The 72,089-nt window shown below is 36.1% G+C and overlaps 1 protein-coding gene across 1 annotated transcript; it reads right to left on the bottom strand.

Moving 5' to 3' along the window:
* Positions 1-43,799: 43,799 nt before the first annotated feature.
* LOC100940951 (arylacetamide deacetylase-like) lies at positions 43,800-61,884 on the bottom strand. Its single transcript, XM_003794119.3, has 5 exons — positions 61,643-61,884; positions 56,459-56,681; positions 53,214-53,283; positions 49,600-49,771; positions 43,800-44,458 (listed from the first exon to the last, which is right to left on the bottom strand). The coding sequence occupies exons 1-5, from the start codon at positions 61,778-61,780 to the stop codon at positions 43,862-43,864; spliced, it is 1,200 nt and encodes a 399-aa protein (XP_003794167.1). The 5' UTR covers positions 61,781-61,884; the 3' UTR covers positions 43,800-43,861.
* Positions 61,885-72,089: the final 10,205 nt, after the last annotated feature.

Raw genomic sequence — 72,089 nt, 5'->3', positions numbered from 1 at the left:
TTAAGTGTTGTCTTTTATCCCAAAATGACCATCTCCCGTTTTTGTTTATTTGGTAAAGCAAATAAAATGTAATGTGTGACTGTAAAAAATTTACATGATCTGAGCCTTGATTTTCTCATATATGAACAAATTGCTGGCCTATTATAAATGGCAAAGAAAGATTTAAGGGCTGCCTCTGTCCATGCTTGAGTCCGTGGCAGACATTATGTATTAATCATCCTCTCATTTCTGTGTCCCCAGACTTAAACTCAGAACATTTCTCAAGCAGGGGTGGGAAGCCTGCGGCCAGGAGGCCACATGTCCCTTTCTGGATCCTTCAGTGAAACATTTTGACTGAATCCAAATTTTTCCAAACAAATCCTTTTAATGAAGGACTTAGACATTATTAAAAGGATTTATTCTGTGAAGTTTGGGTTCAGGGGAGGGGCCACACTTGAGGGCTACATGTGGCCTTGAGGCCGTAGGTTCTCCACCCCAGGATGGCCTTTCAGGATTACTTATTGTCCTAGGCTCCTGCAAAACTCCTGGTTCTATTTAACCACAGTTGATACATTAACTAAATTCATTTGCTCTGACTTTAATGGTATTATTTTAACTGCTTCAAACAATCTTTGCAAAATGCCAAGGTCTTAATAACATCCAAATTAATGTTTCAGTGATTATTCTTAGTTTGACCTTTATCATCTTATTCCAGACTCAGGTGATATAAATTTCAACTTAAAGTAATACAGGATATTGGTGTGCTAGTTGATTTGGAATCCAATGTATACTGCTGGAAATGGTCACAGCTCATTTTTGTAATACGTGCAATTGTGACTCACCAGAGATTCTTGGCCCTCTTTGGTTAATATATAAACATTCTTTAATTTAATTTTCTATTTTTTAAAAAATTTAATTAGTGTGGGTGCATAATCGTTGTATGTTTTTACGGGGTACATGTGATGTTTTGATATAGACTAATAATGTGAACAAATCAAATCAGGGTAATGGAGGGGTCCACCACCTCAGACATTTATCATTTCTTTGTGTTACAGACATTCCAGTTCCACTCTGGTAATTATTTTAAAGTATGCCCTAGCTTTATGTGTTGATTATAGTTACTTTGTTGTGTTATCAAATATTTTTTCACACTTTCTAATTATTTCACTCTATTTTTGCACCCATTAACCATCCCCATTTTATCCCTCCTCCCCACTATCCTTCTGTACCTCTGGTCACCATCATTCTACTCTCTGTCTCCATGAAATCAATTGTTTTTCATATTGAAGTCCCACATAGAACTGAGAACATGCAGGATTTATCTTTCTGCCCTTGGCTTATTTTACCTGATGTAATGTTCTCCAGTTCCATTTGTGTTGTTGCAAATGACAGGAGTTCATTCTTTTTTGTGGCTATAAAATATTCTACTGTTTATATGTAACAAAATTATCCATTCATTCATTGATGGACACTTCGGTTGATCCCAAATCTTGGCTATTGTGAATACTGCTGCAATAAGCATGGAAGTGCAGGGATCTTCTCCACTAATTCTTTTACCTACAGATATCCAGTTTTGTCAGCATCATGTATTGAAGAGACCATCCTGTCCTCACCATATGTTTATGGCACTGTTGTCGAAGATCAGTTCACGGTAGATGTGTGGATTTATTCCTGGGTTTTCTATACTGCTCCATCAATATATGTATATTGTATATGTTTTTGTTTTGCAGTTTTTGGCCAGGGCTGGGTTTGAACCCTGCACCTCTGGCATATAGGGCTGGTGCCCTACTCCTTTGAGCCACAGGCACTGCCCTATTTTATATGTTTTTATGCCTGCAACATGCTGTTTTGGTAACTACAGTTTGTTGTGTAGAGTCAGGTAATAAAATGACTCTAGTTTTATTCTTTTTACTCTAGATGGCTTAGGTCTATTGTTGTTCCATGCAAATTTTAGGATTATTTTTTCTATACCTGTAAAGTGTGTCATTGGTATTTTGATGGGGATTACATTAAATCTGTAGATTGTTTTGGGTAGGATGGACATTTCAAAAATAATTGATTCTTCCAATCCACAAACCTGGAATATCTTTGGTTTTTAAAAATGTCCTGTACAATTTTTTTTTCATCAATGTTTTATAGTTTTCCTTATAGAGATATTTTACTTCTTTGGTTAAGTTTATTCCTAGATATTTTATTTCATTTGTAGTTATTGTAAAAAGGTTTCTTTCTTTCTTATTCAGATTGTCTACTGAGGTTATATAGAAATGCTACTGATTTTCATATCTTACTTCACTGAATTTGTCAGTTCTAATAGTTCTTTAGTAGAGTCTGAAAGCTTCTCTAGATAAAAGACCATATCCTCTGCAAACAGGGATACTTTGACTTTTTCCTTTCCAATTTGGTTGCCCTTTATTTCTTTCTCTTATCTGATCACTTTAACTAGAACTTCCAGTACTAGGTTGAATAACAGTGGTAAAAGTGGACATCCTTGCCTTGTTACAAATCTTAGAGGAAAAGCTGTCAGTTTTTTCCCATTCAATAAGATACTCCCTGTGGGTCTGCCACATATGGCTTTTATTATGTTGAGATAAGTTCCTTCAATACCCAGTTTGCTTGTTTGTTTGTTTGAGACAGAAGCTCACTCTTGCCTTGGATAGAGTGCCATGGTATTACAGCTCACAGAAACCTCAAACTCTTGGGCTCAAGAGACCCTCTTACCTCAGCCTTCCAAGCAGCTGGAACTACACGTGCCCAATACAACACCAGCTAGTTTTTTCCTATTTCTAGTAGAGACAGGTCTCACTCTTGCTCAGGCTGGTCTCCAAGTCCTGAGTTGAAGCAATGGCCCACTTTGACCTCTGAGAATGATTGGATTACAGGGGTGAACCACTGTGCCCAGCCTATGTCATAAAGCTGTTTTGAATTTTATCAAATGCTTTCTATTTGATTGATTTGCATAGGTTGAACCATTCTTGCATCCTTGGTATAAATCTCTCTTGATCATGATCTTTATAACATGTTGTTGAATTTAGTATATTAGATTTTTGGTGAGAATTTTTGCATCTATATTCATAGGAGATATTCCCCTATAGTTTTCTTTTTTTGTTTTGTCTTTATCAGATTTAAATATGAGGGCAAAACAGGCCTCATAGTATAAGTTTGAGTGTATAGTCTCTCCTTTTTAATTTTTTGGAAGTTGTTTAAGTAAGATTAGTACTAATTTGGATTATAAAAGGTAACCCAAACTAGACAAACTGCCAAAATGGTGTTGTTGGTTTAATCTTATTATGAATGTACAGGAAAGCCTGAAGTTACTTGTGTATATAATAACACTCAATATCAGATATGTGTGCCCCCCAGTGGGCCAGCTGTTTGCTACAATCCTTCTGAAATTCCAAAGCAAACTGAATTTGCTATGTGGTATGCTGATATCTAGGGATATCAGTGATAACCCGAGGACAAAAACCTGAGTCATAACAGAGGGAATACCTAAACAAATTAAAAAAAAAAACACTATTAATAACAATTTTGCAATATATACAGACATGTGTCCTTTTATATTTTTAATAATAATAAAAATTTTCCATGTAGAAATACTATATATTTCTGAAGAATTATTTCTATGTTTCATATTTTGTATTGTCATGTTAACTTTAATTCTCTAATAGTTAATAGTATACGAGGGATATTTGTATATTGAACTTTAATCCCCCCACCAAAAATTTAAATCTGAGTATTACCTAAAAATATAAAAATAAATGTTGGAAAAAACATTTAAAAGAATAAAATTTATATACAAAAAATAAAATAAAATGGCAAGTTTTACATTTTAAAAAAGTAGGATTGGTTCTAATTCTTTTTGAATGCTTGGTTAGAAGCATTCAAAAACGAAGCCATTGGGTCCTGGGCTTTTCACTGTTGGGAAATTTTTATAATGCTTCTATCTTGCTGATTTTTATTGGTTTATTCAAGTTTGGGATTTCTTCATAGCTTATTTATTTATTTATTTTTGCAGTTTTTGGCCAGGGCTGGGTTTGAACCCGCCACCTCCATCATATGGGGCTGGTGCCTTACTCCTGTGAGCCACGGGCGCCACCCCATGTTTCAATTTTGATAGGATATATGTATCTAAGAGTTGTCTATTTCTTCTAGTTTTCCAATTTATGGGTATGTAGCTACTAATAATAGTTGCTAATGATCCACTGGATTTATGCATTGTCATTTACAATCTCCCATTTTTCATCTGATTTCGTTTCATTGCATCTTCTTTTTTTTCTTATCAAGTTGTAGGTGTGTCAATTTTGTTCATCTTTTCAAAAACCCCACACTTTACTTCACTGATTTGGGGGGGGTTCACTTCCATTTATTTCTGCTTTGCTCTTCATTATTCTTTTCTTCTACCAATTTTCACTTTAATTTGCTCTAGTTTTTTTAGTTCTTTGAGATGCATCATTAAGTTGTTTATTTGAAGCTTTTCTATTTTTTGATGTAGGCATTTATTGCTATAAACTTTTCTCTTATAGCAGTTTTTCATGTATCTCATAGGTTTTGATATGTTGTGTTTCCATTTTCATTTGTTTCAAGAAATTCTTAACCTCTTCACTGAGTGCTGGTCCTTCAGGAGCATATTCTTTAATATTCATGTGAGTATAGTCTCCAATGTTCCTCTTGTTGTTAATTTCTGGTTATATTCCATTGTCAGAAAAAATATTTGGCAAGATTTGTATTTTTAATTTTTAAAACTTGTTTTGTGGCCTAGAACTTATGGTCTATCCTTGAGAATTACCCATGAGCTGAGGAGAAGAATGTGTATTCTGCAAATGTTGGATGGATGTTCTATAAATATCTATTAGGTCCACTTGGTCTATCGTGCAGGTTAATTCCAATGTTTCTTTGTTGATTTTCTGTCTGGATTATATGATCAATGCTGGAAGTAGTTTTGAGGTCTCCAATTATTATTGTATTGGGGTCTCTCTCTCCCTCTTTAGCTCTAATAACTTTTGCTGTATCTTGGTGCTCTAGTGTTGGGTACATATATCTTTAGAATTACTATATCCTGTTCTTGAATTGATCTCTTTATCATTATATGATGATCTTTTGTCTCTTTTTACAGTTTTTGTCTTGAAATCTATTTTATATGATAGAAGTATAGCTACTCCTGCTAATTTTTGTTTTCCATTTGCATAGAATATCTTTTTCCATTCCTTTATTTCCACTATATGTGTGTCTTTATAGGTATTGTGTATTTCTTGCAGACATTATATGATTGGCACCTGTTTTTTAATCCATTCAGTCACTCTATGTCTTTTGTTTGGAGAGTTTAGCTCATTCACATTCAATGTCATTAAGATATATCTAAAAACTTACTACTGGCTTGGCACCTTTAGCTCAGTGGCTAGGGTGCCTGCCACATACACCAGAGCTGGTGGGTTCGAATCCATTCCAGGCCTGCCAAACAACAATGAGAACTAGAACCAAAAAATAGCCAAGTGTTGTGGCAAGTGCCTGTAGTCCCAGCTACTTGAGAGGCTGAGGCAAGAGAACTAACTGCTTGAGCCTAGGAGTTTAAGATTGCTGTGAGCTGTGACACTATGACACTCTACCCAGGGTAGAGTGAGAATGTGTCTAAAAAAAAAAACTTACTACTGCCTTGTTGTTCTTTGGTTTCTCATTGTTTTGTGGCCTCTCTTTCTTCCTTCCTGTCTTTGTTTTTTTTATTTTATTTTTTTTTATTTTTTGTTTTGTGGGGCTTTTTGTTTGTTTTGTGTTTTTTTCTTTTTTGAGACAGAGTCTCACTTCATCACTCTGGCATGAGTGCCATGGCATCATCATATTTCATGGAAAACTCAAACTCTTGGGCTCAAATGATCCTCATGCCTCAGTTTCCCAATTACCTAAGACAACAGGCATCCTCCACAACACTGGCTAATTTTTCTGTTAGTAGAGACAAGGTCTCACCCTTGCTCAGGCTCGTCTCAAACTCCTAAGATCTGTCCATCTCACCTCCCAGTACACTAAGATTACAGGCATGAGTCGTCAAGCCCAGCCTAGGTTTTCTTTTTTTTTTTAAGCTGTTTTTTCAGGTAGTATGTTCTAATTTCTTACTATTTATGTATCTATTGTAGGTTTTTTGATTTGAGATAACCACAAGGCTTGTAAAAAAACCTTTTATAGTTAATTATATTAAACATAAAATTCTGCTTACAAGAAAACACACAAGCAGAGAGAAATCCAACAGAAATTCTGCATTTTTAGCTCCATCCTCCCTCTGACTTTTTACCTTTATGTTGTTAAAAAGTCTTAAAAAGTTATATAGCTATTTTGGGGGTTTGTCTTTTAGTCTTCCTACTCAACATCCAAGTGGTTTATATCCTACAGTTATAGCAGCAGAATATTCAGCATTTGCATACTTACTGTTACAGTCAGTTATATATCTTTAAAACAAATGATTTCTTATTGTTCATTAGTGTCCTTTTCCTTCAGATTATAGAACTCCTTTTAGCATTTCTTGTAGGACAAGTCTGGTATTGATAAAATCCTTCAGCTGTTGTTTCTTTGGGAAAGTCTCTATTTCTCCTTCATGTTTGAAGGATATTTTGCACAATATAATATTCTAGAGTTAAGTTTTCTTCCTTCAGTGCTCTGAATCTGTCATGCCATTCTTTTCTGGACTATAAGTTTGCCACTATAAAGTCTGCTGCCAAACATACTGGACCTTATTTAAAACTTGTTTTTATTTAATTTTCATTTTCTCTTGCTTCCCTCAGAATAATTTCTTTGTCCCTGACCTTTGGGAACTGATTATTAAATGCCTTGAGGCAGTCTTGTTTCAGTTAATTCTGCTTGGTGTTCTATGACCTTCTTTCGTATACCTGAATATTGATATCTTTCTCCAGATTTGGAAAGTTCTCTGTTATTATTTCTTTGAATAAAACTTTCTACCCTACACCCACTCTCTCTCTACCTCTTCTTTAAGGCCAATAATTCTTAGATTTCCCCTTTGCAGGGTAGGTTACTTTCTAGGTCTTGTAGGCATGCTACATTCATTTTTATTCTCTTTTATGTTTTCTCTTCCAACAATGTATTTTTAAGTAGCCTGTCTTCAAGCTCACTAACTCTTCTGTTTAGTCGATTAGGAGACTCTGAAGAATTTTTCATTAGAATGATTCAGCTCTGGAATTTCTTCTTCTTCTTCTTCTTCTTCTTCTTCTTCTTCTTCTTCTTCTTTTTTTTTTTTGAGACAAAGTCTCATTTTGTTGCCCTTCGTAGAGTGCTGTGGTGTCACAGCTCACAGCAACCTCCAGTTCTTAGGCTTAGGTGATTCTCCTGCCTCAGCCTCCCGAGTAGCTGGGACTACAGGTGCCCACCACAACGCTGGCTATTTTTTTTTGTTGCAGTTTGGCTGGGGCTGGGTTCAAACCTGCCACCCTCGTTGTACTGGGCTCCCACTCTACTTACTGAGCCACAGGTGCCGCCCTTGTTTTCTTTTTTTTTAATTATTATGTTAGCCACTTTGTTAAATTTTTAGGACAAGATTGTGACCCCTTCTCTGTGTTGTCCTAAAGATTACTGAGCTCTCAGGATAGCTATTTTGAATATTTTATCTGAAAGGTCATATCACCATCACTCCAGGGATTAGTCAGCAATGCCATATTTAGTTCATTTGGTGATGTCATGTTTTCCTGGATGTACATAACCTTGTTGATATTCATCAATATATGAGCATTGAAGAGTTAGGCATTTATTTTCATTTTTGTAGTCTTGGCTTACTTGAAGCCACCTTTCTTGAGAACTTCCTGATTTCTGTTTCTTCTGAAGTTGGTTGCTTGAGTCAATAATTGTGTTGTTCATACAAAAGGACAATTGTTGGAAATTTCTATTCAGACATTTTTCTCTGCCTTACTCAAACCTTCTTTAAATAGCAGGAAGAATTATTCATGCAGAACAAGAGGCAAGAACAAGTTTTCAAATATTGTTCCCTAAAGAAATAAAAACTCAGATACAGACTCTTAAATAATCTGCAGAAGGAGCAATGTAGGAAAGAGCATTCTATCACATCTCACCCTGTTTGGTTAACTTAAACAGAGAATGAAGAAAAAAACAGAAATGGGGTGCGTGGGGGGAGGTATACCCCTTAGAATCTATGACATCAAAGAGTGGACTGACATAGGAGGAATGTTTGGAAGCATAGATGTGTGCATGTCAAGGTCAAAGAACAAAACTTAATGGGAAGAGTATGTACTTCCCTGAGCATGAGCAATAAATTAACTGCTAATGGCACAAATTAAAGAATTTCAAAGATTTTGGCTTATTCTTCTCTTAAGTGGGTCCATTGTGTATTTATTTTAATTAAGATAGTCTGCTTTCTCTGTTATTCTTATAAATTCCATTTTATTTGCACAGATGGGAAATATTTTGCCAGAATTTATTTGCTTTTTGTTAATTCTAGTGCACATACTATGCTGTTAAAATGTTAGTAATATTTGCCAGTCACAATTTTACAGCTTATTTATAGGTGTTATGCAATACAGAGTTCTAAATTTCCAAATAAAATGTTGTTATTTTTATCCTCGGAAAATTAAAAAAAATAATAAAATTACATTTTGTAGGAAGAAAGGCAATAATGTAGCATCTACTATTAAGCTGGAAAATAAATCGAAAAGCCCCAAATGATTAAAGGAGGCATGAAAGAGGAGGCAAGAGAATATTGTATGTGCAGAGAAAAGATTAATGTGAGCCAATAAAAGACATTCCATGTGAGTTGGGAAATTAAAGCAAGTAACATGAATATTGCCCACAAATATTTGAATCTATGTGAGAGTATTTGTGTTTTCACATTTTCTCAGTCGCTGCAATCATTTTATTTAAAAATGTTACAGTATTATAAATTTTTTGGTTACGTGGATTACTTTTATAAGGCTTGAGTCAGGACTGTAAGTGTGTTCATCATCCAAATAGCATGAATTCATTAGATAGGTTTTCACCCATCCCCACCTCCCCAGCCTGCCTGCTTGATTTCCACTGAATTTTACTTTCACTGTGCACATGTGTGCTCATTGGTTAGTTCCAATTTATTAATGACTATATGTGGTGGGTTTTTTTTTTCCATTCCTGAGATACCTAGGATAATGATCTACATTTCCGTCCAAACTGTTACAAAAGTCATTAATTCCTCTTTTTCTATAGCTCAGTAGAATTATGTGGTGTACATATACCACATCCACTCCTGAATTGATGGGACTTTGGATTGATCCTGCATCTTTGCCTTTGTGAATTATGTATGCTGCAATAAATATTCAAGGGCAAGTGTCTTTCTGATAAAATGACTCCTTTTCCTTTGGACAGACACCAGTAGCGGGATTGCTAGATCAAATGGTAAGTCTACTTCTAGTTCTTTGAGAAATCTCCATATTGTTTTCCACAGAGGTTGTACTTATTTGCAGTTCCTCCAACAGTGTATAAGTGTTACTTTCTCTCCACATACATACCAGCATCTACTGTTTTTAGACTTTTAAGAAAAGCCATTCTTACTGGGGTAAGACGATATTTCATGTATTTAATATGCATTTCCTTGATGATTAGTGACTTTGAGCATTCTTTTATGTTTACGCCATTTGCCTATTGTCTTTTGAAAAGCTTTTTGTTCATGTTTTTTGGTCCACTTTTTAGTGGGTAGGTCTTATTCTTCTTGTTGATTTGCTTGAGTTCTTTGTAGATTCTAGTTAGCAGAAATATAGCTCAGTATTTTATTTTCTTCTTAGCTATCGTGAATGGTGTTGAGTCTTTCCCTTAACTCTCAGCCTGACTTTTATTAGTGTGTTATACATTGACTTTGTCTATCAATTTTAGGAAGCCATATATGAAAAACTTACAACTAACATCATACTGAATGCAAAAAAGTTGAAAGCACTCCCACACAAAACTGGAACTGGACAAGGGTGCCCACTATCACTTCTTCTATTCAACATGGTGCTGGAAGTTCCAGAGCAATCAGGCAAGAGAAAGAAATAAAAGGTATCTAGATAAGGAAAGAAGAGGTCAAACTATCACTTTTTGCTGATGATATGATCTTATATCTAGAAAATACTGTAATCTTTCCAATTAAAAAATTTATTTAAGACAACTGTACAAATCTATCCCATTATAAGAAATAATACAGAGAGATCTATGCATTCTTTACCCAGTTTCCCTGAATGATAAAATCTTGTAAAACTACAGTACTATATCACAACCAGGAAATTGACAATGATACAAAGCATTCTCATTATCACAAGGATCTTTGTGTTGTCCTTTTACAGCTATATATAGCTGTCCTTATACAGCTATACTCACTTCCTACTCACTCCCACTTCTTTCTTAAAATCTAGGAACCCCTAATCTGTTCTCCTTGTCTATGATTTTATAATTTCAAAAAAATGTTAAATAGATCATGTAGTATGAAACCTTCTAGGATTAGCTTTTTTCCAGTTAGCGTAATTCTTTGGATACTTATTCAAGTTGTTTCATTTTTATTGCTGAGTAGTGTTCCATGGTTTGGACATACTATAGCTCCTGTAACCATTCAACCAATGAAGGCCATCTTGGTTATTTCCAGTTTGGGGCTTTTAGTGATAAGGTTGCTATAATCATCCACATGTAGGTTTTTCAGTAAACATAAGTTTTTATTTCTCTGGGATAAATGCCCAGAAGTAAAATTACTGAGTTGTATGATAGTTACTTGTGTAGTGTTTTAGGAAACTGACAAACTATTGTCCAGGCTGTCAACATCATTTTATATTTCCACCAGCAGTGTGTGAACAATCCAAGTTTCTCTGCACTCTCATCAACATTTAGTGTTGCTGCCATTTTAAATGTTTAACTATTCTGATATGTATTTAGTAATATCTCACAGTGAATTGAATTTGCATTCCCTATGGATGATTATATCAAACATATTTAATGTGCTTGTATGTATTTTTCAGAAAGATGTCTACTTATGAACTTTGCCCATTTTCTAATTGGACTATTTGTGGGTTTTTTATTTGTTTGTTTGTTTTTGCTATTGAGTTTTGGCAGTTCTTTATATATTCTTGATACAAGTCCTTTGTCAAATAAGTGTTGTGAGTTCTTTCTCCCAGGCTGGGGCAATAGTGCTTTGTTGCATTTCCTACTCAGTAGTCATGGCCTTATTGGCACTGGGCAGTGGTGAAAGTCCTAATGCCTTACTGTGAACCTCTACTTCAGCAGGAACGTAGGAGATGCCATGTTACCAAACAGTGGGGATGGAAATCCTGCCTCTCTGTTTGACCTCTGACATCATGCAGGCAGGGGCAGGCAGGAGCATGCCTCCATATGGCTTGGCAAGGGTAGAAGTCTAGGCTCCCAAGCAGCCTTTGTGGTGTGAATGGGGATGGTTCAGTTGTCACTGTGGTGTATGGCTTATTTAAGGTGGGTGTTGCCTAAAATGTTTTAATCTTGCTAGGGTGCCTCTCTCCTATTCCTCTCACTAAAGAGAGAAGGCTGTGTTGTAGTTCTTTTCTCATTCTACCTGTCCCCATTAGTTTTTCTGGGTTGTCAGCTCCTTCAGCTCCATATGGCATATATAAGGCTAAAAGAAAACTCAGGGAAGTCACCACTATGTCATTCCTTGATACTCAAGTCTATAGCTTGCTAATTCTCTCCATCTTTCGGCATCTCATGTTGTTTTATGGAGAAGGTCCAGGCATTTTAGTTGACCATAGCAGGAGAAGTAGGAAAAACTATGTCTACTTCATATTTCTGAAAGAAAGAGTCTCTCTCAATACTGTAATTTAAATTAAACAACATAAATTAATATTTTTTTTAAAATAGCAAGACTAAGTCACACTGTTATTGTACACGTTATATTTCCATATTGCAGTTATGTGTGGTAGCTGCTTCAATCTTAGAAATAAAAGAATATTGCTTTGATTGACCTTTGCAAATGTTCTTGTACAAAAATGAGCAGTAATATAGGTAATAATAGAAATGACTTTTAAATTACTTGGATGAAGTTCAATGTTCAGACTGAGTAATTTTTAGCTTGGTATTATATTTGCCCCCACATTATGTTTTAAATCTGTCTAAAAAGTTATACTACTTTTAAAAGTTTCAAAGATATTCCAAGTAAAACAAGATAATTACTCTGGACATTAAAATGTTCAAAATAATAAACAATTTTTCACTTTGAGTTACAAATTTTATCCTTGCCAAAGGTCATTTGAAAAAAAAATGAAGATGAGAATTGGCAAATGAGTTATTAAAGATGATGGTAAGAAGAAATGGCAATAGTAGTTATATTTCAAATAATAAAATTCCTTGCATCACTAAAACAATATATTTCCATTAATATAAAATGATATTGAATTTCCTTCGTTATTTAAATATCATAGTAATTTCCAAACCAAATGTGTATGTGTACTATAAACCTATGTCAGTTAAAATTTAAAAATTATGAACTATTGTTTGGATACTAATTATGCCCAATAAGCTGTATCCAACTAATAAAGAACACAGATAAAATGTCCATGGTTAATGAATATAATCTGATTAATTACATTGGGATACAGATCATGGGAACTAATGACTGCTCAGAATACTAATGGTCAGAGTAATGTGAAACAAAAAATGGAATTTCTTCTCAGGTTCAAGAAATATTTTCACATAAACAATTGCCTTATATTATACCTACCTACACATATAAACAGATACTTAATCTATACATGGAGTCAGTGGTGGGCCGGATCTCACTTATACCAGCTCTTACTAGCCTATCATGAAATTTTCAGAACTTTTCAAGCCAGTTGGGGTCCACATGGTAGCTTGAACGTGGTTCTCTTGGGAGTACTTTGTCTTAGCTATGTGAGACTAGTTGAAAAACAACAAAATAATATTGTGACATTCTTTCCCTCATCTGTGCCTTATTTGCCCTTTTGAATCATAAAACAAATATCTCTGAAAAACAGCTAGCAATTAAAAAAATACTTACAGAAATGATTGCTGGGAAATTTCTTGGTCCCTTTGGTAAGCATGCGCAAATTCTCTCCCTGCAGTAAGTTACAAACAAATAATAATGGTATCAGGCTCTTTATCTTATATTCTAGGAGTGCTCAGAAGTCACTCTTGCAAGTACGTGTTAAGAAACAAGGAACAAGGAATGTCTCCTGTTTGGATGGGGTAGTTAGGCAGGTGAACCTGGGTGATTATGGCTATAGACATTATGAGGAGTCATGATAAGTGCTTGAGGATCTTTAAAAAGAACCTGCCCCTTCCCTTTCCTGTAGTATCCCAACTTAACACCCTCCCCAAAATTTCTTTATGACTTTGTTTTTAAGACAGAAGGAAATTATATTTTTAAACCCCACTCAGCTCATTAAATTAGAAACAGCCCCACCTCTCACCTCAAACTGCAGTGAACTCATTTTTAAATTTCTTAATACAAACAGACTTCAATTGCCTACCTAGGCTTAAAGGAAGAGAGGGCTATATAAATAAATATTGAATGTTGATTTATTTTGTTCGTTTCCCTCACACATTTGCCAATTAAATATAAAATAATAAAATATATCTACAGTAAGAAATCATGATTCATGATTAGAATCATTATCATTAAAGTGATAATGATTCTGTTGCAATGTTTTATTGTTGCCTTTAGAAGCAAAATGACAAATGACTTAAAAGTACTCTGCCTGTTTGAATCACAAAATGTAAAAGTATCATTTGAATCATCAGATAAATACTTGCTGCACAGGCTTCACTGTGCACATTTAGTTTTTCACCTGTCTTAGTTTAAAGTTACATCTTATTGCTCAATGTAATCATAATATAAAAGTAAATATTTTATTAATAATATTTATTGTACCTACTATTATTTATATGTCTGTGTTCTTAAATTTCTGACGATTTATTGTTTCAGTTCCCACTGTAAAGTATTATAAAAAGAAAGAAATGAAATGTAAAATGAATTGGCTTGATAACTTTGGTAACAAATGCTTTATGAGTGTCATGGAGGGTTGACAAAAATAAATTACAGGAAGGATGATGCATTTTTGTGCTTATAAAATGTGTCCGTCTAAGAGAGAAAAATGTTCCTTAAAAACTTTACTTTGTCCCTGGATGTCCAGAGACTTATCCTGGTGCAAACTTAGGGACTCAGAATGATGATGAACATAACGGCCTCATCAGAGATAAGAATATGGGTGATATATTAATAGTTTGAAAACTTGGTACTCTTCAACTTGAAGAGCTAAATTAAGTCCATTAAACTCTTAATTCTAAGAGTTTTCTGAACTAGAGCAATAGGATCATTCTATGTCCTTTTGTAGACATTATTTAATGCACAAAGGAATAAATGCTTTGGATTTTTCTACCTTCGCCCCAGAATGGCCTGGGCTAGTCATATAGTGAAAGAAGATAAGAAAGACCCTGGATCGCACATTCACCCCCACCTCTCAGTGGCCCTTCCTTACAAAAATAGCATTGCATCAGACTAAGCTATAAAGCAGAGGGACTTTCAGACCTACAATAAATTAGCAAGATCTTTCAGAATAACAACAAATTAACATTTCTCTAAAACAATGTCTACACATCCGTGCACAGAGGTCATTAGACAATTCCCACGTACCAGAGGTTAAGCTCTGTGTCCACAAGCCCCCTGGCATCACACTTTTCAAACTCTGGATTAGAGTTATTTCTACCATAGAGAATGGACTTAATAAGGATGTTTCTTTTTGGACCTGCATATTTCCTCTGATTTAAAAATCTCTGAGATGAAGAGTTGTTGACTAAATATCTCAACTCTTGATAACATTCTTGATAAGGATCCATTAAGGAGTATAATTTTGGATGGGCAATTTTATGTTGTTACTTGTAGAATGTTCTGAGATTTTCTTAATGATGACATTCACATAACAATACCACCTAGCAAGAGTTGAAACTTCACATGAAGGTTTCAAAGATCTTTATTAATTGTTATTATCTTGTTTGATTTTTTTTTCCTTAACAAAGTTTATTTTTCTAGTTGCCATGCCCCCATGTCCTGTGAAAACTTACTCCCTGACTCCTTAAATTCTCACAGCTCTCTCTCAGCTGTGATAATCTCTTTCCAAGGCCATGAGCTGAGAAACTACAGTCGCGTTCTTAAATATGAGTTCCAAGCAAAGCAAGAGGTCAACTGTCTTGTTTAAATATGTGAACCAAAGCCATGGGTTGTAGACTATGTATATTTGTTTGGCAAAGTCCTTAAACATAATGATTTACAAACCACTTTCTATGATAAATTAAAACATATTACACACCATCTTCTATAAATAGGCAAATAGAAAGATGCCACCATATATATATATATATATATATACACATATATACATATATTTATGCTTAGCAACTAATAAAACACAAAATAATGATATATTTAAATTCCCCTGTTATGGGTAAGTACTATTTACAGTTATCGTGAGAGAAAGATAGATAAGTCAAAGAGTCTCTGACTTAAAATTTACTTAATCATGTACTCGAAACTCTCAGATACTACCCACAAACCACAGGGGAAGTGGAGTGAGGAAGTGGCTAGACTCTCAAGAGAAGTTTTCAGCTTTCTTCTCTTTTCTTAAATACTATTTGACATGAGGAATACTAAATAGGAGACTTAGAAAAATGTGAAATCATTATGTGACTCTTGGTTTTCAAGCACACTGCAGTTTACATCCTTTGATATATTTTCTTTAAGTACTTGAACAAAAGCAAAAGTGCCTGCTGAGTATTCAATTTCTTGGGTTTCTGGGTGGGGCATTAGATTAAGTGACAGATAATTTCCTAATCTATGAAATACATATGATCTTTCATGTCAGAACAACTCTGAAATGAGGAGCATACATATCTGAGTTCAAAATTCATGATTGTGATATGAATATTTCTGTAACATCACCACCTTAAACTTGCTCCCTGGTAAAATCGATTGTTTGTATTTTTATTGACTCTATGTAACAGTAACTGTATTAGAGTCCTCTGGCATTACAGAAAGCAGAAAACGCCAACTAAATAGATGGATTCACTCATAGTGTTATAGTCGGAATGTATGTGGGTCATCGTGAAAGTTTCAAGATACAGAAAACTCGAGAAACATAAAATCTGTGTGGATGGAAACAAATAGAGCCCTCCCAGAAGCACCAATTAGCTGAGCTAGTTGAAATTTGCACAGGCGAATTGGAAAGGATGCTGTCAACTGTGTTTCTTAAAAATGAAATAATGAACCATAACATTGTCTCAAAACTTTGGTAGTGGCTCACATATGTACTTACAAAGAGGCTTATTGTAAAGAGGCAATCACAGGTGAAAGTACACATATAAATACAGTTAGACTTCACTGAGAACCTAGAATTTCAAGACTTGGCAATTAATAAATGGAAGCCAGCCTATCTACCTGTCTATCTTATCTCTCTCTCTCTAAATCAATCATTCATCCATAATCTCAATATTTGCTTGGTCATTATTTTTGCTTTCCTAGTGGCCTTCTTAGCTTACTAATTTCTGTGTGGTTTCATATGGCTCTCTCAACCATTTAAAACTGCATATTCCTTTAGCACAACTTCTTAGCCTAATTACCGAATTCCCAACTTTTGAATGAATGGTCTAATTGTTCAAGTCTGCATTTTTCAGCTAGGTTTATGAGTCTTAAGTAGGTAGTGTGCAGGACATAGACCCATATGATACATGTTGAATGCAGTTTTTCCTTAGAAAGGGATGTGGATAGAGGAGGCAGTGAAAGGTACCTCTTGTAAACAGGCACCTTATCACAACATGCCTAAAATTCAATTGTCTTTCTTTTCTTCATATCCTTCCTCTACTGCTTAATGCCTGTACTTCTCTGCATCCTCTACATTGGCAAGTGTCATCATCATTCATCTGGTCAGATTATCTGAGAGGATAGTAGACGTTATTAATGTCTTTTCTTTGTCTCCTGTCCAGTCAGTTCTTGAATCCTGATGATTTATTGATTTCATGACCAATTACCATTCACTTGCTGTAACTTTATATATTTATTTCAATTTTTTATAAAAGTAAAAGTTCAATATAATATCTGTATTTTCTAGACAAAGAAACATAGGCTTATAGTCATTAAGTAACTTAGTGAAAGTAAAGTAGACAGTAAAAAAGATAGAACTGGGATTTTATTCTAGGAATTCTGCCTCTGGCAATATTACTGTCATAGTCTCCAGCGAAGCCTAACAGGAAAGTAGAGGATCTGTAACCAAGAGAGTCAGAAAAACCTAGACTTACTGTAATTATTTTATTTCTAATGCTAACTCTTTGGGGGCAAGTTACTGATTACATTTTACCTTAATCGGTTTCAAGGGAGCCAGCTAGATAATTATAAATGAAAGACTACTCAACTCATGTCTATGTCATTTCCTGTCTCCCTTCCTTTTTCCAGTCAAGGGTCTTTAACATCCTTGGTACCCAGAATGCCTGGCTCACTCCAGTGTTTGGCCTCTATAATTTAAAAGTTGTTGGCTCGGCTCCTGTGGCTCAAGCGGCTAAGGTGCCAGCCACATACACCTAAGGTGGCGGGTTCGAATCCAGCGGGGACCTGCCAAACAACAATGGCTGCAACCAAAAAAAAGCCACGCATTGTGGCAGGTGCCTGTGGTCTCAGCTACTTGGGTGGCAGAGGCAGAAGACTCGCTTGAGCCCAGGAGTTGGAGGTTGCTGTGAGCAGTGAAGCCATAGCACTCTACCCAGGGGGACAGCTTGAGGCTCTGTCTCAAAAAACAAAACAAACAAACAAAAAAAAAACAGTTGTTGAACAAACCAGTTTAAATGCAGCTAATCTTTTCTTGAAGAAAATTTTAGTGCTGCTACCAAGAAATGGAGTAAAGTGAAAGGAGCATAATTTATTGATCTTTCTTATATTTTATTACTTTTTATTCAGATTAATATGGAGGGAGCTTTCTCATATTTAAAAAAAATAGTAGGTAGAGAAGGGCATTATATATATTTTTTTCATCTGCAATTTTGCTTTTATTCTTTCCATTAATTTCTTCCCTATCCAACTTGGGTTCTACTTCAGATTTGATTAATGACTGTAATCTCATTTTCAATATCTAGAATAGAACAGTCTTTATTCTCTATACATATTTGTTCATGGGGAAAAGTGCAAAAGGTGTTATCAGAGTAGGGCTCTTGTTAGCTTTACTTGAACAATGTGCGTGTAGTTCTTGTTTATTTGAACTTATGACATTGATGGCCAAAGCTGGGATTTATTTGATGTTGATTCTGGGTCAGATTCATATAGAAATCTATTAACTGTCATGTAATGCCTCACCTTCTCATTCATTTTGTAGCAATGCATTTATAGACACAGATGGAATTGCCTATACAAATGCTTTCCATTCAACAGGACTTTGATCTCTGTTATGTATTTTCTACATGAAATGTAATTGTCTTATTAGCCACTATTTTATACTGTATTCATACTCTTAACCTTTCATTCCACTAACCAATTCAAACTTTGGCCTTCTCTTAACAGTTTGTTATAACTCTATTAGGGCACATGACACATTTTGCTGTATGAATATAATCAGCTTAATAATGTCATTTTAAAGTTCTAAGAGTACCTCTCATACTGATGGCATGCAATAAAGCTCGATGAATGTTACTGAAATTAAATGGAAATACTCTAAACTGATTGAATCTTATGTTTACTTTTCTGTTTCATGTTTTAAAAATATTTTTCTTTGTCCTATCGATTTTTAGATTCACTAATTGGTAGTTACAAAACGAATATGGTACACTACAACAAATCTCGCTATTTTAAATTATTTTTTTGTTTATTCTCCAAAAATTAAAAATTTGACTAAACTTTTTATGTTAACTATAACTTAACATTCCAAACAACCTTGGTGTTAGATTGTCATCTATGTCCTCCAGAAATAATATATTTAATCTCCTTAGTAACTATCTTGTTTAATTCCTTAGACAATAATAAATTTTGTTCTTTTCATGTTGCTTTCATAGTGGCTGAATATAAGAAAAAAACAAGCTAAGTAAAAGAAATAACATTTTTAGTTTGCCCTCCAGAGTATAGCAATTAAGGTGAGGCTATTGCAATAAGTCAAAAAATGATGGTGGCTTCTACCAGATTGGCAGTGATAGAAAAATGAATGAATTGGAATAATTTTGAAAGTGCAGCCCATTGGATTTGCTGGTTGAATGAATGTGGAACATAAGGAAAGATTAACACAAGGTTTTTGGCCTAAGTAACTTGAAGGAAGAAATCCATTTACTGATATTTGAAGACTTGAGGAAGGTCTGGTTTTGATCATTTATACATCATTGCCTATTAAATATGTCACATTGCCAATTTTATATACATTTCTTGGGTCCAGAAGAGAGAAATAGGTGGTGGATATAAATCTGGAAGCTCGCATAATAGAGATTATAAGTGAAGTCATCTTCAGAGATCATCTCAAGAGTAAATGGAAGAGACCATGGGTTGAACCCTGAGGTCTGCCAACACTTGGAAGGTGAGGAATTGCGAAGTACACAAAAAAGGAGACTGAGAAGGCCAGAAAAGTGGAACTGGTGATTAAATGTCACATTTCAGAAGCAGAGGATGACCAACTGGTACCATTCCTGTTGATAAAACAAGATTAGGATAATGCAGTAAAGAGGGAAAGGTTTTCAATGATGCAGTTTTGCAGCAATGAGGTTGGCTATAACAGCAGGTAGCATTAGATAAGGATTGGTCTTATACAAGAACAAATAGTTACAAAAACAAAGACAGTCTTGCAATAGATATAGACATACTGATAGACAAAATGGTGGGAATGCTGGGAAGTTCTCTTTTGTTTGTTTCTGCATCTTTAGTGAAATAGGTGGCCAGCTGGCAGTGAGGAGAAGTATGCATGAGAGGTCTAGTTAGAAAGATAAAAGGCGTGGAATAGGCATTTTTGTACAAGAAAATGCCAATGGAATAGGGAAATGTGCAGGATTTCTGGGTGTTGCTAGAGATCTATTTGATATTGGTGGTGTAAATGTGAGAAGAGAAGAGGCAGCACAGCTATTTGTTTTTCTCCAGTCTCATTTGGCTGCGAGTAAAGCAGGAAGTGGGCGGAGAGTTGGACTTAAATACAATTAAGATTGTACCAGGTTAGCGTGGCAGTGAGAATGAATTCCTCTAAGGGCAAGGTGAAAGTGATAGATCATAAAATCTAAGCTGGGAAAGAAATTGAAGGAGTTTCAGTGTGAGGAATCAAGAGGACTTGACACAGTGTCTGTGCTAGGGGACTTAGAAGCTCTCAGGGGATCCTCTTAAGCAAACCTCAGGTCCATATTTATTATCATAAAGCAGGAAAAAGTAATTAAAATTTACTTATCAGATATCAGCACTAAAAAGGGGGGACATGGCAAATGTCAAATAGAATGTCTCCAATTTGTTTTTGAAAAACCACAGACCTTAAGCAAGACCCCTGCCTCCAGCGACAAGAGACCTTTAGAATCTGGAGAATCTTCACCCTTAACCATGAAGCCTCGTGTTGCCACACCTCACATCACATTCTCTCTTGGAAGCCAGTTCTCTGATCTCCTGCACGTACCAATCTCACATGCCAGTCTCATGACTCTTTAGGTCTCTCAAGCAGAAAGCAGAATCTAAGCTACAGGTCAGGGAACAATTTTCCCTGTAAGGAATGATGTAAAAGCATGAAAAAGGTGAAAGAAAAATGGTGGTCATTTTAATAGATTCTCATGCACTCAGAGATCCTTAGAAATTTGTCAAATTGTTGACTTCAGGATATGAAGAGGGGATGATTTGAACAGATTCAAGTGAGTCATCAGAGGGTACACTTTCAGAAATTGAAATTTATGAAGAAAATATACTTATCGATAATGACGAAGTCTAGGGTATGAATCACAGGATGAGCAGTTGAGACATGATGGGAAAAGGACCATTATAAAAGGACAACAAGAACCAGAGTTGAAAGAGTATTGGAAGGATCATCGGAGGATGTTGTAATCCCAGTTCTAACTGGGGTGCATGAATGAAAGTATCAGTGATGCAGGAGCTGAAATCCACAGGGAAAAATGGACAGTGGCTTGGAAATCTACAGATGACAGTAATATGGAGGGAGAGTAGGTGGTGAGAGTTTGGAGACAGGAGGTTCAGTACTTGGGATTTTAGCAATGGTGGAAGGAGAAAGAAATCAAAGAAGCCATGAAAAGTCACAAGGATACTTCCCCCCATTTTCAAGGGATGCATTGACTGAAAATGCTGCAGGAGAATTAGCTCTTGATGAGACGTTTTAGTCCAAGCAAGAAAATAAGAAATTTTCAGGGTAGCATTTGAGATTTGAAGTAAAAGATATTTCACTATTGACCAGCCATGATCTCTTTAGGGAAGTGAGGGAAAGTGGTGATGGGGAGAAATAAAGTAACATTCAGAAATTTGAGTAGACGATAGTCTGAAGTATGTGCAGTGTTAAGAGTCCTGAGTTTTTCATGGTAATGGGCATAAACAGGATGGAGAATGCAGATTGTGTTAACCATTAAAGGATGGGTGAGAGTTGAAGGGAATCCAGGCTTTATGCAAGTGAGAGGAAACCAGTGAAATTGGAACACAAGGAAAAAAGAAAGAATACACAGGGCTGCCCAATGCAGCAAGATCATAGGTGACCAGTTAAGGTTAAAGATATTCAGATCATGAAGACAAGGGAACACCCAAAGTGTTTTAAGTAAAAGCATTCCTGAATCATATTTGCATTTTGAATGAATCTGAACACACACATATACTCTCATATATCTTTTTCTTTCACCCTCTAATTTTGATTTTTATTTTCACATTACAGATTATATGCATATTTGAAAATATCATGTGCTCTCCCCACATGTACTATCATTATGTTTTAATGAAAAATAAAAAAAAATATGGGCTGGGCACAGTGGCTCATGCCCATAATTCTAGCACTCTAGGAGGCCAACGTGGATAGATTGCCTGAATTCACAGGTTCAAGACCAGCCTGAGCAAGTGTGAGACCCCCGTCTCTGAAAAAGAGCTGGGCGTGTGGTGGGTGGCTGTAGTTCTAGCTACTCGGGAGGCTGACACAAGAGAATTGCTTGAGCCCAAGAGTTTGAGGTTGCTGTGAGCTATAATGCCGCAGCCTTCTACCAAAGGCAACAAAGTGAGACTCTGTCTCAAATAAATAAATAAATAAAAATTTAAAAATATTTATTATTTCTGGCTCAATTTATCCTCAAAATTTCTGAGTTTTAGGAAACCTACCGCAACCCTTTTGATCAAAATACTCTCCTACTCAAAAACTTTTGGCAGCTACAATATAGGGATTAGGTAAAAATCCTTTAACTTCTGATGCAAAAAGTACAATGAAAATATTGTGCTACTGTCTTTCTAACCCACGGTGTTTCTTTTCTGCCTGTTAGATACTATACTTGTTTCTTTGTCTTTAATCCATCATATCTCTTCCTCTTAGAATTTTTCCTCCATCACGTCCTGTCAAAATTCTTCCTATTCAAATTCCAAATCCTCCTTTATAATATTAGCTGGAGATAATATCTCTGCCCCTGAATCCTCATACACGTTAGTACCAATAATATAGACATGTGAATAGAATCATAATATACTATCTGGGTTTGTGGCAATTAATACAGTTATATATGAATAGATGCTTTTAATGCCAAGGATTATATCATATACATCATACTATATCCTTTAGCACATACTATACCCTATAGCAGCGTACTTTGCACAAATACTATTTCAAAATGTTTGAATAGGACTATAAACAAGCCTATATTATTCATAGATGAGAAGGCATTAGAAAGTATTTTGCTAAGTCTAAATTTGATTGTTACATAACTACTTCTTGTTTTCTCAACTTTAGACGTTATCTTTCAACCTTTTTAGAAAAGAAGTGTATGCTCTTACATATGTCTAAACACAGCACCTTATTCCATATCCCTACAAAATTATATATATATAGTGCTGAGTTAAGCAGTACTTTGTGATTATATTCCTTTCTCATATAATTTTAATTTTCCCAAGAGTTGCCCTCCCTCCCTCTCTCCTTCCTTCCTTCTTTTCTTTTCTTTCTTTCTTTCTTTTTTCTGTGTCCCTAACATTGGCTGTTCCCAGACTCTTCACGAGAGCTGTCAAGTACCATTGAATCCTGTTTCCACATGATTGAGCACATCTGTTGATACATCTCTTCTAGTTTTCTTCCCCCAGAGACATCTTTCCTGTCTTTCTGCTAAAATCTGGACTTGGTTTCTAGAGATGGTACAGAGTTAGATTCCGGGACTTCTCCTTGCCTCTTTTCAACATTAGATCTCTCTTACTGGATTCAGTGTTTGTCTTTCTCCATAGTTTTAGAGGAAAAGCAACTTTCTAAAAAATGGTGCATGAAAAGAATGGTTTATGGCTGAAGTTTTTTGTCTAAAAATTATTTCTTTTCCTTTCATACCTGATTGAGAATTTGACTAAATATAAATTCTTTAATAGAAAACAATTTCACTTCGGAATTTTTTAAGCAATTTCCATTGCCTTCAAGCTCTCAAAGGTGTGTTAAGAAGTGCAATACCACGCTGGGTATGGTGGCATATTCCTATACTTCCAGCTACTTAGGAGTCTAGGCAAGAGGGTCAATTAGCCCAGGAGTTTGAGTCTAGCCTGGGCAATACAGTGAGACCCCATCTCTAACTATATTTTTATTTTTTATTTTATTTTATTTTAATTTTTGTTGTAGAAACAGAGTCTCACTTTATCGCCCTCAGTGGAGTGTCATGGCATCACACACCTCACAGCAACCTCCAGCTTCTGGGCTTAGGCAATTCTCCTGCCTCAGACTCCTGAGTAGCTGGGACCACAGGAACCCACCACAACGCCCAGCTATTTTTTGTTGCAGTTTGCCCAGGGCCGGGTTTGAACCCGCCACCCTCGATATATGGGGCTGGCACCCTACCCACTGAGCCACAGGCGCTGCCCTAACTATATTTTCAATAAATGTTTTTGTAAAAAGTTCAATATCATTCAGATTTTTGGTCTTTTGTAAGCAATTTTTTTTTCTCCTTATGGGCATCTAGTCTATTCCTCACACCTTGGTTTTAAATTTGGCATTGGCATACCCCAGGGTAAGTATTTTTTATTGTGTACTGATAGAGCCCTTAAATTTAAAAATGCAAGCATTTTCACTGGTTAATAGACAACATTTGCATCTGTCATAAACTGAATTTTACTTTCCTCCCCTACCCAAAATTTTTATGTTTACGTCTTAACCCCTGATACTTCAGAATGTGCTTATATTTGGAGGTAGGGTCTTTAAAGAGTAATCAAGTTCAAGTACAGTCACTGGGGTGGACTTTAATCCAATGTGATGGGTGTATTTATAAGAAGATGAGATCTAGGACACAGAGAGAAAACCACGTGAAGACATAAGAAAAAAATGACCATCAATAAGCTCAGGAGAGAGGCCTCAGAAAAAAACAGTACTGCTTGATCTCAGACTCCTGGACTCCAGAACTGTGAGAAAATATATGTGATGTCTAAGCCATAAAGTCTATGGTACTTTGCTGTGGCTGTCCTAGCAAACTAATATACCATCCTTCTCCATCTCTCTTTTTTTCCATCAATTTTTTAATTTATATTTCCTTTTCCTTTCACTCTTTTTATTCGGATATTCCAACTCTTGAATTAATCCTTACATTTTTAAGTCTGTTTGTTATCTCCTATTATCCATTTGGTTACCTTTTTTGCTATATCTACATTTGTGATACTTTGGTGCCTCCATATTCCCATGTTTCTATTGAAATTTTTAACATGCTGTCATATTTTTATTTTCTAAGATTTTTTTCTTGTTCCCTGAAATTCTTGTTACATTGATGTTAATTCTTCTTCTATGGTAATGAATAATACTGATTATAGATTTTCAAGTCTTTTGCCTGTTTCATGGCTTATCTGTCTCCTTTAATTTTCTTTTTTTGTACGTCAGTCTTTTTTATTGAAAACTTTCCTCAAATGTCCAGTGGACCCTCATTTCTGTTTATATGATATTAATGCAATATAAAACAAATAGAGGGTATGCATGACAACCAGGGGACTTGGCTGTACAATGTGATCAGGCATTGGCTAAGCTATTTGAGAAAGGCTGATGAATGTTAACTTTTGGCCTTGTCTCTAGAGTTCTTCAGATATTTCAAAGAATTGTCTAATATCTTTCTGAAATGGGTATACCTGATGCCAGGATATTTAGAACCAAGCAGTACAAGGAAGTCTCATGATTTAGCATGTAAATATTCAGGGTTTTGTTGTTGTTGTTGTTTCCTATCTTACCTGGGCTTGCTGTCACCAAGATTGATAGCTATTTATTTTAATTTATTGTAAAAATTTATATCCCAGGCTGGGGCGTGGTGGCTCATGCCTATAATCCTCATACTCTGGGAAACCCAGATGGGTGGATTACTTGAGCTCAGAAGTTTGAGACCAGCCTGAACCAGAGCAAGACCCCATCTCTAAAAATAGCTGGGCATTGTAGTCCCAGGAGCTTGTAGTCCCCTGTACTGGGGAGGCTGAGGCAAGAGGATCACTGGAGCCCAAGAATTTGACATTGCTGTGAGCTATGATGCTGGAGCACTCTACCAAGCATGACAAAGTAAGATTCTGTCTTAAATTTTAAAAAGAAAAAAAGTAAAAATTAATATCCAGTATCTTATAAATCTAACATTTTAGAGAGGCTTTTTTTTTTTTTTTTGACAGAGTCTCACTTTATTGCTCTTGGCAGAGTTCCGTGGTGTCACAGCTCACAGCAACCTCAAACTCCTGGGCTCAGGTGATTGTCCCACATCAGCATCCTGAGTAGGTGGCACTATGGGCACCTGCCAGAATGCCTGGCTATTTTTTATTGCAGTTTGGCTGGGGTCAGGTTCAAACCTGCCACCCTTGGCATATGGGGCTGGCACCCTATCCACTGAGCCACAGGTGCAGCCCAACATTTTAGAAAGACTTTTATCAAATGCCCATTTTTTTTTAAATTAAATCATAGCTGTGTACATTAATACAATCATGGGGTACAATGTACTGGTTTTATATACCATTTGAAATATTTTCATCAAACTGGTTAACATAGCCTTTACCACATTTTCTTAGTTATTGTGTTAAGACATTTATACTCTACACTTAGTAGATTTAAAATGTACCCTTGTAAAATGCACCGTAGGTGTGTTCCCACCAATTACGCTCCCTCTACCCATCCTCCCCCGCCCCTCCCTCACCTCTTTCCCCTTCTTCTTGGGCTATAGTTGGGTTATAGCTTTCATATTAAAGCTATAAATTGATTTCATAGTAGGGCTGAGTACACTGGATACTTTTTCTTCCATTCTTGAGATACTTTGCTAAGAAAAATATGTTCCAGCTCCATCCATGTAAACATGATAAAGTCTCCATCTTTTTTAAGGCTGCATAATATTCCATGGTGTACATACACCACAATTTATTAATCCATTCATGGGTCAATGGGTACTTGGGCTTCAAGTCTATTTTTAGATCCCTAAGCGATCTCCAAACATCTTTCCAAAAGGAATGCATTAGTTGGCATTCCCACCAGCAGTGTAGAAGTGTTCTCTTTTCTCCACATCCACACCAACATCTCTGGTTTTGGGATTTTGTGATGTGGGCTAATCTTACTGGAGTTAGATGATATCTCAAAGTAGTTTTGATTTGCATTTCTCTGATGATTACGGATGATGAACAGTTTTTCATCTGTCTGTAGGCCGTGCACCTGGCTTCTTCAGAAAAGTTTCTCTTCAAGTCTGCTGCCCACACTGAGATGGGATCACTTGTTTTCTTTTTGTTATTGGTTTATTCAGGTTTTAGATTTCTTCCTGGTTGAATTTTGGTGAGTCATATGTGTCTAGGAATTTATCCATTTCTTCTAGGCTTTCCAATTTACTGGTGTATAGTACCTCAGAATATTCTCTAAAATCCTGTGGATTTCTTCAGTATCTGTTGTAATGTCTCCTTTTTCATCTTTGATTTTATTTCTTTATGGCCAATAGCTTGGTCTTGGCCATAAAGAGCCAATCTCTTTTCAGGTTATTTTCTAGATCTTGTAAGCATGCGTTCTTTCTTTCTTTTTTTTTTTTTCTGACTGCATATTTTTGAATAGCCTTTATTTTAGCTCACTAATTCTTTCTTTTTCTTGGTCAATTCTGCTGTTGAGAGATGCTGTCATTTTGTCAATTGAATTTTTTAGCTCCAGAATTTCTACTTTTTTATTATTATTTCACTCTCTTTGCTAAATTTCTCTGATAGGCTTGTGAATTTCACTTCTGTTTTATCTTGAATTTCAAAGAGCTTCTTCAGGATAAGTATTTTGAATTCTTTGAAAGATCGCCTGTCTCCTATTGGATTGGTCACTCATACCTCTTTAGTTCATTTGATGAGTTCACACTTTGCTGCATGTTCTTGATGCTTATAATGCAGTGATTCTTGCAGATTCCTGGTGTTACCACTTTAGTGGACTTGACTAAGACATGAAAGAATTCCCTAGATTTCCATTTAAAGTCTCACACTCTCATCCCTCACTCTCTATACTGGGCTACTGGAGTGGGAGGAGGAGCAATGGAGGACTCATTCATGGCCACCAGCAACAGATCACACTGTCAATCCAGTCAAACCCCAAACCCACAATGACTGTTGCCTGGCTACCTCTGATTTTTTTTTTTTCCTTTTTGGAAGCCTGAGGGCTTGTTTGTCACCAGGTGGTGAATTCTGCCAGGACTGAGTCCTTCCCTTCAGGGAAGCACATTTCCTTCTGACCCAGGTAGGTTTAGATAGACCTTTTAAGAATTAAGACCTGGATTCAAGTGTTTCGGGGGTTTGCTTGGTACTTTTAGTTCACCATGTCTGAGCTGGTGTTGAAGTTACAAAACAGAGCCCTCTGAACTCTTCCCTTTCCTTTCCCCAAGTGGGAGAAGATTCCCTAAGCTGTAATGCCTATGATTGGGGTGAGGGGTGATGGAGACACTGGCTTGGCTACCACTGCTGGTGTTTTTGGGCCATCACATCCAAAGTTCACTGGCTTTAAGTCAGCACAGCAACAGGAATTACCCAAGGACTACTGCAGCCTTTGTGGCCTGACTGTCTTAGAAATTATTCCAGCCCTCAGGTCGCTTTTTGTCAGCTGTTTGTGGAGCTAGCTACAACTCAAGTTTTGGTGTGCAGGATTTCTCTCTAAATGCTCCCTCCTTTGTCACCCACAGAATCCTGTCCTGTGCTGTGGTCTCCTTGCTCTGATAGCCCTGGTTTTCAATGCAATGTCTCATAATCGCTTCATTCTCCCTCCTCCCCGCACAGGGACTCTCTCCCCAGTTGGAGTTCTTGGGCAACAGTGCCAAGGAATGGTGGAGGAGTGGTATATGCATTGCAAAATTGTCCTTTCTAGCCTCTTCCGTGTGTCTTTCCTTGTTATAATGATAAAGCCACTCATATGATTTGGTTCACCTGAAAATGCTGGATTGCATGGATTGTTCTTGAATTTGGTCTTAGTGTGGAGGAACAGTCCCTGGAGATTTCTATTAGCCATCTTGCTCCACCCACTCTCCTCTTTTGTGTTTTAGAAATCCCTCTCCTACCTTCCTTCAAATTCCCACTAACCTACTCTGTTATTTAGATGGATTAAAGATGTTTCTTTCACTTAAATACTGAGAGTCCCAGCTAAAGAGAAAGGACAAAAACTGATTAATAATTATATACTTGATATGCCTGACAACATAAGAGAAGATTAAATATTTACTAAATAAATTATAAAATAGAACATTTGTAATTGATTAAAATTGCAATGAGGAAATAATTTACCATTTCCATCATGCTTTTTACAACAATAAAAATATGAAGAATGATTAACTTTGGTTCAAATCTTAGTAATAAATTATAGCAAAGTTTAAAAGATAAACATATAAAAAATGTAGTTTTTATAATAGTTCTGCTTTCATAAAACAACTCTAAAATCTTTAGTCCCTACATATGAATTTTAGTTGTTATTATATGACATTATTATATTAATTTATAACAAATAAATAGTCTCTCAAATTTCTGAGGAAGAATATAAATTCTATTAGATGAAAGAAGGGTAAAACTATGACGTTTTTCATTCTTCTTGGAAAAGGAAAGAGTACATTTCTATGCAGAGCACTGTCATCTTCATAAAATTGTATATACTGGATTTTAGCATGTGAAGTTGAGAGAGCTCAGGAAGTTTCACCTCAGAATGTGACTTGCTGGTATGAAGAATATTTTGAATTAAGGGCCCTTAGAGGTCAACAGGCCTTAATAGGCGCTTTCTCTCTATCTGCATAACCAGATGGACCTATCAAAAAAACAACTAACTTCCCTTCCCCTCTCTGTTATCTCAATATATTGCAGGTAAGAAAATCAAGAATGTAACCAAATCACTTTAAAAATAATACCTGTCTCTCAGGTTAATTTAATTTGCAAAGAGAATCATTTACAAACTAATCTGTTTCTTCCATCCATTCATGCTCCCTAGCAACTATTTATTGCCCCTAAACAGACTTACCTATATTGCTTATCATCCCCCACAAAAGGTGGGTATACAAATATCTAGATCCCCTGGCATATTAGTTAATTACTCTGTGATTCTCCCCATCTGCACAGTAAATAAACTTCTTCCTCTTGTTAATCTGCCTTAATTGTGAATTGATCTTTCAGAAAGAAAGGGGTAAAGGGGCCATGCTTGTGGCTCAAAGGAGTAGGGTGCCAGCCCCATATGCTGAGGTGGTGGATTCAAACCCATCCCTGGCCAAAAACTGCAAACAAACAAACAAACAACAACAACAACAACAGCAACAAAAAAAACTTTCTGGGGGAAAGGGAAAGTTTCCCCCCACCTTCACAAAGTTACTTTCAAGATATAATATTTCCAAGTTTATTTTCATTAGAGCTTCAATATGTTGTTATGCAAAAAACAAGAGATGTATTCTCTTTACAAAAGTCAACATATCATTTGTACATACTTTAATAATGTTTTATTTGAATATTATCACTTTCCATTTATTCATTCATAAACTGATTAAACAATTATTTATTTTAAGTACAAAACACTAGTTATAGGTACCATGAGGGAATACAGAAAAATCAGTCAGCTGCTACTAACTTCAAAAAGGAATAAAATTAAGTGTTACTGCAATTAAATAAAGTTCATATTGAAGAACAAAGGAAGAGAAGATGTTTGGCGGTTTAGCCTTGGAGAATGAAAAAGATTACATTCAGCCAAAAGTTGCTAGTTAACCAAACTCCTCATATACTTTGAGCATAATTGGTTTTGTTAAGTTTTATCATTTGTTTCTAGAAATGTAATTTTAAGTTGATCTGTGGCAGATGTTGGAGGAAAACAGAAATGGATCTAAAATCCATAATAATGAGTAACATTGAGGAGAAAAATAAGCAAACAAAACAGATGAAACTGAGTTGAACCTCCTAAAACTAGACCTAAGTAAAATTGGAAGCAATAAGTTTCAAACTTTACATTTTTGCCAAATCGTATTGCTGCTGTTAGTCTATCGTTCCTAGTGTACATTTAACAGCTAATTAAACTTGGAGGAAACTTGGGAGAGAATAATGTATCAGGAGTGCTGTAGGTCAGCTGCAGATCTAAAGGAGTGATACCCACATGCAGAGCAGGGTCTGTGGAGGATGAAACCTACGTCTTGTGTGGTAAGTTCTGAGTAGACTTCATGACACCTTTGGAGGCCTGATAGACTCTGCTGAATCTTCTAAAAGCTTGATATAAAATTGAAATTTTTCTGTATGAAGTGCCTAGAAATTTAAGGGTCTGAAACATTATCAGTCCTGGCTGTGTTATTAACAAGCTCTCATCCTTTTCACAGTTACGTTTCAATCTCTGTGGAATACAATAGGAAGAAAGTCTTATTTTGATTATTTTGGTTTGTAATATTCTCTAACACTTGCTGTTACTTTATTTATTTACTTATTGAGACAGAGTGAGACCACGTTTCTCCTATTACTCTTTTTAAAAACAGGATATGAGGCCTCAGGCTCTGAACTTTTATAAACAAGCAAGATTATTTAAATAGCATTTATTAGTATTCTGTTTTCATTATATTCATGAGAGGTGATTTGGGTTTCCTATTTATGATCGAATACATAAGTGAATTCCTAAGACTTAATGCATTAATTTAATGGTAGTTAATTAAGAGAAAAACGTTAGGAAAATTAATAGACACATAGATATGGCAAAATTAAAAACCTGTTAACACCAATTAGCAAAGGGTTGACACATTGGTCTGAGCTGAGGGTGAGTATCAGAGATGTGCTACCAATTTAACAGGATTGGGTCAGCCAGAGGCCTCAGCAAGACTTGAGTGGGTAGACTCTTTCTCTCCGTATACCTTCAACTCGGCTTCTAAAATGTTCCATTGAAGCTGACGTTAGGCAATCATATAAATGATAGATGGCTTCAGGAAAGCAAAACCAGCTGTTACTTTTAATCTCGTGACTATGAAAGCAGAAGGAGAAATGTTTGCTTTCTCTTTTATTTCTGTTAATGTCATAATGACTCATGGGGCTTGTTCTTCTGTTTGTTTTGACCTCTAGGTCAGTTGCATCTTTTCTGTGAAGTTGCTCAAGCTGGTTATTTTTCTGCTATTGGTAAGAAAGGAAGGGGCAGATTGAGCTTAGATGGGCAGTTTTTGTATTAATCAGGATCTCTGAGTTTGTTTGGCTGTGTTTGATCGGTAACGATGGGGTCACAAAGTCTCTAAATTTTTTAAATAATTTATTTATAAATATATGTTTAAAAATTAAACATATTTTCAATATTAACTAGAAGTATATCCTTCCCATTATATGTCCAGAAATCAAACATATATTCCAATATTAAAGACAATAACTGTAGGAGAATGATATATTTTATAACAAATGATTATTTGGTTATGAATTTTTGATTAGGTATAATTGTTTAATGAAAAGGTGTACCCAGTAAAGATTTCGGTAACAAACTCATGATTGTGTATGTTATACTTAAATTATTAGATCAAATTAAATAAAACTCAAATAATCAGATCAGGAAAGTAGAATCATTACAGTAATTAAATAGTTTGGTAGCTAATTATATAGGCTCATAAAATAAAATAATATTTTTTTGACAATTTTTGAATTCTGTTTTTTATATGATCTGAACAAATTTGTGGATTTTGAACTATTTATTAATGGAGGCAGAGTTTGAACTCATCACTTTTATTAATATGTAACCTTAGTAATAATCTGATTAAAATAGACATGTCTTAGAAGCCAAACAGCTATTAGTCATTCTATTTTCTTTTCTGAGATTTTACAGTGTATTAATCTAAATACTCTGAACCATCTTTTCCTTTGGAGTACGTTTATGCTGAACCTGATCAACAACAATCTTTCTTTTAATAAATTGCTCTTGCTAATTTTAGTCCATTTGTTCCTAACCTTGTTTTTGCGTAAATTCAATTATTTTGAAGCCATGCTAGAGAGATTTTTGTATGTATTTCTTTGGAATGCTTAACATTCTTTGCTTTGGCTCATTAAGGTCACAAACAGTTTTCATTTTTGGCTATTCTTTTCCCTCTGAGTTCACAATGTCCCTTTTTCATATGTGAAAAAGAGAACTACAGGTTACCACCCTTATGTTAGAAATTTTAGTAAGGTTGTCAGTTTTCTTTCACAAGTCTTGGGGCTTGGTTTTAGACAGCCCATGCCTTATAGTCTTTGAAACTGGTCTGCTTCTTTTGAAAGGTCTTCGGAAGTTGAGCATACAAAAGCAGTAGAGAAAAATCAATTTGGCTTTCTTTTGCAGTGTGCTGCCTTCTGCTGGTAATTCCACTTAAAGCAAGTGAATATCATATTTGAAAACAAATATTAAATGCTGAAAGAAATTGGAGCAATGTTTTTCACATTTGTTCACTCGTGAACTGTCAAGAATGCCTTTGAGACCTACAAAGATTCTTTGACTAGATATTGAAAAATTATTTCTTAAAAATTCAGACCCTCTGGTTTAAGTTTCAGCTTCATTGCTGTGCCCAGTTATAAGGCACAATATTCATATGCGTTTGAATTTTCATAATTATGTAAGCAAAATGTGGTCAACCCTTTGTATCCACATGTCCTGTATTTGTGGAATCAACCAGTATTGCAAATTGAAACTATTTGGTAAACTTATATTTGTACTGAACAATGTACAGACTATGTTTGCCATTATTTCCTGACCTAAACAATGCAGGCGTCCCCAAACTACGGCCCGCCGGCCACCTAGGACATTTATCTAGCCTGCCAGGTTTTTTTGCCACAGCTGCCTGTCCTGCTTAGCAGCCGACTCATCCTGGGGCCCGCAGTCCGGGCCTCCAATAGTTTGAGGGACAGTGAACTGGCCTCCTGTTTAAAAAGTTTGAGGACCCCTGCGAGCATAACAAATATTTACATAGAATTTAATTGGATTTGATATTATAAAAAAACTAGATATTTCAGTCAACAATGAATCACATACAAAATGGACCCATAAAATTATGATAGAATTAAAAAATTTCTATGGCTGAAGGCATTACCTTTCTATGTTTAAAAATGTGCAAGTACAGCACTTGGGAGGCCAAGGTGGGTAGATTGCCTGAGCTGACAGCTTTGAGACCAGCATGAGCCAGAGCAAGACTCCATCTCTAAAAAATAGCTGGGCATTGTGGCAGGCACCTATGGTCCCAGCCACTTGAGAGTCTGAGGCAAGAGAATCACTTGAGCCCACAAGTTTGAGGTTGCTGGGAGCTAAGACACCATGGCACTCTACCAAGGGTGACCGAGTGAGACTCTGTCTCCAAAAAAAAAAAAAAAAAAAGTTCAAGTACAGAAATGATTACCATTTTCTTACAATTATCTACAACATTTGGGTACAGTGATATGCTGTACAAGTTTGTGTACAAAGAGCAATAAGCTATACCATACAGGCTAGGTGTGTGGTAGGTTACACCATGTAGGTTTCTGGAAGTATACTTTATGACATTTGCACAATAGCAAAATCACCTAACAATTCATTTATCTGAATGCATCCCTATGGTTAAGTGGCACATAACTGTATAGGGAAGGAGTGTGCACAGTTACATGCAAATATTATGGCATTTTATAAGAAGAACTTGAGCATCTGTGGATTTTGGTATCTGAAGGAGGTCCTAGAACCAATACCCCACAGGTACCAAGAAACAACCGTACTTAAAAATTCTCCTGGAGGAATTGAAGACAAAAGAATTGATCTATAGATCTCAGCTCAAAAAATACTAATCAGTTCCTATACTACCATTTCATAAGGGAGAAAACTAAGTCCAAAGAGGTGAGAGTACAGGAACACTAGAATATAGGCAGAAGTCTTGGTAGAAAAATAATGTGTATGTCTCTGCGTGTGAAATATGTGCCTGTATGTGCACGTAACATGATTGTTACCACGTGTTTTTTTCCTTTGCTTTTGATCTTGAAACAAGTTAGTGGACTTTATTTATAAAGGTTGTGGTTATACTGAATCTTTGAACACTACTTAGGAAAATGGCATTGGAATTAATCATGATGTTTGTGTTTATTCTTTTCTTACTTTCTTTATTTAACAATCCATTCACCTATTCAAACATGGAAGGCTAAAAACCCATTTCATTGCCAAAAATGAGAAAAACTACAACATACCACCTAATTCAGGGATGAATTGTGCATGATGTAGAAGATAAAATGAAACATAGGGAATAGGTAGTAAAAAACAAAATCAAGTGTACTACTGATCAATAATACTATAGTTTAGAGATTTTAGGAACTTAAATTATGTCAATAATATTAACCTGTTCATTATTTAAGTGTACCAAGGGATAGTTATCTATAGACACCCTTTATAACCTACAAATATTGGCACTTAAATTTTAGGCAAATCAAAAAAAAAATATTTAGGCAAATCAACAAATGACCAGAAATAGAGTCTAGATCTGGCTTGCAGTATCTTTGTAAGAGCAACTTCTAATTATAATAAGTTATCATAGCTATTTAATATGCTGCCTCCTGTCTCAGGGAATAATCATACAGCTTATTTTTCTTTTCTTTTTTCTTTTTTTTTTTTTTTTTGCAGTTTTTGGCCAGGGCTGCGTTTGAACCCGCCACCTCCAGCATATGGAGTCAGCGCCCTACTCCTTTGAGCCACAGTGCCACCTGTACAGTTTATTTTTGTAAAGAAGTGATAACTTCTAAAATCTGTTCATGGCACATTAAATGAATGCACGCACGCACATGCACCGCCCTCAGCTAGATTGTTTCAGGTAGTATTTTTGATAATTGCTTCAGAGTTTTAGTTCCTAGGAAGTCCATAAAATTTTTTAAAATGCTTGAAATTCTTGAAAGATATATGGTATATACAGATATTCTACATGCAGAATTTATATAGTAATTTCATTCTTAAAAAGAACTTTCCTAATTAAAAGAAATATCAATTGATTTAAAGATGTTAGTTTTGAGGTATTTGTTTCTATTTTAAATACTTTTATTTTCTCAAATAAAGTGCACTTAGACATTTTTCTAAACAACATTAAAAGAAATACTAAAACTTGAATTTATGAGATATCCTATAACTTTTATCACCGTAGCTTATGCTGGGTGACAGTCTTCTGGAAACCACAAGGAGGCAGACAAAGAACAGATGAAAGAAAACAACCTTCAATCCGTAGTCACTTTTAACTGGTTAAAAGTTACATTCAGACTGAATGGATCTAGTTTTATTGATTTTCTTTCTACTGATTTCATCTTGTTTTCTTCTGACTGTGAAAGCAATCTCACTGTTAGTTTGCACAGTATTGAAAAACCTAGCACTAAAAGTCTATAGTTATTTGACTGCTCCCTTCTCTCTTATTTTCTTCAAAGGGATTGATACAAGAATAACAGTGTTGAAGTCATACACTGCACTGAAGGAGTAAATCGCCATCATTTTCAATCCATTACTTTTCATTGACTTATTTTACCTGTATTTTATTTCCTAAAGAAAAAGGATATTAGTAATTCATTTGTGTTGATACCTATTGCATGGTTTGGTGTATTATCAATAAATGTTTGATCATTCTTGCACCACTTTTAGGCTGATTGTGGCCTCGTAGTTTGGGTGGAATTTTTAAATATCTCTCTATGGGTGTTCAAAGATAATTTGGTTGGTTGAGAAAATACTTGCTAACAGGAGCTACTTTTGTCAGGGAAGTGTTATATTTGCGTGGGATCATATATTTAGAAATGGGAATCACTGTGTAACAATTATGAGACTAAACTATTAAAACCATGAATTAGTCAAAAAGGTAAAATTCACTTTTGCGTGAGACATAAATAATTAAATACTGATCAAAAATTTTTTTCTGAAGGTAATTCAACTTTGATCTATTATAAATAAATGAGATCAAATATTAATAGATCAAGTATGCAAAATAAGCTTTAAAAAAGTCTGAAAAGTTTTAAGGACTATCAGGTTAGGATAAGTTATGCAATACAACAGATTTTTTTGACATTTGATAAAAACTGTTGCTGCGGTATCAGAAGCAAAAATATTCTGAGTCTGCCAGCCACCCCATGCGGCTTCCCCCTACCCCCACTGCTTTCTTTTGATAGGTTGTTAGGCAGATAGTGCTTAGATCTCGGTTAAAGGGCTCAGACAGAGGAGAAAGTCCAAGTCTTTCTTGTGATTCCTGCCTCCTGTGTTTCTTGTCCCGTCTTGCTTCTGGTGAGTCTCTAAATGCCTGAGCATCTTCTTGGTGCACTGAGTTATGTGCAGCTCAAATCCCCTGCTGCTTTTCCCCAACACATGCACTAAAGGCAAAAACTAGCATACTACAATTTGTAGTGATTCATTTAAAAGGCGTGAAATGCTCTTTACTGAGGCACATCAATGAATAAAGGTATGGTATAGATGATAATCAACTAAGCATAATTAACTCTTGATTATCCACATTGCACTATCAGTGACAGAGCTGTGAATCCTTGGGACAGTCTCAGGAATCTTGAGACTTTCCTGTTATTATTTAGGTAGTTAGCCATTTGATATTTAATATGGGATTTCTGTGACTTAGACTCTTTCATCTCTTCACCACCCATCCTACGAAAGCAAACAGTAGTCTCCAGTATCATCAGGCAACGAATAGCACACCCTTTGAAGATGGCTTGTCTAGGGTTAGTTTCCATCTCTGATGCTCATTAGCCATAAGACCTTGGAAACCCACATGATTTCCATTTTCTGCTATTCCTTCCCTAAAAAATACTGATTACTAATTTTATTTACCTCACAAAGTTGTAAGAATTAAATGAGTACACCCCCCCACATACTTATATATTTATTTAGTTCTATGATATATATCTAGAATGTTCTAAGGTATATATCTCCTAAAGTAAAGTCCAATGCGTATTAAGTACTTTGCAAGTGATAGATAATATCATTGGGAAATTTAATCATTTAGTGTTGGAACTTTGTATGTGAACAGAGATATTCCTCACTTTCTTGGGAGGAGTGTTTCTTAACTCTCCTACATGTTGAAATCTCATGCAGAGCTTTTAAAAATAGTGGTGCCTTACCCCAGAGATTCAGGTATAATAACTTGGGGTCTGGCTTCAGCAACTGTTTCTTGTAATCTCTAGCTGATGGTAATATGAGATCACCGCTTATGTCAGAAGGAAATGGTTTGACCTCACTATTATACAGTAGATCCTCTACAAGTTGACCACCCAAGGGACTGTAACAAACTGGTCAACATACAGAGGTGGTCAGCATAAGAAACTTCCATTAAGCACATGTGGTGCCTGTTTGGCATATGAAAATAAGGTCCACTTAAGGACGTGATCAATGTAGAAAGATGGTCAACTATGGAGGTCCTACTGTACTTGAAGGCTCAAAGAAAGGAAGAGAAAGACGTAGAAAGCAACTGGCATGAACCTCAGTTTTTTAGTAAGCCTTTCTGACACATCCACTTCTTATTTTTGGCATTGGCACTTTCTTTCTTGAAATTCCTATGTGACTACACCTTCTTCAGAGTCACTCTACCAGTTTTCTTGCAGGTTCTCAGACTACGTGATTATAGCGGTAAAAGCTATCTCCTCCTTCTGTTTCCACCTACTGTTCCTTTAGTCCACCCACCACACTGTAATCCTAAAAATCTTATCATGTACTGCACTGATGGAATTCTTACGTGGCTTCCTGAGCCTTTCAGAGCAATCTACAAAGTGTTTGTCTCAGCCAGCCTGGCTCCTCAAGATCTCACTTTGCTCCCAGACTCCCTGTCATTCCACTTTCCATGGACTTTGTCAAACGAGGAAATGAATTATGGGGTTTGTTGCCTCCAGCCTTCCTGAAACATTTATTTTCCTGCTTAGAATGCTTTCCCATTAGTGTCACCTTCAATGGGGACTCCTGTCCACTATTCAAAATTTGGGACAAGTGTCAAGCCTCCTAAAAAGGTTTTTCTTGACAATGTACATACTTCCTTCTCTTTAGTCCGAATAAGAAAATTCTTATCTATAACTATCAATCATAGTGGTTAATATACTTATTTTTTTCTTTCATTTAACTGGTTTTATTTCAAAATATTCTTTGTTTTTAATCATCTGAGGACCTCCTGAAGGAAGAAAAACTCTGGATAGTAGTATACTGGAATTTGTTCTCTAAAAGAACACTACTTTCAGATGATTCTAATCTGCACTACACTTTAAAAAAATTTCAAAATCAATAGCCATTGATGTGTGACCATTGGATCAGGAGCATCAGTCACTCAGGAACTTGTAGGAAATTCAAACTCTTGGGTCCCAAAACAGAACCACTGAATCAGAAACTCTGGATTAAAGCCCAGGCATATGTGTATATTAAGCTATATAGGTGATTTTGATACTCAGGAAAAATTAAGAACTACTATTCTATCTTACATGCTTCTTCAACACAAATACTTAATATTTGCTCTATAAAGTTGTTTTTTTCTTTTAAAGAAAACTAGAACTGGGATCATATGTAGGTTGGTATAAATACCAAGATATCTCCAAAGAAATAATAAAAAAACTGGCAGAGCAAGGCTGGAAAAATCTTATAATGCCCCCCAAAACACTTGTTTAACTCCCTGTTATAGAGAACTATTGAGAAAATGACATGAACATTGCCAGAAAATAGCTTTCTTTTGTGAGAGGTAAGAAGAATAATCAGCCTACTTCTACTTCTTTCTTCATAAATATACAATAAATTATCTCTGCTTTTTCTAAAATTTTAGTATGCATAAGTGCACTAAGGAATAAAATATAGCCACAGTAAACCTCTGCATAAAGCTTCACAGAAGTTTGCTTCCTTGCTCTTTGAAAATAGATAAGCAGACTAATGGGCATTGTTTCCTATGAATGAGACTAGATTACCACAGTCAACTGTGATTGACAGCCAGGATTCCATTTCCAACAATTACCCCTATGTTAACACTATTGTACTAACAATTTAGTCAATATTTCAGAACTTGCCCTTTAATTGTGACCAATTTGTGAAAGAAATGTTATGGGAATTTATAACTTAATGATATCTTTGTTATTAATTTGTATCCATTATTGGTTAAATTAAATTAATTTAATTAATCAAAATTAATTAAATTTTCTCACTTGCAAAATGGAAATATTGATAAGAAATGTAGATGAGTTGACATTGATGACATACTGGCCTTCTAGTTACAAAGTAATCTAAAGAAGAATAGGTATAACCACTTGTGAATTATCTTTTTTTATGAAGAAATAGCAAAGGTGTGTGAATAACAAATATCAGTAATCTGAGTAAAATATCAATATCATCTCAGTGAAGCAGAAAACAGAATAAAAATAGTAAATGTGACCAATAATATGAGCTCAGGAGGTTAGAGAATTTCCTGGAGAACTTGATGATTTCTAGCCAAGTGAAGGAAGTGTTTCAAAGAGGAGGGAGTGTCTGGCTGGGTCAAATATTTCTAAGTCAAGGAAGATGAAGACAGAAAGTTAACTGTTAAATTTAGCAATGCAAAGATCATGAATAACATTGACAAGAGTGATTTTTGTGGTTCATGAAGAAAGAAAGACTAATTGGAGTGGATATACAAGAGAACTGTGGAAGAGAAAAAAGAGATAGCAAATAGAGAAATTTTTATTCCCCCAAGAACATTTACATAAAAGAAAATAGAGAAATAGGGAGGAATCTAGGGAGGAGAATGATGCTATGAAAATTTTGTTGGTTTTTTTTACAGTGACAAATAAATATGTTTGTATGTTAATGGGGTGATCCAGTAGAGAGGCAGAAAATGATGATGCAGGATTAAAGAGAGAGAACTCCTGGAGTAATTCCCTTGAGAATGTAGAAGAGATGGGATGGACGGGGGGGACAAAGAGGATCAACAGAGGTGAGGTGATAATCATCTTTGGGTCAAACACCTAACAAAAAACAAAAGAAGAACAATAGGAGGCTCCCAAAATGAGAGAGAAGGAAGTGGGGCCACCTGCTCTGCAGGATCACAGGTACATGGAGAAGGTCCCCATATGTGGGGAAGGGACAGGAGAGAATCCTAGGGTTCCACATTTCCCTGATGGACATTGAAATCTGGGTGACAGGAGGGCCCCTCCATTGTAGCTGCCTCCCAGACTGTCATAAGGAGCTGAGAAGACACTGTATATTGGCATTTCTCCAGAGAAAAGGCACAGCAGTATCCCACTGGCTTTCAGACTCTAGGCACTGTGACTTATCACAATATTGAGATTACAGACCCAGATTAATGCAACTATACAGGGTCAGATCCCTTCCCACTGCCTCCCTACTGGGCTGAGAAAGAAATAGGGAGGCTGGGCACTCCATGTCCAGTAAGTGCATGCTGTATGCCCCCAGTGCCTCCAGTGGAACTAGGTGGGACAGTGTTCAAATTACCACAAGCTGACAAATGCCACCATTGACAGACCTGGGTAGAGTGATTGCTTATGCCAGAGAGGAAAACACAGGAGAATGAAGAGCTGAGATACTGTCATTGAGCTCAAAAATAAAATTCTTTGAAATATGCAGAGAAATAACCCAAGGCTCAGCCAAGGACTACAAGGCACCACCTGTTGCAAGCTTTTTTCTGTAAAGACTCAGATAATATTATTTTAGGCTTTCCCAGTTACATATGTTCTCTGTATCCTCCTCCTCCCTTTCCTCCTCTGCTTCCTCCTCCTCCTGTTCCTTTATTCCTCCTCATGCTCAGCCACACTGCCACTGCTTTCACCACCATATCCGTGGTCCCTTCCTTTTTTTTCCACAATGCTTTATAATGTGGAAATCATTCTTACCTTGGTTGTACAAAAACAGGCAACAGGCCAGATATGACCTGCAGGCTCCCAATCAAGACTGGAGATAGAAGGAATGATCTGCATGGGGCAATAAGAAAGGCAAACCCCTATGTCATACTTAGCTCTTGTGGTGTTAGGAAAAATACAGAAATTAGCAAGCTCAAGTACTAGATTTCAGTTGTTACAAGTTGAAGAGAAGAAAAATGCAAAAGGTTGGGGAATCCCACTCCCAATTCTTTGTGCATGCTAATAAAGATAAAAGGAACTTACCTGCACTAATCTGTTTGGAGACCTATGTTTCAATTTGTCTTTAGAAAACACCTTGAAGTGGCTTGGTGCCCATGGCACAGTGGTTAAGGCACCAGCCACATACACTGAGACTAGAGGATTCTAACCCAGCCTAGGCCAGCTAAACAACAATGATAACTGCAACAAAAAATAGCCAGGCTTTGTGGCACGTGCCTGTAGTCCCAGCTACTTGGGAGGCTGAGGCAGGAGAACTGATTGAGCCCAGGAGTTTGAGGTTGCTATGAGTTGTGACGCCATAGCACTCTACCAAGGGTGACACAGTGAGACTCTGTCTAAAAAAGAAAGAAAGAAAAAGAAAAAACACCTGAAAGAGGAATTGCCAGATCACTGGAAATTTTTTTTATTTTTCCTCAAAAGTGATTACCTATTTTGAAATTGTATCACTGCCCCTCAATTTTTCTAAAAATTAAACTAACCTAAAAACATTGTTGTAACTTGGGCAATAGAACCAGAGGCAAGAGCCAAACATTCATATGGGATCAAGTTGTCCTTATCACCAGATACAGAATCCCAGAAAGACAGGGAGATCATTCTTGAAACCTGCCATACTTTGAGCAAACTTTGTAGAGTACTTATACCCTCTCCCAAAGTTACTATTGTTAGCTAGTAACTAACATCACCCAGCCCTCTGATCTCTAGTGGAAGGACTTGGTGTTTGTTACTTGCCTAAGATGTCCATTTGGTCATGATGGCCTTCATGGCACCAGAACCAGGAGAGGACTGGGTGATGTGACTGATCAATAACTAGTTAGATAATTAACTTTTACAGCTAAGTGGGTATTGTTGAGGCTGGTTTACCTTCATACCTGTAGTCAAAGGAAATACTTGCTTAATGTGAAAATATCACAGATCACAGTAAATTACCCAGCTCTTGCTCAAGAAGGTGTTTGTTTGCAAGTACCTGTAGTATTGTTACTGCTACCTACCCTGGGAAGAAGGATCAGAAGAAACAATTTCAAGTACCAGATATGTATAAATTCATAAGTTCTTTATTTCCAAGAGTCCAACACACTTCTGTTTGTATATGGTACAGATATGATCATTTGGGGACCATCATCCAATTTACATGTCTATTCATTATATTTGATATTAACCCACAACTCTCTGCATAAACTCGGAAAATTATTGTCTCTCATTTGCTTTTAACAAGTTACTACTGTGGATGGGTGTGGCATTTTGTGCTAGGTCCCAGTAAGAAAATGTAATTTACCTAAGTATAAAATTTCTAAATGAAATATAAGAAGTTTATTGATTGGAGTTTCTACAATCATGACTGTGTTTATAAGAAGATGAAATTGCCTCCAATATAGCTCTTTGGCCATATCTTACCTTTCCCTAAATAGAATTTTCTGCTGGTACTCAAAGACAATAATTTTGAGCATGAACATACACTCAGACACTGAGGATGGGAAAGTACAAAGATAGAGTAAGTTTTGGTCCCTCTATGACATCCTGGGGCTCCTGTATCACCTGAAGACAGCCTATGGCTGTGTTTCATAATTAGGATACAGTACATAACTCAAGGATAATGCAAACAATTCTGCCCAGCCTTAAAACACATTCCATTTTATTTGGGCTTGCTCTCTGCAGTGTCAAGATGGGCTTTTAATACATTAAATTGTTCTATCTTGACTGAACTTCAGTTTCTCTCCCTTTTCTCAAATAAAAAGTAGCTAATTCCCCAATGTGTTATAGTAATTTTTAACATTAAACATTTTTTATACCTGGTATCTGATTTCTAGAAGTTTTTCAACAGAAATTTACAGTGGTAATATAATGGCATTGTACTGAGGTAAATGCTTTTAGAAAGAGTTGACACTTAACTCACATCTGTGCTCAGGAGGGTTTCAGAGCTTACATTGATTAAAATTTTGACATTACTCTGAAAGGCAATATGTGTTTATGCTTATATGCCACAATTGTAAAATAGTAGCTAATACACTGAAATGAAAGTATACAGGAAAATAATGTTTAAAAAGTAAGATTAACAATGTAAGAGAAAAAAATCTCAGAAATTACAGATTGATAATGTAGAAATTGAATGAAATCCCTCAAAGTAAGAAATAAAAACAGAAAAGTGACTACTTAATCTAAAAATTAGTATGATACATGTGGATCTTAAGAAGACCATTTCAAGAAAGACCAAAAGCTAATGTGGATTTTCCCATGTTTTGAGATTTATTTTTTTTAAAGAATATATTGTGGATACAGATTTCACTATAGATTTTCCCTTAGCCAAATAATATACTGATTTATGATCCTGGAACTAACTTTAAATTCTTGAAATGACAATGCTCCATGGAATCCATCCTCAATATGGTTATGGATCACTCGAACTCCAGCATTCTGAAGGCGGGTGACATACATGACTCCATCATCTCTTAAGACATCATATTGACAGGTGATGACATAGGTCAGGGGTAAACCACGCAATTTGCTGTCATCAGCCAACAGTGGGGCTGCCCTCACATCCAAGAACCCTGGATATTTCCTAGCCAGCTCAGAACTACCGTAAGTTGGATTATTATAAACATGTCCTTTTACAAACTTCTCAGGTAGCAAGGAACTCCAATTAACAAACTTGAAGAGATGACTGGATTCCACAGGTATGTGTTGGCTGGAAAGCATGGCTTTCTCAAGTGATCTATCCGTAGTAAAATATTCACTCCAGAACCTGACCGTGAGTGCTTTGGAGAGAATTGGAAAGTGTGAATATTCTCGATATGAAGGTAAATCAAAATCAAGAGGCTGAAGGCCAGGATAAATTAGAACTTGGATCTTGAGTTTGGTCTTGACATCTGGGTCATCTATGAGCTGAGAAATAATTAAGATGATTTTCACAAATTATTTTCATTTTAAAATAATACAATAACTGTAATAAGATAATCTATACACCAATTTATAATCTCAAAAGACTTAAGTAATAATTGAAGTATACCATCTCAACAAACTTTCCAATATTCAAAATGGTTTTCCAGAACCAGATATTCCTTAATTAAATGACACTTTTAACTTAATAAAAATCATCCATCATCTACTCCTCATGGAGGATGCAAAAGGATCTAGCCAATAATTAGAAAGTTAATGTCCTCCCCTTTCTATAAAGAATGACATAAATTTTCTCTTTTTTGATGTTATAGTTTATTAAAATAAGCTAGTATACCAATAGCCTTTTTTATGGAGGGGAAAGTTCACTAACAGGGGATTTTTATATGTGGTATTAATGTTAAAATTATATAGTACTTTAAGATATTTGTATAGGCTTTCTGTGAAAAATGGTTTTATTAATATCTCACTTTTTGTAAAATCAAACCTAATGTGGTAATATTTGAAAAAAATCAGTGGTCTGAACAGAGGGATGTGCCAAGTATCAGAGTGGGCAAAAAAGGGATTCATAAAAAATATTATAAAATGTTTTAAATGTTTTAAATTTTTAAAATGTTTTAAAATGTTTTAAATATTTTAATATTTATAAGAAATGTTATAAAATGCTTTAAATTTTGAAAACATATACATTAAAATTTAATTTTATCTATGCTTTAAGGCATATATTATAGTGTAAAAGATGAATGTAACTTCTCCACAAAAATACAGATAGTAATTCTAAACCCATAAGAAGAAAAGAAATATCCAAAATTAAATTAGAGATTAATGAAATTGAAAACAAAAGAATCAGTCAGAAAATTAAGAAAAAAAAGTTGTTATTTTGAAAAAATAAATAAAATAGATAAACCTTTGGCCAGACTAACTAGACAGAGAAAAGTAAAACCTCTAATAACCTAAATCAGAAATGATAAAGGGGAAATAACAACAGATACCACAGAGATATAAGAGATTATCTCTGAATACTACAAGAAACTCTATGCCTAGAAATCTGACATTGTGAAGGAAATGGATCAATATCTGGAATCAAACTCTCCCCTAGACTCAACCAAGAAGAAATAGATATCCTGAATAGACCAATTCTAAGCACTGAAACCAAACAAACTATTAAAAATCTCCCAATAAATTCTATTAAACCTTCAAAGAAGAGCTTATACCTATACTGCAGAAATTATTCCAAAAAACTGAGGAGGAAGGAATCTTCCCCAACACATTCTATGAAGCAAACATAAACCTGATACCAAAGCCAGGAAAAGACCCAACTAAAAAGGAGAACTTCAAATTAATTTCACTAATGAACACTGATGCAAAATTATTCAATAAAATTTTAGCCAATAGACTATAGCTTCTCATTGAAGAAATCATACATCATGATCAAGTAGGTTTCATCCCAGGGATGCCAGGCTCCTGTAACATATTCAAATCCATAAGCATAATTCACTATATCAACCGAAGCAAAAGCAGACCATATGTTTCTCTCTATAGATGCAGAAAAAACATTCAATAAAATTCAACATCCTTTTAAAATTAAAATCCTAAAGAATATAGGCATATATGGGTGGCACATTTCTTAAACTGATCAAAGTCATCTACAAAAGAACCACAGCTAACATTTTACTGAATGGAGTAAAACTAGAAGCTTTTCCACTTAGAACTAGAACTAGACAAGGTTGTCTTCTATCACCACTACTATTCAACATAGTGCTGAAAGTTCTAACCAATGCAATAGGCAATAGAAGGAAAGAAAGGGCATTCAAATGTGAGCAGAGGAGGTCAAATTCTCCCTCTTTGCTGACAATATGATCTCATACTTAGAGAATCCCAAAGACTCAACCACAAGACTCCTGAAAATGATCAAAAAATACAGTAATATTCCAGGATATGAAATCAATGTCCACAAGTCAGTAGCCTTTGCATATGCCCATAATAGCCAGGATGAGAAGCTAATTAAGGACACAATCCCCTTCACAGTAGCTTCAAAGAAAATGAAATACCTAGGAATATACCTAACAAAAGAGGTGAAGGACCTCTATAAAGAAAATTACAAAACCCTAAGAAATAAAATAGCAGAAGATATTAACAAATGGAAGAACATACCATGCTCATCGCTTGAAAGAATCAACACTGGTAAAATGTCTATACTTCCCAAAGCAATCTACAGATTCAATGCCTTCCATTAAAATACCAACATCATACTATCAAGACTTAGAGAAAAAATAATTCTTCATTTTATGTGGAACCAGAAAAAAAACGTATAGCTAAGACAATTCTTAGCAATAAAAACAAAGCAGAAGGCATCAGCCTATCAGACTTCACACTGTACCACAAGGCCATACGATCAAAACAGCATTGTATTGGCACAAAAATGGAGACATAGATATCCGGAACTGAATAGAAAATCATGAGATGAAACTAACTTCGTAGAGCCACCTAATCTTTGATAAATCAAACAACAACATAAGCTAGGGGAAAGAATCCCTATTTAATAAATGGTTTGAGGAGAACTGGATAACCACATGTAAAAGATGAAACTTGGACTTGCACCTTTCTCTACTTACTAAAATTGATTCAAGATGGATAAAAAATTTAAATCTAAGGCATTAAACAATAAAAATCCTTAAAGACACTGTGGGGAAAACACTTGAAGTTATCAAACTGGAGAAAGACTTTAGGAAGAAGAAAGACTTCAGTGGCAACTGCAACAACAACAAAAATAAGCAAATGTTACTTAATTAAACTCAATAGCTTCTGTACAGCTAAGAAGACAACAACCAAAGCAAGTAAACTACCTACACAATGGGAAAGGTTATTTGCATATTATGAATCAGACAAAAGCTTGATAACTAGGATAAACAAAGAACTCAAATTAGTCAATATAAAAAGGCCAACAATCGCTTCTATCACTAGGCAAGAGAGATGAATAGAACTTTCTCTAAAGAAAATAGATGAATGGCTTACAAACATATGTAAAAATGCTCATCATCCCTAATTATCAGAGAAATGCTAATCAAAACCACCCTGCGATATCACCTAACCCCAATGAGAATGTTCCACATCACAAAAGCTCAAAATTGCAGATGCTGGTGTGGATGTGGAGAGAAGGGAACACTTCTACATTGCTGGTGGGACTGCAAACTAATACAACCTTTTTGGAAGGAATTATGGAGAATCTTCAAAGAACTCAAACTAGACCTCCCATTTGATCCTGCAATCCCATTACTGTGCATCTGCCCAGAAGAAAAAATTCCTTTTATCATAAAGACATTTGCACTAGACTATTTATCACAGCTCAATTTATAATCACCAAGATGTGGAAACAGCCTTAATACCCACCAACCCAGGAGTGGACTAACAAGTTGTGGTATATGCATACCATGGAATAATTATTCAGCCCTTAAAAATATGGAGAATTGACATCTTTTGTATTAAACTGGATGGAAGTGAAACACATTATTTTTAGCATGTCAAGAATGGAGAAGCAAGAATCCTATGTACTCAATTGTCATATGGGACATTTGATGACCTAGTATACTTTGGTAGGTGGGGGAAGGGGGATGTAAAGAGAGGGAAGGAGGAAGGGAAGTGGGGGTTCGTGGGGTGTGACACACCTTTTGGGGATGGGTCATTATTATAAGAGGGACTTTAACAAATGCAATCAATGTAACCTAGTTCTTTGTATTCTCAATGAATCCCCAACAATAAAAAAAAAATACAGACATTATTGAATGTACCTGAAATATTTTGCAAATTGTAATATTTATTTAGATTTTTAACTATTATGGCCAAAATAGACCATTTTTGACATTTTGGAGATCATTTGTAAAGATTATTCTTGGTTGCCAGTTTTTTTTTTTTTTTTTTGCAGTTTCTAGCTGGGGTGGGTTTGAACCTGTTCCCTCCGGCATATGGGGCCGGTGCCCTACTCCATGAGCCACAGATGCTGCCCAGGTTGCCAGATATTTTTATATCAATTTTCTCTTAAGACTCTCAAAACGACTCTGTAAAGTTGAAAAGTTTCATTTTCTTCTCTAGATGAGAAAATGAATGTTGACAGACATGAAATGACAAGGCTGATGCCACATCTAGAAATCCAAGTCTCTTGATGTCTAATCTGATGTTTTTCCCACTACATTATGAAACCTGAAGTAATGATTAGAATCCACTTTTTGATGTTTCAAGCATTTGTTTTATATTGTGAATGGAAAAAAGACTGACCAAGACCTCTGTTCCATTTGAGAATATTGTCCAAAAGACTCCAGTAGCCAAACATTTTTTAATGTGGAAAAATATATAAGTAAATATAGATAACAAAACATATAGCAGCAGTGTTTTTAAATTGCTTTAAATGCATAGTTTATAATTAAAGTACCCTAATAAAATCTAAACTTCTACTTATTTATTTCCTAGGTAGTTACGCCTCTGGTGTCCCATGGGGGAAATAGTGTAGATCTTAAATAATCAATAGCAGTATCGTCTTCTCATGAAAACAAAATTTATTCTACATATAATCTGGAACAAAAATGCCTATTATTATTCTTATATTACCATTATTAAATGATAAAATATATACACACAAAGAAATTTTATCTGCACACACAAAAAAACTTTTGAATTATTCATGTTGTTTCTTTGTAAGTAGCATAGCAATCTTTGAATATGCTGATAATTTTCTTAAAATCATTTTGCTTTATAAGTAGCATAGCAATCTTTGAACATGCTGATAATTTTCTTAAAATTATTCTGGCAATCAAAGACAATTTTATTGATAATTATTGAGCACATCTGAACCTCTAATAAGATTGTAAGATCATTGTGTGACCTCACAATTATATGATCTCATTTATCTGACTAGCATAATATTTTACTGACACATGTATAATTTTAAATTAATGATCTACCTGGAGAATTATCATTTCATTTAAAAAAATCTATGATAAGTGATGGATATTCTGATGTTTTAGGCATTTCTTCTCAATGTCCTTCTTAATATTTAAAAACACATCTTTGTTTCTATTTATATTTTAATAAATGAGTTAAATCTGTTTATGAGTAGAGTTTTTTTAAAAGCATACCTGTTGAGTCACTGCTGCAGCTAAATTCCCTCCTGCACTATCTCCAGCAATACCAATTCTTTCAGGGTTCACGCCGTATTTAGCCAGCACTTCTTTACGTAAGAACCACTGCAATGCATCATATACATCTTCAAATTGGATTGGGAAATGATACTTAGGTGCTAATCTGTAGCTGTGAGGAGAAAACATGGTTTTCATGTCACGTTCTTATATTTTATTAAAGCATAACATACATGCCAGAAGGTTACATATCATAGACACCTAACTATTTTAATTTTCAAACTGAATGTAGTCATATACCCAACACCCAGATCATGAAATGGAACCTTGCCAACACCCTGAGAAAACTTTCATTTACTCTCTTCAACTCTTGACGTATCCACTAACCTGACATACAGCACATATATTATAATGTTGGCTGTTTTTTTCCTTTTAAAATAAATAGAATCATGTAGCATGTACTCCTATGTATCTGGCTTTGATTGTGTGTTTCAGCATCATCTACACTGCTACTTACTTCTGTCTGTCTGTACAGGGTACTATTGCGTGGATATATACCAGAAATCATTTCTATTGACATACTGTCGGGCTTGGTGAAAAAAGCCAGTCACAGGAGAATAAAATACTGCAAGAGTCCACATACATGAGGAGTCTAAAATAGTCAAATTCATAGAATCAGTGAATGAAATAATGGTTGTCAGAGGGGGATGTGGGGAAAAGACAATTGATGATTTAATAATCAAGTAGCAAAAATTTCAGTCAAGGAAAATGAGTATGTTCTAGAGATCTACCTTACAACATTGTACCCATAGTCAAAAATAACCTGCATTTAAAAATTTGCTAAGAGGTTAGGACACTTGTTAAATGTTCTTACCACAATCAAGGAAATAAATAATAAAGACTAAGTAAATATTTTTTTTCTACTAAAAACATATTAATAAACTTAAAAGTGTTTTGGGGATTTGGGCTGCTTACAATCCTGTGTTACCACAAAAAGTGCTGCTATGAATATTTTCCTATATATATATTTTTTAAATACAAAAAATTCGCCAGGGTTGAGTTTGAACCCACCACCTCCAGCATATGGGGCTGGCACCCTACTCCTTTAAGCCACAGGCACCACCCTGTACCAAGTTATTCTTAAGCCAGCCCTGTTTAGGACAGGGCTGTTGATGCATAGCCTCCTGGACACTTGGTGTTTTAAGTGATTTTCATTTTAGCCATATCAAGTATTTAGAGGTATCTCCTAATGGCTTTAATTTATACTTCCCTAGTGTATAGTAACATTTCATAAGTTTGTTGATGATGTGGATATACTTTTCTATAAGTCATTTATATTGTTGTGCAATTCTGTGGAATTTAGTATGTTCAGAGGGTTATACAACCATGAACACAGTCAATTTTGCACTATTTTTATAGCCCCCAAAACAAATGTGTAAACACAGCCCATAAAGAAATTATCTAACCTACCTTGCTTAACTGTAGATTCAGCAGATCCCTATTCCAGAGAGGGCCCTGATCTGTACCCAGAAGGACGAGATGAATGTTCAGAGAGGCCTTTTTGGGTTTCCCCGCTAAGTCTATTAACATTAGATCATATCCATTTTGTCCAATCACATTTCTCTACAGAGCTGTTCATATTTTGTTGGAACTATATATAAAAAGGGACAATTTACTCTGTATCTTTGGGTCTTCATTCTGAAGGCCCCCCTGTATACGTGTTAAAATAAGTTTCTGTTTCTTTTCTCTCTTTCATCAGTAAGCCTCAAGTCAGTGATTCTTCACCAAGATTTAGGGAGCCAAGACCCTTTGTCCCTTCAGTGGACATTGGATTGTTTCCACATTTAAGATTTTATGAAAAATGCTGCTATGAAAATACAACTACTTTTTATTTGGATATGTTTTCATTGCCCTGTGTACATACTTAGAAATGAAAAAGTTGGGTTACATGTTAACTCTATGTTTAACCTTTTGAGGAACTACCAAACTGTTCTCCAAAGTGGCTATACCACTTTTTATTTCCACTAGCAGAAGGGAGGGTTCCAATTTTTCCATGTCCTCACTAATACTTGCTACTATCTACTTTTTTCTTAAAGTCATACTAGTAGGTGTGAGTGTGCTTCACTGTGGTTTTGACATGATTTCCCTAATGACTAATGATGTTGAGCATATTCCCATGTGCTTATCGGCCATTTTAATTTTAATAGAACTAAAGTGATTCATCTTTTTATAGTTAGCGTTGTTATCTATTTTTAATATAAATAAAATAAGTACATTCGAAAATAGGGCATCTATTTGTATCAATATTTAAAAGTATATTTTATCTTTTAAGTACATGTGATTTGTTAGTCATTTCAATGACTAAAACAGAGGCGTAGGACATATACTGTCATATGCCTTACCATTTTTAAGAAAATCAGTGAACTGGAACCCAAAGGGAAAACCCTGAAATGAAATGAACATGTTGGAGTCACCTAATTTTTTTTTATTTTTATTTTTTGGGGGGCAGTTTTTGGCCATGACTGGGTTTGAACCCACCACCCCTGTATATGGGGCCAGCACCCTACTCCTTTGAGCCACAGGTGCTGCCCGGAGAAAATAGAAGTCTCACCCAGTTACTCTCAGACCACATTCCAAGCAGTCTGATAAGGCAGTCTCAGAGAGAAGGGGGAAAAAAGGAAAAATGAACCACCTACAGAAGCGTCTGCCTTTTGGGATCAGCTGACAGCAATAACTTTTTTCCTTCTTTCTCTTTATCCTTTGGGCAGCACCCTTTTCTTTTTCTCTCTCTGTTCCTCTCTCTCTCTCCAAAAGTAAAGATTTTACTTCTTTCTATCCTAACCTTTGTCTCAAGAATTCTGTCTCATCCCACATTAGAAGGCTCTGCCCTAATAATGACTTACAACTAAATATTGGACATCATCATGTTCCCACTTTACAACTTTATAATAATGATTGAACTTGGTAAATAGTCATCACTATGTTATTCCTTACCTTTTCATTTATTTTCTGCTGTTTAAATGTAATAGGCATGGAGCTACCTAGCAATCTACCCCCAATTTTACTGTCCCTATGTATTCCTTTCAAACGTGGGTTGTTGTTCTAACACACTATTTTACACAAACTCATTAACTTTGTTCAATTTGTCGATAAATATTAATATTTTATTCTCATCAAGTGCCACACATGAGGCTAAGTCTGTTTTAGGTATTTTATCATTTAGTCTTCACAAGGACCATCAGAGGTGGGAATTATTCATAATGTAATTTTATAAATTGTTCTCCTTCTCCAGAACACTCATTCTTAAAAACTGTGAAATAAAGTTTGAGAGGATATTTATTGCAAATATTTAGGTCCATGGATGACACAATTTCAATTTATCTGAAAAGAATATTCTTTACGGTTAGCTCTTTCTTCTTACCTGAATCACACAGCACTCACACACATACACACACACACTATTTTCTCAGCTCTGATCAGGGTAGGCCTAGCCTTCACTTTCAATCACCTCCTTAGTATAATCTGAGAAACACGTATTTTTATCATCTAAGGAAGCTGAGGGAATCTTGGTACACATGGCATCTGGCCTAAAAATAAAACCACGTGGCTCTTACTTGGTGGATATGACAACAGCATCAAGTCTCTCTGCTGTCAATCTTGACAGGATGTCGTAAGAATGTAAAGCTGAAATAAAAGAAATAATAGCAAGATATTAGTGACACCCTACAGTGGTGGGGTGCCTCTTTTATGTCTACATTTTGGAGAAAAATTTAACACTGTACTTATTATCTATAAGAAACTACTCATCCATCAGTGGAATGAGAGTTTGCCCATGAACCCCCTAATTTCTCTTCAACCCTTTTATCATCAGTCCTGCACACGTTGTCATTAGTCCTTCCAAGCCAGCCCCATTCTCCAGAAGACTTACCCAGCTTCCTCATTGGAAGAGATATTCACTGGCTCTGTTTTATTTATTTATTTATTTATTTTTCTTTCTTTATTTTTTTTTATTGAGGCAGAGTCTCACTCTGTCGCCCTCTGTAGAGTGAAGTTGTGTCATAGCTCACAGCAACCTCAAACTCATTGGCTTAAGCCTCCAATGTCTCAGCCTCCAAAATAGCAAGGACTATAGGCACCCACCAAAATGCCCGGTATTTTTGTTGTTGTTGTTGTTTGTTCGTTTAGAAGGCCCAGGCTGGGTTTGAACCCACCAGCCCTGGTGCATGTAGTCAGTGCCCTAACCACTGAGCTATGAGTGCCCAGCCACTGGCTGTGTTTTAGATGATGGGTATACAACAGTGGAAAGACAAGGTCACTGTCTTGGCCAAGGTGTTGTCACGTATATAACTCAAGGACATAAAAATAGAAATGTGACAACGTCTGAGGACCATCTTAATTTGCATGGGACAATAGGAAAAGCACCTGAATGTGAGCAGGACAGAACGATGCTCCCTTAGTCAGCAAACCTGGTCTTGTTATGTACATGAAGCATAGATGGAATTTCCTCATTCACTGCTTCCTCCATGCTACTCTTCTATAAACAGAACTAGGTGAGGCCGCCTTTGGCTCTTATTCTCTTGTCTAGGAGAAACACTTGATGCTATTCTTACCTGACTCTAATCCTTCTATCTATATCCAATGATTTTACCATGGGTCCTAAAGAAAAATCAAAACATTTTAACCCCAAATGTATTTCTTTGATGTACTTTGAGATGGAGTTCAGTGAGCCAGCAAATGAAAGTAACTGGGCAAAGCTATCTTTTGTAAGGGAAGTCTGTATCTGTAGAAAAATTGCATTGAGCCAGCCAGGCCTTCATTTGCTCAGCTCTCAGAGTCTGACGTATTTAAATGGAAAGAGACACTGACAGCTGTGACCTATGAGGTTCCATCTGTGTAGCAAGGCTTCCTCTTCTCATCATTCCATAACCTGTCTTGCCACTAAAACCCGATTTACCACCATAACCTGTTTTTAGCCATGCTCTCAGCTCCCTGTTCTTTCTGTAACCTCCCAGTGGTATAGAAGACTCTACCACAGTGGGAGGTAGGATAATCACTCTTTTTCTCCCTATGAATGCATTAATAAATCTGTATGCTTTTTCTCCAATTAATCTGCCTCTTGTGAATTGATTTTCAGTGAACTTTCACAGAGTGAAAGACCAGTTTTTCCCTTGACCATACACTCCAAATATTCTTCCCTCTTACTTCCTCCGGGCTACTTGTTCTTTGGTGAACACTCTGAGCCCATCTCTGTCTTAACGTATTTCTATGTATTTCCTTTATTTCCTTCAATCTACCAACTTATTTGTATTTCTTCCGCATTAAAATAAAATGAAATGGTTCTACTTAATTCTCCTGTGGATCTATTATTTTCTTGCTTATTCCTTTCATAAATTAGTTCCTTTAAGGGCAGAAATTATTCTCCCCATTTCCTTATCTCTCACTGTTTGCTTGTTGCAATGTTTATCTGTGGATAGTCTGTCAAATCTCTCCTTGACAGTCTTAACATAGCAAGTTTGACTTCCAAAAGATAAACTTCCTTCCTACTTACTTGGCATCTGTACACCATTTAATACTTTTTATTAATCTCTTTCTTGAGACTCTCACTTTCTTCGACTTTTTAAAAATTTTATGGCCTTTTGGATCACTTTTCAGTATTTGGCTCATTGCCCATTCCTCTACCCAACACTTTTGTCTGTATTCTCCAGGGATCTGTCCTTACCCTCCCAGTCATCCTGTCACAACAAAATACTCACCTTGTCTCAGATCTTTCCCAATCTCCCTTCCTACCACACCCCAGCTTCCCACATCAATTGGCAAATTTTCTTAACTTCAAGTTTGTAAAATTTTCTTGTCAGAACTAATTGCTTCTTCCTCTCTGGAGTTTGTATTTCTTAACTAAGGTCCAATCCAGTCTTTACTCCCCTAGTTGATCCATATTCTATTTGTCACATGTAAACAGATGTATACATATCAAGAAATCTGAACTCAGGTAGGTTAGGTGATTTTTCTCAGAGTCACAAAATTAGTACCTTTATCCAAGTGTTTATACTTTTAAGCATATTTCTCTTTCTACTGCAATTTTATACATCGGGAAATATGTTCCTTTCACAGACATCTTAATTATTCCGGTCTATTTTATCCTACATTTAACATTTTTAAACACACAGCATTTTTTTTGAGACAGAATCTCACTATGTCACCCTGGGTAGAGTGCCATTATGTCACAGCTCACAGCAACCTCTAATTCTTGGACTTAGGCAATTCTCTTCCCTCAGACTTCCAAATAGCTGGAACTACAGGTGTCCACCACAACGCCCAGCTATTTTTTGTTACAGTTATCACTGCTGTTTTTAGCTGGCTGGGGCCGGGTTCGAACCCACCACCCTAGGTATATGGGGCCAGTGCCCTACACACTGAGCCACAGATGCTGCCCCAAACACCACAGTACTTTTTATTTATCAATTGAATAGGGATTGTCTGTGTTAGAATGTACACTCCAAGAAGGCAAAGAATGTTATGTTTGTTCCTCTAATATTGCCAGGAACATACCAAGTGTGTGAGCAAATCAAAGAACACATGAGACCATCCTGTACTGTTAAGTGGAGAATAACAGAGGCACCAATGTAAGTTTTCCTAGAGTAATTGCAATAAATAGAAAAAGTTTTGTCTTTTCATCTCTACTTAGGTTGAAGTGGAAAGGCATGTAGGAAAAAACTGACTTGAAGCTTCAAGGAAGAGTAAAATTGTGCCAAAAGAACAAAGCACAAGATTGTAATATTCATATTGAAGGTCACCTACTAAAGCTTCAGTAAAATTGTTTCAAACTCTGTCAGACAAGTTTTTCAAAGGATTCACTTACCAGCACTTCCCAAACACCAGCCACCACCGTGGATGTAAAACAATCCCCTTCTTAGTGCTTCTGACTTCCTCTTTGGCACATATACACGAACAGGAATGTTGTTGAATCGTGTATCAGTCACAGTGACATTTTCATCTGAGGTTGGTGGGACTTCATCAAAGCTTACAGCAGTTGCAAGGGACTCCATAAAATGATTAAGTCCCAGGAGCTCAATAAATGTAGCCTAAAAGTGAAATCCACACATATCTTTGAATCTCAAAGAGTTTTATGACTATGTAAGCACACATTAACTTTTAATAAGCTCAAAAGAAATGAACTAAATCCTAATACATGACTCCCATTCAGTCCTCTGAAAAGAACCAGAAGTGCAAATATTATGCCTGTGGTAGCTGTATGAAAAGAGGGAGAGCACTCTGAAGGAAACCACAACATGTCATCCCCAAATGGGCTTCCTTAACATATTTCAAGATGGCTGTTCAGAAGCAATGAAAATACAGTAGTTGAGGGGTTATCTTTGGTGGGAGAACATTTTAATCTTCAGAGAAAATGTGTATTGACATAGCCAGGCTTTCTCTGAGGGCCTTCTCTTGTCCACATCCAGGACACCTTTAAAGGTGTAAAAAATAATATTTACCATCTACTCTCTCTGGAGGTTGTTACCTGTGAGGTTTTAGCTATATAACAAGATAATCTCTGCTAGCCAGGCCTCCTCTTCTCTTCTTCCTTCCCGTATCCATAAGTTGCCATCACAATTTATTTCTGACCAGGCTCCAAGCTCCCATTCTTTCTGCAACCTCAAGATGCTACAAAAGCATCAACCATTTGGCCATTCCATTGAGAATTTTATTTTGTAAAACTTCTATGCCCACTAAAAAGTTGGTATGCTTTTTCTCCTATTAATTATCCTTTTATCAGTTGTTGCTAGCAAACCTTTGGAGAACGTTTTCTCTTGACCCTCATAGCTCATTTCTTCCTTATGTTAGGCAGATAGCTAGAAATTCAGCTCTTCTAGGAAAAAAGGACAAGTGTGGAGCCCCCAGGCTGTCATCTTGCTTTAATTCTGTCTGTAATTGCCCACACCTAGGGAACACCATAGCCCAATCTACCCGTCAGAACCTAGCAGCCAACTACAAAATGATGTAGAAGACTCTCGGGCATAGGAATGGGCACAATAGTCTTTAAAAAAAATTTTTTTTTATTAAATCATAGCTATGTACATTAATACAATCATGGGGTACTGTTTTTATATGCAATTTGAAATATTTTCATCAGACTGCTTAACATACCCTTCATGTCATTTTCTTATTGTGTTAAGACATTTATATTCTACATTTAGAAAGATGTACCCTTATAAGATGAACCATAGGCATGATCCCACCAATCACCCTCCTTCCACCCATCATCCTCCCTCCCCTCCCCTCCTTCTCCCCTTTCCCAATATTCTTGGGCTATAATTGGGTTAAAGCTTTCCTATTAAAGCTATAAGTTAGTTTCATAGTAGGGCTGAGTACATTGATCATGCCATTAGCTTAAATCTATATGGTGATTCGCACTCCCCCAGGGCCTTCAGAGAGGCTAATGGGAGGTCCTCATGCCCACTAATGGGACAGTTTATTAGAAGACAGGAAAGCTTCTAACACAACCAGAAGGGGTCCCTGGAAGGGTTTGCCATTGCAGCTTGGTTGTTTTGGGGCTTTCATGACTTATCTGCCTGCCTAAACCTGCTGGCAAAGACTGATCTTGTCCTTGAAATTTAGCTGGCTGACATTGGTTTCTTTAAAACTTAATGAGTGGCCTCTGTTGATGGGTCCTTTATTTGTGTTAGAGAACTGTTTCCGCCCAATCCCCAGAGGAAGTCCCTCCCCTGGCATTGCCCTGCTTAGCATCAGCCAGTGACCAAAGGCTGCACATGTCACTCTAAAGGGGTTCCTGCTCCGTCATCTCTGTGCCATTTCCCAGCCCCTGCTTCAAACCTTCTAACTCCCAGCAGTAAGACTCTGGTTCTAAGATGACCTATGAAGCATGAGGTACACTTGATTAAAACAGTATAAAACAGAAGTGCTGGCCATAATCCATGCCTCTTTGCCTTTTTCTTGTGGTGATAGTGGGGGGGACCTATTTGCTATCTATAGTGAACATATCTTGCTCTGCAAATGTATGTCTTGCTCTTACTCTGTAAACCTTTCTCTTCCTTAATAAACTTTGTTTTGTTACTCCAATTTCTTCCTCAGTAGGTCCTTGGTCTTGGGGATTCCAAGAATGAACCCTCAGACCACAGATTGCTGGTAAGAAAGGATTTTTATTAGACAGAAGGGGATACAGAAGGAGTAAAATTGCTACACAGCTTCTACAAAGGGTAAGACCTAGGTTGGAAGTCTCTCTCATGGGCCCTTTGTCTAGGGGTATATATCACTTTTTGGCCAGGACTTGGTAGGTGGAAAAACACCTTTTCAAAGTTAAAGAGTAAGTTAACATATGAATGAATGTCTTGCAGGAGTCCAGAGAGTGTGGCCTGAAAAAGGCATTGTGCTTTGGCCTAGAGATGTTCTGATTTCTGAGTTCCCCTGGGCTTAGAGAACGGGGAAATCCCTGTCCAGGCCTGAGTGGGGGAATTCTGTATCAGTTTCACACTTGTCTTACTTTGGGGTTTCTGGTCATTGCAAAGAGAACTGATGGAAGTTCAGAACTGGAAGAATGGAGGAAGGAGGCTGCTTGTTAAAACCTTGACATTTTAGGAGACAGGCAGCAGCCTTGAAAGCCACACTGTCCACAAACACACATCAAGTCAAGTTCTTTACAAAGCTTTAGGGTTCCAGAGCTGAACAAGATGAATATTCTTCTCAAGAATCTCAGAGTTAAAAGAGAAGACAGTTTAGGAAATTGTTACAAAACAACCTAAATATTACAGAGCTCTGCACAAGGTAACTTTGGGAGCAAAGGGTGTGTATGGGGTGGGTTGGGTTACAAAAGCTGGGGTGGGGGGGAGTTATAACAAATGAAAAATGTTTGCAGAAAGGAAGGACATTTTTGTCAGTTTGGAAAGAAATGCTTTATTTCAAGAAAGCATCTTCACAAATAAAGGAAAAAATCCTTTCCAAGTGGCAGAACTGGTTTAGCTTAGAATTGGCACAGCTCTTGTTGTGAGGTATGGCCATAAAACTTGACAGCTGAATGGCAGAACTGAGAGATATGTAATGGATAATAGGAAAAGGGAGGGCAGCCTGCCTCCTGTACTTTCACCCTAGAATGAGCCAGCCCTTTAAGCACTGTATGTGTATTAATACCATTAATATTAACACCTTGCCTATGGAAGAGATAGATAATATTAACTTATCCATTTCAAAAAAGAAAAAAAAACGAGTCCAGGGAGTTTCAGTAAGCCCTCTAAGCTTATATAGCTAGTAAGGTATATTTACCAGAATTCTAAATCCATCAGTTTGAGTTTTGATTTACTGTTCATAGTGCAATTCTTCAAGAAAGGGTGTGAATGCTGAAAGATTGCCAGACATTTGAAGGAAACCAGCCAAACTAATCAGAAAAAAACAAGATGAAGCAGGAGAATAATTAAATACAAAAACCAAACAAGAAGCAGATAGTTCAGCAATAAGAAATGACATAAAAACAATTTTTTACATCATATCCTTTGAGGGCTCTGAAAGTATATTCCATTCATAAATTGTGGAGAGAATGCAAATGAATAAATGAATGCAAAGACTACCAGAGAAGATATATATCTATATCTCTATATATGTACACATACACATATATATTTAAATTTTGCTGAAATGAATAAAAAAAGATAATTAATAGCAGAACTCCAAAAAGAAATTAATGACCTCTTGCAAACTGTTGCTTGACAATAACAAATACAAGAAAAAAGAATTGTTCCCTGTTAAAACTCTCTGATAGCTCTATATTACATGTAAATTATATCAAATCTCATGATCTTTGTCCATAAAGCATTGTATGATATGACATGTAACCTCATTGAACAAATTGCAACAATTTCCCCATCAAACCCAAATGTTGTATGTGATTTCTTGAACTTGTCAGAACTTAGCAGCTGAGATTTTTGCACCTGTTGCTCTCCCTCCTGGAAAACGTTTTCCTTAGCACCTAGGATGGCTGGTTTCATTTCACCTTCCGGTCTTTAAGCAGGTAGTTTTTCTTCATAATGGCTTCCTCTGACCAGACATGCAGTGAGGCCCACCCCTTCCTTCTGCCCAAATTACTCTCTTTTTCTCCATTTCATCTCCTTTAAGGCACTGCTTGTGATCTGAAGTCACGTACTACTTTGGTTCTAATTTGTTTTTTCCTCTACCACTACAATGTTCACTCTATAGGGGCAGACTCCTTGTTTCTATAATAGAACTTGACAGAGATTTGAATGGTGAAATGAATGTGAAACAAAATATGAATCTAGGAGTTGCAACATCTACATGATATCTGATTTCTGTCCTGAGAAAGATTTTTAAAAATGAAGGGAATAAAATAATCAAAGAAATAATAGGCAAACAGTTCCCGGCACCAGAGAGAACTACACCCTTTTTACTTGCCACAGGCAGCGTTGCTATGGCAAACAGCCAGTTTCTATGACACCCAAGGTTCCTCCTTCCGTTTCTGCATATCTTGCCTTTTCTGGCTAACTCTGGGCATGTGCCAACAAGCTTACCTATGGAGTATTTCCTTGAGAACTTCTTTTTTTAGTCAGAACATTAGGGGGTACACATAGTTTGTATATATACTTTGTTGTTCAGATTGAGTCAAAGTTACAAGTATGCCCTCACTGGGATAGTGCCCACTGTACTAAACAGGGGTGAATTTACACATTCCCTCCACCACCTCCTTCCAGCTTGATTTTTAGGAGATTGCCTGAGAAATTTACGTATCTATATTTCAAATCCAACAGCTATAAAAATTAATAAGTTAACAGCACTGCACAATTTGTTTACTTACAAAATTCAAATAAGGACTTGTTGATTTTTTTTAACATAATTCCAATACATAAAATAAAAAGCAAGAAAACAAGCAACATTGCTAAGCATTACATTATCAAAGCCACAACACGTATTTACAAAGATATAAAGGTCAATAGATCAATAAATCAAAAGAACAAAATCCTGGAAAAATTATTTCTCCAGGTCAACTGACTACATTCCTGAAATCACAAAATTCCAAACTTACCAAATGTGCAAAAGTTTTCGTGTATGTGTTCACCCACATCATTCTTCCTGGCTCCTCTAAATTATCTGGGAGAGGTATATAAATGTAGTATGCTACAAAGACCCCCGCAATCAAAAGGTATAGAGATTTTCTTCCCATGCTGTAGTTCCTGTGCTTCTTTGTCTTCAGAAACAGAGAAAGTAAACTTACATGATATGCCTGAATAGTGTTCTTCAATAAGTTTCTTAGCTCCACCAAGAAGCTTTATGTTGCTTTATGAATATAGAGTTATTCACTGATAAGGGTTCACATAATGAAGTTAAAATTTCATTGGTTAGCAGATACAGTCTCATTGAAAGACACTTCAAGATTTAATGAGTAATAGGAAACTCAGGCATGTTCTCTCACAGGTCAAACTCGTATTTGTATTCCAGTTAGTGAGCATGTATTGAGCAATAACATGGGTGTTGCAGTTTCCCTGAGGAAACAGATCACAGGATATGGATAATCAGTACATACTGCAAGGAGAGAAGCTCACCATCGCTCTGCAGAGAGCAATCCCCTCAGCACCGGCATTTACAGTTCTCACAGCTCACAGGTTCTTTCCTCAACAACTTTTCCCAACAACTTTGTTAGTTTCTAATCTATACATAAACACTTCCTCGACCTCTTCCCAATCCTGCCTGTAAGAACACAGAGCTGCTTGGTGGCATGAGCCAAGCTTCAGATGCTCCTATGCTTGCATCAGGAACTTTTAACACTCTCATGTCCTCCACGGTCTGAGTCAGGTCACGGACTGAGAAAAAGTCTGTCTACATTTCCCCCTTTTTGTTTTGAACAATCTTTGTAAAACATTAAAGAAAAAACTGAGGTCTTTTGTTTCATTCTTTCTGACTTTCTTGAGATTCTTCTCCAGACTATGCAACAAAACACAGTAATGCCAATGATTAATAGCATAAAAATGAAAGAAGCACTACTCAATGCTTTCAGTTGTTTAATAGGAGATGGTTGACTAATACCATCATGTTCAATGATAGCTTGACCTTGTGAATTGTAAGGGATGCCAGTAGTGTGACTGATATTCCAGCATGAAAGAAAAGTTTGAAATGGATGGGACAGATAACTGGGTGCATTATCTGTCTTTATGTTGGCAGGGAGTCATGTGTGATTAAAGCTTCATTTAGATGAGTGATAACGTGTGGATCTTTCACCAGGGATAGCTGATGCCCACAAATAACCAGAAAAAGTGTCCACTGAGTGATGTACATACTTTAACCTTTCAAAAGAGGGAATAATAGTAACATCCATCTGCCATATATGGTTGGGATGAAGACCACAGGGATTTACTCCAGGGGAATAAATAGGATTATTAAGCTAACTGCAAGATGGACACAGTGAGATAATATGTTTTGCTTGTTTGATAGGAATAGAGAATTGCTGTGCTAAGCCTTTGGCATTAACATGAGTGTCTGCATGAAATTGTGATGCAGTAAATACAGATCCAATCAATAATTTGTCAATGTGATCATTACATGAGGCCATGGGATCAGGAAGTCCCATGTGAGCATGGATATGAGTAATGTAGAGAGGATTAGAATGCAAACGAATGAGGGTTGGAGTTTAGAAAACCATGTAATCAAGTCATCATTATGTGATGGTGTGAGATAAATAGTTTCAATGTGAGAAACAACAGTCTCAACATATTGTGAATCAGTAACTATGTTGAGAGCAGAAGAGAAGTCTGATAATAAAAGATAAATGGCATAAAGTTCATTCTTCTTAACAGAAGAATAGGGTCCTTGCTGAACTTTAGACATTGGGCCATTGGTATATCCTATCATTCCAAGTTTATTAGCATCTGTGTAAAAAGTATCTGCATGAGAAAGGGGAGCAGAACGTACACATGAAGATAAGATCCAAGAGGTTTTCTTTAGAAACTGACTACACTTGTCTTTTGGATAAGCATTACTAATAGATCCAAAAAATGAGGTAAAAGCAATTTGGCAATCCAGATTAATTTTCCAATTAACGTGAATCTGTAGTTCCGTTAATGGGAGTGTAATAGAGGCTGGATCAGAACCCAGTAATAGTCTAATGTGAGAATGATCTTTTACTACTAGGTGGCAGATTTTCTCCAAATATGTAGACAATCTCTTTGATGTTTTATTAGGTAAAAATACCCATTGTAAAATTAAATTCGTTTGATAAATGAGGCCAGTTGGAGAATATTCTGAGGGAAGAACAAGGAAAAGAACTGGTGAGTTAGGATCTGTATGATCAAGATAGGATAGCAAATGCCTGAGAAATTACCAAAAGCTCCTCTTTCACTGCAGGGGTTAACTGGCGAGGGCTGGATCCCCCTCTAATGTAGAAAATAAATAAGTTAAGGCATAGGTTGGGATACCTAAAGAAGGTCTAAGCCAATTAATATCTCCTAAGAGCCTTTGAAAGTCATTAAGCATTTTAAGTTTATTAGTATATAATTCTACTCTTTGAGGCCATATTTTTTGAGAATCAAGTCTATAGCCTAAATATGAAAAAGGAGGTTGAGTTTGAATATTATCAGGAGCTATTTGGAGATCATACTTATGTATTAATGGAAGAGGCACATTTTAATATATTTTGTAATGTGGAGTATAGGCAAAACACCTATATGCCTCTGGCCAAAAAAGCCATTTGAGAGAGAGCAGAGAAAAGACTTTGTGCAGGCATACTTATGAGAAACCGAGGCAGAATCCCATGTGGCCGGGTTGGTTGTGGGCCTAACATGACCAAAGCTTTGGCTGGAATAGCATTTACTGCATTAAGGAATTAAGGTTGACTTTATAAGGCCAATAAAAAAGCCCTTTGGATAACTGGCCAGATACCCATCAGTAACCTTTCCTGATCTGTGGTTAAGTAATGAAGGTTGCTTGCTGACAGGTCTGGGAATGGAAATGTGCTCAGGGACCTCAAGAGAAGAGGAATTTACCCAATGCATACAGGTATCTAATGGCACAGATGAAACCTGGGCTCGTGAAAGGCTTTTGAGAAGTTTAGCCTGGAAATTCCTTATAAAAGGTTCCAGCAAAAAAGGCCTACATGGGAGCAGAGGTTTGCACACAAATTCCTGTATGCCCAAGAAGCTTCTTTATGCCTTGTTTAAAGATCTGAAGTAACAGCTTCCAAACAGCAAAGCCAGCAAGGGCAGGTATTCAATTTACCTTGTTCCTCCATAGCCTCAGGCATCATCAGATAAGAACAAAGAAGTAGTGGCTGACAACGTGTTCTCCATTAAGTTATGTTATATTGGGTTATGTTGAAAGAGTTATGTCAAAAGGTGTATGTTGAGTGGATTATCAGAAGCTAATCATGAGGTAGTCAAAAGATGTTCAAATGGATTAATGAAGTCATTGATGTATAGTGCACATGTACAGATGGATTGTAATGAATATTAATGAGGTCATTGCTATATAGTGTGCATGCACAAGATTGACTATATAAACCAACAGTAAATAAAGAAAGCTCACCACTTTGCCTGAGTGAGTAGATGATCACCTTTATTTAAAACACAATTTCAATAAGCGTGCTTATTCTCTGCGACATTGCTTTTCCATGAGACTCACACGGCAACAGTGGAGACTTCTGCATGGGTACACAAAATATCATCCGTATTATGAATTATAACAGCAGAAAGAAACTGCTTTCTTACTTCCTATAGAGACTGGTTAACAAAGTGTTGTCACAAGGTGAGACTATTAAGCAATACTTGTGGCAATATACCCCATCGATATCTATCACCAGGCTTGTATTGATTTAGGGAAGGTACTGAAAAGGCAAAGAGAAGGTGATCTTCAGGGTGCCAACAAATGATAAAAAAGCAATCCTTTAAATCAATAATATGCAAATGCCATTCCCTAGGAATCATAGAAGAAGATGGCAGGCCAGGCTGTAACAGACCCATGGGTTGAATGGTAGAATTAGCCTTTCTTAAGTTTGTAAGCATTCTCCATTTTCCTGATTTCTTTTTTATTGCAAAAATAGGAGAATTCCATGGATTTGTAGAAGGTTCTATATGACCTTCTTTTAACTGTTCCTGTATAATATGTGAGAGGGCTTCTAATTTATCATGAGTTAAAGGCCACTGCAGGCTTGAACTCTTTCTCAAGTCCTTGTACAGCACAGATGAGTCTGTATGATAGCAACATCATCATATTGTAACTGAGCCTCAGTGTCAAGCCATTGTCCATTGCCCACTAATTGATCCTCTGTGTTTGGAGTGCCTCTAGCCTGATTCTGTCTGGCTAATATGGCTGCCTCTTCCTTCTATCAAGTACAAAATTGCAAGTATTGACCTGATTCAAGAACAATGCGAGCAATTGCATCCCAGTCACAGGGAATGAGTCTCATTTCTGAAGCCAATCCTAGAAGTAAGCCTTTAATATAAGGAGATTGCATGCTGTATTGAGTAACAGCTTGCTTGAGATTTTTGATGGTTTTAAAAGTGAGGGGATTGTGACTTTACTGAACACCCTTTGAGGACATTATTCATTGGGAGAGAGATCTGTAAGCATAACTGGGTAGAGTCCCAAAATTTGAGAATCAAACACTTTAATATCTCCTGCTTTCCTTCCTTCCAATACAGCTTGAACAAATGAGGATCAGCAATGGCCAGGCTCTGGTAATGTTGGAGCAGAAGGTGCAGAGGCCCCTCGCCACTCTTTGAATTACTTTCACAGATCTTTTCTTTTGTGACATTATCTAAATGTTTGGACAGTTCAGATAACTGTGCTACCAATACCTTATAATTAGGAGGTGCATCTGTGCCCTCAAATTCACTTTCAGATAAAGATTCAGAGCTGGATTCCTTTTTACTACTATTAAGACACTCTGCCTTAGATTCAGTTTCAGGTTGCACCTCATAATTCTGTGAAATTTCTTTCTTTTACTTCTTTTCAATTGCCTCTTTTTTCCACTTTGGCAATGGAAGCAATGGTTCAGAGGGCATTGGATCAGTAGACTCATAGCCTCTTCCCTCATAATATGACTTTTTCTTAGTTAATTCACGGTCAGAAACTGATGTTGGTGAGACTCACTCTCTGTGTCAGACTGCAATGGCTCCAGAGCCAAAGTAATGAGATTTTAGAGACCACACTGACACAGGAATGTTATCACCTTCCTGATGAGTAAGGTGCAATGCTCTCATCACCTGTTTCTAAGTTTTAAAACTCAAAACAGCTCTACCTGAAGGCTGAAACCAATAGCAGTGCTTGCGCACATATTGAAATAATTCCTCAAAATTCTTTTCTTTCACTTTTGCTCCAGTACTTTGCAGGAGAGTTTTGAGGACTTTCAGGTATTGAGATTCTAATGACGGAGACTGCCCCATTGTCCTCCTATCTCTCCTTTAATAATTCCAAAATTTTCCCTTACCCCTGAGCAAGAGTCCAGGATCCTGCTGGCTGACCCTGCTCACTGCACCAGATGTTGCAGTTTCCCTGTGGAAACTGTAGTTTCTCTGAGGAAATGGATCGCAGGACGTGGATGATCCATACATGCCACAAGGAGAGAGGATCATCTTCCCTCTGCAGAGAGTGAGCCCCTGGGCACCAGCAGGATTTTTATGAGAAAGTATTGCAAGACTTTTGTCAACAAGTAACAGTTCTCACGGCTCACAGGTTCTTTCCTCAACTTTTTCCCAACAATTTTGTTAGTTTCTAATCTATACATAAACATTTCCTCAACCACTTCCCAACCCTCCCTGTGAGAGCACAGAGCTGCTTGGTGGCATACCTCCAAGCTTCATATGCTCCCGAGCTTGCATCAGGAACTTTTAACACTCTTATGTCCTCTGAGGCCTGAGTCAGTTCTCTGACTGATAAAAAGTCCATCTACACATGGAGAGAGTTTTTTAATTTTAGTTAAGTCATTTATGGAACATATAAAGACTACAGAATCTTTATTTTAAAATAGTTCATCATGGGATATAGGAAAACAAATAAACATCTTTTTAAAATGTTGGGAGTCCAGAAAATAATATAGCCAATATCTCTGCCACTACATAATTGAAACGATGAGTTTATAATTTCTTTTTGTGACAGATTCTCATGTGGTCACCCTTGGTAGAGTGCTGTGGTGTCTTAGCTTACAGCAACCACAAACTCCTGGGTTCAAGTGATCCTTTTTCTCAGGTTCCCAAGTAGCTTAGAGTACAGGCACCCACCACAATGCCTGGCTATTTTTTAGAGATGGGGACTCACTCTGGCTCAGTCTGCTCTCGAACCTATGAGCTCAGGCAATCCACCAACCTCAGTCACCCAAATGTTGGGATTACAAGTGATACAGGACAAGTGGCATCCCAGCCAACTCGTGGAGCTAGGGGGCCAGACCTGTTACCTCTGCCTTGGATGTTGGTGCAGTGGCAGCAAGCAGTGAAACCAGTGAGATAGAGGGTGGGCAGGTGGGCCCCATTTCTTAGGCCTGGGAATGAAAGGGATTATAGCCATTCATTTGCTACCCAGACATGTCCTAGACACAATGTCCCCAAAATGCTACCAGGTCCTGCTAAAGGTAACCACTGAGGGACCCATGCAACTATATATACCCCTAGACAAAGAGCCTGGAGAGAGAAAGACAGACAGAGTGAGAGTGGGTTTTCTCTCTCTGCCAGGAGCTCTGGTACTTCTGTATTCTTTTCTGTAAATAAATCAAGTCTTACCAGTGATCTGTGGTCCATGGATTCATTCTTTGAATCACGGAGACCAAGAACTTACTGAAGAGTGAATTTCTGGTATCACAGGCCTGAGTGCCAGGCCCTATAATAATTTTTGAATCTAATTTAACACTTTAAAATTGTTCTTTGACTTCTCTATATTATTGTATGTGTTTCTTCAAGTTAACATTTTATTTCCATTTTGTATTAATGGAGTCTTATATACTGCTATTCTGACATTAGAAAACATTTATATAGTTCAAAAAGAAAAAGAAAGTACTTTAGAGCTCTCAGTAAATAAGCTGTATTACTTTAAATTGGTATTCTGAGAAAATGGATAAAATTTGATGGGTACTTTTGATACTTTCTATGTATTCATTTTGGATGTAGGAGCAATATAATAGAAGATTAAAAATTATTTTAAAATTACTGAAACAACTAAGATTGTATTAGACCTTTGAATGACTGGAAGAATTCAACAGTGAAGCCATCAAGTCCTGGATTTTTCTTTGATGGGAGAATATTTGTAATTGCTTCCACCTTGTTACTTGTTATTGTTTTATTCAGATTTTCAATTTCTTCCTGGCTTAATCTTGGTAGGTTGTATGTGTCTAGCAATTTATCTGTTTCTTCTAGGTTTTCTAATTTATTACCATACAGTTGCTCATAGTGGTCTCTAATGATTCTTAGGTTTTTCATGTAATGCCTGTTTAAAACATCTCACAGAACTGTGTTCTTCAGAACACTAACACAAATCCTACTTAAACTATTTCAAAATTGAAGAGGAGGATATACTCCCACACTCATTCTATGAGAACCACTGTGATAGAAAAACCAGACAAAGCCACAATGATAAAAGAAAACTATAGGCCAATATCTCTGATGAACATAGATGCAGAATCCTCAACAAAATATACCAAACCAACTACAACAATACATTAAAAAGGTTATTCATTCTCATCAAGTGGGATTCATCCTAGGAATACAAGGATGGCTCAACACATGCATATCAATCAATGTAATACAATTAATTAATTATCAATTGAATAAAGGATGAACACTACACAATCATTTCAACTGATGCTGAAAAATCACTTGATAAAATTCAACATCACTTCATGATAAAAATTCTCAAGACTGGGTATTATAGAAAAAACTTAACACAACATAATAAAAGCCATGTATAACTTAAACCCACAGCTAGTATCAGACTAAGTGGGGAAAACTGAAGTACTTTCCTCTGAGATGTGGATAAAGACAAGGATGCTTCCTTTCACCACTTTTATTCAAAATAGTACTGGAAGTTTGAACTAGAGTAATTAGGCAAAGGCCATCTAAACTAGAGAAGAAGAAGTCAAAGTATCCTTGTTAATAGACTATGAGATCCTAGATGTAAAGAAACCCAAAGATCCTAGATGTAGAGAAACCCACAAAACAACAATTAGAATTTATAAACAAATTCAGGAAAGTTGTAGGATACAAAATCAACATACAAAAATCAGTAGTATTTCTATATGCCAACAGTAAATAATCTGAACAAAAAACAAAGAAGGTAATCCTATGTACAATAGCTACAGATCAAATAAAATATCTAAGAATAAACCTAACTAAAGAAGTGAAAGATCTTTATAATGAAAACTATAAAACATTGATAAAAGAAACTGAAAAAGACATAAAGTATGAAAGATATTCCATGCTCATGGCTTGGAAGAATCAATTGTGTTAAATTATCCATACTACCCAAAGCAACCTACAAATTCAGTGCAATTCCCATCAGATATTAATGACATTCATTACAGAATTTGAAAATACAATTCTAAAATTTATATAGAACCACAAAAGATAAAGAGTAGCCAAAGCTAACTAGAGAAAAAACAATGAAACTGGAGAACTCACATTACCTGACTTCAAATTATATTACATCACTATAGTAACAAAAACAGCATTCTACTGGCATAAAAAGAGATAAATAGACCAATGAAATAGAACACAGAACTTAGAAGGGGTAATCTATTCAAAAATGCTGATGGGAAAACTAGACATCCATATGCAGAAGAATGAAAGTAGGCCCTAATCTCTCACCATATGAAAAAAGCACCAGTAACCAAAGTTAAATTGGACAAACAGGATCACATTAAGATAAAGAACTTCTGCACAGCAAAGTAAACAATCAACAACTGGAAGACACAATCCACAGAATAGAAGAAAATATTTGCAAACTACTCACTCAACATGGAATTAATAACTATGGAGAACAGTGTGGAGGCTCCTCATAAAACTAAAAATTGAACTACCATATGACCCAGCAACCCCACTGCTGGGTATATATCCAAAGTAGGGGAACTCGATATATAGAAAAATTATCTGCACTCACATGTTTATGGGAACACTACTCACAATAACCTATATTTGCAAAGTGTTTATTATTGGAAGAATGGATAAAGAAATTTTGGTACATACACACAGTATATAGCCATAAAAAGATGAAATCCTGCCATTTGCAACAACATGGATGGAACTGGAGAAATAAGCCAAGCACAGAAAGCCAGATCTAGCATGTTTTCACTCATATGTTTGAGTTCAATATTAAAACAACTGATCTCATGGAGACAGAAAGTAGAATGATGGTTACCAAAGACTACAAAGGATAGCAGAGGAAAAGGGATAAAGTAAAGATGATTCATGGGTGTAATAATATATTATAAATAGAGAGATAGAATGAACAATTTTTGATAACACAACAAAGTGGCTATAATCAATAAGTTAAGGTACATTTTAAAATAACTAAAAGAATTGCAATTGGAATGTTTCTAACTCAAAGAAGCAATAAAAGCCCAAGATGTGTATACCCCAAATTATTCTGATTTGATTAATTTACATTGTATACCTACTTATATCAAACCACCACATGTACCCTATAAATATATACAAACATACGGTGTCCCAAATTTCACCCATAAAATCGCCATACGTAGGGTAAATGGAAACTTGTAACTGCTAAATGTATCTTCATTTACAAAATATTATTTACAAAATTTTAAAAAGTATTTACAAAATAGTTTTTACATATCAATCACCTCATTGTAAAATTTTGTAGTGAATATTTTGTAAAAAGTACATTTATTGGCTACAGTTCTCCATTTTACCTATGTATACTGACTTTGTGGGCAACATTTGGAACACCCTGTATTACACACGCATAATAAGTTTTGAAAATGATAAAAGAAAAATTAATGAAATGAACTACTGATCATCTACCACCCTGGCCCAGTGACAATTTCTACTTTTACACACTTTGGATTATTGCTATGTAATCACTCTGGTATTTCTGGTTTGCTCCACTCTTCCATATTGATGTTTATTTTTGGTAATATTTATAACCCCTGTAATGGTGAGAATCTGTTTTACTTGGAACTTCTCGCTTTGGATCCTTGTAATTATGTTTTACCATTCAGGAAGTCACTTGAGATATTTTCTATAAAGAACATCCCACTACTACTGGTTTCTTCAAACTAATAAAGTATCAGCAATAGTAACAGTGGTTATAGCTAACATCAATGATATCATATGGTTTTCTCCTTTACTTCTACTCAAGAGGCTTGATGGATTGACATTATCTACATTTTAAAAACAAGAATACTTCTGCATAGAGAGTATAATTAACTCATCAAGGATACATAGCCAATTATATTATTCCTTCATAATTGTTTCTTATTCTTTATGGAGAATCTATAATATTTCTTAAATGGCAAATCATCTCTGTTCCAGTATGTCTCT

The sequence above is a fragment of the Otolemur garnettii genome, unplaced genomic scaffold (assembly GCF_000181295.1).
Source record: "Otolemur garnettii isolate 467f Iridium unplaced genomic scaffold, OtoGar3 scaffold00076, whole genome shotgun sequence".
Lineage (NCBI taxonomy): Eukaryota > Metazoa > Chordata > Mammalia > Primates > Galagidae > Otolemur > Otolemur garnettii.
The sequence above is the reverse complement of the archived record's forward strand: the minus strand, read 5'-3'. Positions and strand labels throughout refer to the sequence as shown.

Excerpts from the sequence above, each read along its gene's own strand:
- LOC100940951 (XM_003794119.3), bottom strand. The coding sequence starts at position 61,780 with ATGGGAAGAAAATCTCTATACCTTTTGATTGCGGGGGTCTTTGTAGCA. Across the intron at positions 56,682-61,642 it reads CGAAAACTTTTGCACATTTG|GCTACATTTATTGAGCTCCT; the intron begins GTAAGTTTGGAA and ends TTTCACTTTTAG. Across the intron at positions 53,284-56,458 it reads CTGGTGTTTGGGAAGTGCTG|CTTTACATTCTTACGACATC; the intron begins GTAAGTGAATCC and ends CTTTTATTTCAG.